Below are 72,089 nucleotides of genomic sequence, written 5' to 3'. Positions count from 1 at the left end.
CACCAGGATTGTAATACCATGGAGTCATAAACAAATGCAAATACCTCACAGGTTAGTTTAATATATTACATTGGTTTATGAGTGTGTACACTTTATATGTTATATTTGTATTGTGTGGATATAAATAAAACAAGTAAATTCAACCTTAATAATGGTAAATTTAACCTAAATGTAAATAACACTTCAGTCAGGTTTTAGTGCATTTCAGATTATAGAATCAATACAAATAACTATCAAATAACTCATATAATTCATTCAGGTAATTATATTTTCCCTATGAGTGAATTGTTGCATGTTTGAGTGTTTGATTGACTGATTTCATATATGAGAGGAAGAATAGTGTATATGTGAATGTAAGTACGAATGTGATTTTAGCCTAAGTTGTTTTGATGTGTTCCAGGTGTTGGTAATGATAATATATATGTTGATTTGTAGTTACTGTAGAATTAATGTTGCATATTGTTTACACGGATTTTAGGTACGCTTGGTATATCTGGCTTGGAGGAGCTTGGTGAACGTCGTGTGCACCCTAGTGCCATACACCGGGTAGGAACTATGCTATTTTGCATATCGTATGTTTATGTGATACTGAGTATCACATCTATTCTATTTGATATGCGTATTGCATTAAGACGTCTGTGTCATATTTAATTTGAAGATATTTTGAGGATATGAGTTAATGAAGGAGTTATCTCCCCTTGTTGTATTGTCATACGATCTGTCATTTATGTTTCACCTAATTTGTTTAATAGACTGTAAGCCTCAGGTATATTGTATGACGCTGTATATATTGAATGATATATTGTTTCAGGGTGTGTTTAATTGACCGGGAATAAAACGTTCTCACCCCGTAACCAGTGTCTTGGACTTTTGATGTTGCCTCCACACTAAAATCGGTTATATATATATATATATATATATATATATATATATATATATATATATATATATATATATATATATATATATATCGGGACAATAAATATTATCAGAAGTTATACTTCCTAGTCAACTTTTGATTTTTCCAATCAGGAAACAAATGCTGATTCACACGCAAAACGAAACAGATAAGTAAGAAGGGGAACACACTAGGTGACCACAGTGATACCAACTTCTTACCTAAATGTCATATACCTCATGTTCACATGGTTGTTACCATAAAATAAGGCTCTCCATAAGTTGTTTTTTTCTCTACACTTGACGACCGTTGTTTCATTTTGACAAATTTTCCTCAAACATTGAAGAAAGAGATGAAACTATATCTGTGGTTACCACTTTAGGGAAATATTTACATTACACAAGCAGTAAAGAACGTTCATGAATGAAGCTTGCAGACATTGAATGGAACAATTCACGAACGGAGTGAAGCATTTTTATCCAGTTTTTTTTATGTGCAGCATTTCAGAGAGACAAGATGCATACACACAAACATTATATATAGTTCACAACTGTGCACAGTTTCAATTCTGTAATTGACATCTATGCTTGGTTTTCACAAACACATAAGTAGACATGTATTTATTGCTATTCGTTTATACCGTCCTTGTGTAGTTATATCACGCTTCAGTTCTTCATTTTGTGTTTTGCCCCCGTAAAAGTAATTTCACTTCCTGGTAGCCAGGTCATCTGGATGGGTGAGATATATCTATCTGCGTGTTGCAGATCATGTAATAGAATCTACAATATTTGCACGTAATGTGCTTGAATAATGTACCGACTTCAACTCATCATATCCAGACCCACTGACACCGGCTTGTCCCTCTTCAGTGAGTGCATCATACATCTTTGCTTCATCAACCACATCATATTCTAGACATGTGCAATTGACCTCAGCTCCACAAAGCCGGCTCCAGAGGCCTGCCGTCCCTCATCAGCGAGTGCATCATACATCTTTGCTTCATCAACCACATCATATTCTAGACATGTGCAATTGACCTCAGCTCCACAAAGCCGGCTCCAGAGGCCTGCCGTCCCTCATCAGTGAGTGCATCATACATCTTTGCTTCATCAACCTCATCATATACTGGAGCACCAATGGCCTCTGGTGACACATGCATGTCCTGGGTAGGCGTGATGTACTCCTGGGACCTGCAAGTTGGTTGCCATTGAAAGTGATTTTTGTTATTGTCTTTCTAATACGCATTACTTTTGTTGTGATCATCTCTCGTATTTGTTTTATATATACATGATGGCTATAGTTATAGTTCTCCAATTATTTATTTGCTTTCTTAGAATAAATTTAATTTGTTTATTGCAGTCATCGTATATTGAATACATTCTAGTGAGACAAACATCTAATAAATTATGCCGCGGCACCAGCACTATTCTATGAGATGTTCATAATTGTAAAGATTGACATCGAAATTAATGTTACGAGACCAGATCTGTGGTTTGGATGTAGCAGGTGCAATTGATGTTGACAAAAAACAGAAGCATTACCAAAATGAGTTCCTGGTTAGTTACTGTTTCAAATGATTATTTTGATTTTAAATTGATAAGACACACTGCCATCTGTAGAGATCATTAGCAAAATCAAATATTACATACTCACCGGGTTTTTTTCAAATACTTGATGAAAACTGTAATAATTGTCACCAAGACGCAAAATACTGTAAAGAACGATGACCCCACTATTACAACGCGGACATACGATGTGTTTTCATCTGAAAACAACAAGAGCTGATGGTTTGTTTTGATACATGTATCATGATGTTTTATGCAACTTTTCAACACTTTTATCAAAACACATAGACCAATGTAACTTTCCCCGCGATTAAGACGGTTTAATAGCTTAAATCATTTCACACCATTCCATCATGTTTTGCCATTGGCGAGGTCACTATTGTCACATCCTCATTCAAAATTTGACAACACATATTTTCTTTACCAGTTTTAGATGTAAACCCTCCAACTAATTTCCATGTGAACATTAACCGGAATGTTTGTCCAAGAGAAGAGGGGAGTGGTATGTCTAAGACATAGCAAAAGTGGTAGTTCTAATAACAAAGAGAGTGGTAGGCTTAAGAGATTAGCGTTAGGTCTAGTATATCGTGGACGTGGTAGGTTAAAGAGATGGGATAGTTACAGGTTTTTGAGTTTGGGGAGTTTTAATGTATCTGATAGATAGGGAGAGCAGTTAATTCTAAGACATGAAGCTGTTAGGTCTAAGACATAGATCAGTTAGGTGTAAGACATGGAGCTATTACATCTAAGACATGGAGCAGTTATGTCTAAGACATGAAGTTGTTAGGTCTAAGACATGAAGCTGTTAGGTCTAAGACATGGAACAGTTAGGTCTAAGATATGGGGCTGTTAGGTCTAAGACATGGATCAGTTATGTCTAAGACATGAAGCTGTTAGGTCTAAGACATGGAACAGTTAGGTCTAAGATATGGGGCTGTTAGGTCTAAGACATGGATCAGTTATGTCTAAGACATGAAGCTGTTAGGTCTAAGACATGGAACAGTTAGGTCTAAGATATGGGGCTGTTAGGTCTAAGACATGGAGCAGTTATGTCTAAGACATGAAGTTGTTAGGTCTAAGACATGAAGCTGTTAGGTCTAAGACATGGAATAGTTAGGTCTAAGATATGGGGCTGTTAGGTCTAAGACATGGATCAGTTATGTCTAAGACATGAAGCTGTTAGGTCTAAGACATGGAACAGTTAGGTCTAAGATATGGGGCTGTTAGGTCTAAGACATGGATCAGTTATGTCTAAGACATGAAGCTGTTAGGTCTAAGACATGGAACAGTTAGGTCTAAGATATGAAGCTGTTAGGTCTAAGACATGGATCAGTTATGTCTAAGACATGAAGCTGTTAGGTCTAAGACATGGAACAGTTAGGTCTAAGACATGAAGCTGTTAGGTCTAAGACATGGATCAGTTATGTCTAAGACATGAAGCTGTTAGGTCTAAGACATGGAACAGTTAGGTCTAAGATATGGGGCTGTTAGGTCTAAGACATGGATCAGTTATGTCTAAGACATGAAGCTGTTAGGTCTAAGACATGGAACAGTTAGGTCTAAGACATAAAGCTGTTAGGTCTAAGACATGGATCAGTTATGTCTAAGACATGAAGCTGTTAGGTCTAAGACATGGAACAGTTAGGTCTAAGATATGGGGATGTAAGGTATAAGACATGGAGCAGTTAGGTCTAATACATGGGGCTGTAGGTCTAAGACATGGAGCAGTTAGGTCTAAGACATGGAGTTGGTAGGTCTAAGACATGGAGCTGTTAGGTCTAAGACATGGAGCAGTTAGGTCTAAGGTATGGATCAGTTAGGTCTAAGGTATGGATCAGTTAGGTCTAAGACATGAAGCTGTTAGGTCTAAGACATGGATCAGTTAGGTCTAAGACATGGAGCAGTTAGGTCTAAGGTATGGATCAGTTAGGTCTAAGACATGGAGCTGTTAGGTCTAAGACATGGATCAGTTAGGTCTAAGGTATGGATCAGTTAGGTCTAAGACATGAAGCTGTTAGGTCTAAGACATGGATCAGTTAGGTCTAAGACATGGAGCTGTTAGGTCTAAGACATGGAGCTGTTAGGTCTAAGACATGGAGCTGTTAGGTCTAAGACATGAAGCTGTTAGGTCTAAGACATGGAACAGTTATGTCTAAGACATGAAGCTGTTAGGTCTAAGACATGGAACAGTTAGGTCTAAGATATGGGGCTGTTAGGTCTAAGACATGGAGCAGTTATGTCTAAGACATGAAGTTGTTAGGTCTAAGACATGAAGCTGTTAGGTCTAAGACATGGAACAGTTAGGTCTAAGATATGGGGCTGTTAGGTCTAAGACATGGATCAGTTATGTCTAAGACATGAAGCTGTTAGGTCTAAGACATGGAACAGTTAGGTCTAAGATATGGGGCTGTTAGGTCTAAGACATGGATCAGTTATGTCTAAGACATGAAGCTGTTAGGTCTAAGACATGGAACAGTTAGGTCTAAGATATGAAGCTGTTAGGTCTAAGACATGGATCAGTTATGTCTAAGACATGAAGCTGTTAGGTCTAAGACATGGAACAGTTAGGTCTAAGACATGAAGCTGTTAGGTCTAAGACATGGATCAGTTATGTCTAAGACATGAAGCTGTTAGGTCTAAGACATGGAACAGTTAGGTCTAAGATATGGGGCTGTTAGGTCTAAGACATGGATCAGTTATGTCTAAGACATGAAGCTGTTAGGTCTAAGACATGGAACAGTTAGGTCTAAGACATGAAGCTGTTAGGTCTAAGACATGGATCAGTTATGTCTAAGACATGAAGCTGTTAGGTCTAAGACATGGAACAGTTAGGTCTAAGATATGGGGCTGTTAGGTCTAAGACATGGATCAGTTATGTCTAAGACATGAAGCTGTTAGGTCTAAGACATGGAACAGTTAGGTCTAAGACATGAAGCTGTTAGGTCTAAGACATGGATCAGTTATGTCTAAGACATGAAGCTGTTAGGTCTAAGACATGGAACAGTTAGGTCTAAGATATGGGGATGTAAGGTATAAGACATGGAGCTGTTAGGTCTAATACATGAAGCTGTTAGGTCTAAGACATGGAGCTGTTAGGTCTAAGACATGGAGCTGTTAGGTCTAAGACATGAAACAGTTAAATCTCAGACATGGAGCAGTTAGGTCTAAGGTATGGATCAGTTAGGTCTAAGACATGGAGCTGTTAGGTCTAAGACATGGAGCTGTTAGGTCTAAGACATGAAACAGTTAGATCTAAGACATGGAGCAGTTAGGTCTAAGGTATGGATCAGTTAGGTCTAAGACATGGAGCTGTTAGGTCTAAGACATGAAGTTGTTAGGTCTCAGGCATGGATCAGTTAGGTCTAAGATATGGTGCTGTTAGGTCTAAGACATGGAGCAGTTATGTCTAAGACATGAAGTTGTTAGGTCTAAGACATGAAGCTGTTAGGTCTAAGACATGGAACAGTTAGGTCTAAGATATGGGGCTGTTAGGTCTAAGACATGGATCAGTTATGTCTAAGACATGAAGCTGTTAGGTCTAAGACATGGAACAGTTAGGTCTAAGATATGGGGCTGTTAGGTCTAAGACATGGATCAGTTATGTCTAAGACATGAAGCTGTTAGGTCTAAGACATGGAACACTTAGGTCTAAGATATGAAGCTGTTAGGTCTAAGACATGGATCAGTTATGTCTAAGACATGAAGCTGTTAGGTCTAAGACATGGAACAGTTAGGTCTAAGACATGAAGCTGTTAGGTCTAAGACATGGATCAGTTATGTCTAAGACATGAAGCTGTTAGGTCTAAGACATGGAACAGTTAGGTCTAAGATATGGGGCTGTTAGGTCTAAGACATGGATCAGTTATGTCTAAGACATGAAGCTGTTAGGTCTAAGACATGGAACAGTTAGGTCTAAGACATGAAGCTGTTAGGTCTAAGACATGGATCAGTTATGTCTAAGACATGAAGCTGTTAGGTCTAAGACATGGAACAGTTAGGTCTAAGATATGGGGCTGTTAGGTCTAAGACATGGATCAGTTATGTCTAAGACATGAAGCTGTTAGGTCTAAGACATGGAACAGTTAGGTCTAAGACATGAAGCTGTTAGGTCTAAGCCATGGATCAGTTATGTCTAAGACATGAAGCTGTTAGGTCTAAGACATGGAACAGTTAGGTCTAAGATATGGGGCTGTTAGGTCTAAGACATGGATCAGTTATGTCTAAGACATGAAGCTGTTAGGTCTAAGACATGGAACAGTTAGGTCTAAGATATGGGGCTGTTAGGTCTAAGACATGGATCAGTTATGTCTAAGACATGAAGCTGTTAGGTCTAAGACATGGAACAGTTAGGTCTAAGATATGGGGATGTAAGGTATAAGACATGGAGCTGTTAGGTCTAATACATGAAGCTGTTAGGTCTAAGACATGGAGCTGTTAGGTCTAAGACATGGAGCTGTTAGGTCTAAGACATGAAACAGTTAAATCTCAGACATGGAGCAGTTAGGTCTAAGGTATGGATCAGTTAGGTCTAAGACATGGAGCTGTTAGGTCTAAGACGTGGAGCTGTTAGGTCTAAGACATGAAACAGTTAGATCTAAGACATGGAGCAGTTAGGTCTAAGGTATGGATCAGTTAGGTCTAAGACATGGAGCTGTTAGGTCTAAGACATGAAGTTGTTAGGTCTCAGGCATGGATCAGTTAGGTCTAAGACATGGAGCTGTTAGATCTAGGTCTAAGACATAGAGCAGTTATGTCTAAGACATGAAACTGTTAGGTCTAAGGCATGGATCAGTTAGGTCTAAGACATGGAGCGGTTAGGTCTAGGTCTGAGACATGGGACTGTTAGGTCTAAGACATGGAGCTGTTAGGTCTAAGACATGGATCAGTTAGGTCTAAAACATGGAGCTGTTAGGTCTAAGACATGGAGTTGGTAGGTCTAAGACATGGAACAGTTAGGTCTAAGACATGGAGTTGGTAGGTCTAAGACATGAAGCTGTTAGGTCTAGGTCTAAGACATGGATCAGCTAGGTCTAAGACATGGAGCAGTTAGGTCTAAGACATGGAGCTGTTAGGTCTAGGTCTAAGACATGGATCAGCTAGGTCTAAGACATGGAGCAGTTAGGTCTAAGACATGGAGCTGTTAGGTCTAGGTCTAAGACATGGATCAGCTAGGTCTAAGACATGGAGCTGTTAGGTCTAGGTCTAAGACATGGAGTTGGTAGGTCTAAGACAACAGTTAGGTCTAAGACATGGAGCTGTTAGGTCTAAGACATGGAGTTGGTAGGTCTAAGACATGGAGCAGTTAGGTCTAAGACATATAGGCCTAAGACATGGAGTTGGTAGGTCTAAGACATATAGGCCTAAGACATGGAGTTGGTAGGTCTAAGACATATAGTTGTTAGGTCTAAGACATGGAGCTGTTATGTCTAAGACATGGAACAGCTAGGTCTAAGACATGGAGCTGTTAGGTCTAAGACATGGAGCTGTTAGGTCTAAGACATGGAGCTGTTAGGTCTAAGACATGGAGCAGTTAAGTATTCAGCAACCCAAGTTTGCCATAAAAGACGACTAAACTTGTCGTAAGAAGCGACTAACAGGATCCGGTGGTCAGGCTTGCTGACTTGTTTGATGTATGTCATCGTATCACAACTGCGTGGATTCAAGCTCATATCAGTCACTGGATTGTCTGGTTCAGACTCGATTATTTAAAAACCGCCGTCATATAGCTAGACAATTGCTGAGTGCGGCGTTAAACAACAAAAAAAAAAAAAAAAAAATCACAAGTGATATCGTGCAAATTGGTTTACCTTCTGTCATTATGTTTAAAGCATACACTCATAGTAAACAACTTTACCGAGAGTACAGATCTGATCAACACGTGGATATCTGTTGTAGCCTATAGGATGATATAAATATTAAACCTAGCTATAAAAAGGACACCTACCCGATTTTCCATCACAGTCAGATCCGTAGTATATATGCTTTTTGCCAGCATATGGTGCAAGACAGTAGCAACATGTCCCTGTCAGCCAGTGACAGGATTTACATGAACGTGAAGTCTTACCGCAAGTCCCGTAGTAGGAGTCCACGAATCCAGAAATAAAACCTACCCGATTGCTCATCACATGTTCCTGTCTTCCTGTTGCATGCCATACATCCACTTGAACACGTCTTGCAGTCAGTCCCGTAGTAGGAGTCCACACATCCAGACACACAGGAGGAGTTCAACTGACAATATCCTCCATCACAACCACCTGGACATGCTGTACAGTTACCTCCTGGACTGTCACATGGTATGTTGCAGCCGATGCCTTGGTATCCTTGGACACACCCGTCATTGCAGTTATCACTACCATAGCTTGAGATCACACATTTGTTATTCCTACAGTTCTTGCTGCAGGTAGAGTTGCATTTTCGTCCGTAATACCCCGTGTCACACTCAGAGAAGCAATCCCCAAACACTCCGTCGCAGTCTGAGCAGTGATAGGTGTCATTGCATGGAATGGCTGCAAGTTATAGTACAGGTATTATTTAATTTTGTTGAGAATAGAAAAAAGTGTGTTATTTAACAAGAATGGAACATGCACAACTGTGGTAAATGTGTTCAGAACTGTTTATCTATGAACACCTACATGTACATGCTGATGGCACTTCCCATGAAGACGAACATGACTGTAAATGTGTGAAGAAAGTTGGTAAAAGATAAGCAAAAGTGATTATAACTAAACAGCTATGTAGTGATGTGTATCACGTTGACATAAAATAAAGCCTTCTTCTACTTATGACATGTTGTGCTAATTGCCCTATTTTCACTTTGAGAGCAGAGATTTGTAGAGCAGGTAGCATTACACTTCCCCAGCTAGAGATGCATCGCACTGACATAATGAGGAAGTAGAAACCTGTCTCCACTGATACTAGGGTGTAAAAATGCCACGATGTAAATACTAATAATTTAACCATCTGTAAACTCTAGATCAGAAATTATAACATCACATCGCTTTACCTTCAGTAGCAATTACCAAGAATGTCACCCATATCATCACAGAGGTGGCCATACCGTTTACTGAAACTGATAAGAAAGTTACAAATAGCATACCATACACAAGAAAACAACAATTGTTGGATGCAAAGACGACTCAGAACATGAATGTGCAACATATATGAAGAATACAAAGTGTTACACGGATCAGGAGTGGCAGGAAGTTGAAAGTACCAAAAAAAAGATGAAGATTGAAAATGTCACATTGTATTGAATCTTGCGCGGTATTAATACTCTTATATAGAGGTTATCACGCTTGTGTGTTTGGGGATGGTAAATATCCTGCATTAGGAATAAACGTTGTATTTAGCGAGCCTTGACGAGCTAAATACATAGTGTTTATTCCTAATACAGGATATTTACCATCCCCAAACACACAAGCGTGATAACCTCTTTATCATATAATGTCATTCTTTAATTCTGCGCTTCAAAATCGCTTTCCCTCTCAAAAACATTACCGAAACATTGCGAGTTTCCCTGGAATGCGCGCATTAATATTTATTACGTCACAGGGTAAGTGATGTGTCAGTCGGACAGTGACAGTAGCCAATATAGTTCCAACTGAAATCTGTTTCTTATACAGTGGCGAAGCAACATATACGCAAAACAACAATTGTTTTTAATTGCCTTTCGCGGCAATCCATCGGTCTGTCCGCTAGAGTAATTGCCCTTTGTCAAAGGGAAGCTACTCTAACCCTAGTCTATGAGACGTCACGGCCATGGTCAGACGTTGTTGACGGTCGGTCTGTCCTGTCATAACGTTAAGAAGTGTAGTCAGATGTACACAGAGCGACAAAACGAAACAAGGTAACAATTCAAACATATTTCGGCCAAATCCAACCATTTCAATTTGTGGAGAAGGTTTCAAGCCGCAGAGGTCTACCAGTCATGGCTACTGATCCCGCTTGGCTAGGCCTCGTGCCCTCGCAAAATTGTTTCGAAATTTATATCTCTGAAGTTGTCAAAACTTATAAAATGCCTTAGCTACGTCACAGTAAGACACTGATTTTCAGTATATTAGACTGTTCTTTTGATAATGAAAGCAATTATCTCTGTAGTTTATCCAGATTCACGATGGTTAAATCTGACTCGATCGCCGAATGACGATGGCGACGCCATGTTTGTTTATAAACAGGGAAAGTAGTCCCTTCTTGACCTTTGATATTTGCATCTCCATCCGCATATGACCCCAACGGATATCGTTTTTATCCGTTGGCTTTATCCTGCCGAGAAACCTACCCATTATATGATAAATCATTTTATCAACAGTGTGTACTTTAAAATGCAAACTTTACATAATACACATAATATACAGCCTTACCGTTTGTAGCAAGTGTCAACGTCCATACAGTTTAGCCCTCAATCTATGAAGGCTCAATCTATTGAAATGAAACCACACAAAGTACACTATCATCAACATGTTCAATTCCAGCAAATACTTACAGAAGGTCGGGCTCCTACATGGAAGTTTCCTGATGACTGGTGGGGCAGGTGGGACGAGCCAGGATCACCATAGTGATCCGGTCTGATACTTTTCATGCAATCTTGCATTTTAACCTCGATAGAATATGTTTCGTTGATAAATTGAGACTAGTTATTCTCTGGAGTTAAAGTTTTATGGTCATAATCACGTCTGGCTTCCTGTTGATTGTCTCACTTTCTGCCTCATCAGGAAGATGAAAATCAACAGTGTTACATGAGTAGAAGGAAATATTACCAACCAACGACGTAATATATATTAGGTTGAACATTATGTCAGTCAATTGTTTTTTACACTCATCGTTTCAATATTCCATGTTCATTCCTTTGAAATGAACTATATATATTCTGAATTTGCTTATGTTCATATTGTTTTTACTTTCGCTTGGATTATGTTTAAAGTTCAACAACTCTCTGACATTTCTAAATGGGTGTCAAAAGGTGTCGGTATGCATGTTACACAATGGAAGTCTTAAAACATCAACAACAAAAAATCATGCCAGTTTATTAATTAAATTAAAATTTACACCATATTTATATTTAGCCACGAATTGTGGATCAATGACTGTCAGCACAATGCCAGTCCCAGTTGAAAACCCATCAGGACCTGCATTAATTCAGCTCAGCACACCTGCCAGGGACACAATCCAGGTTTTCACTGAAATATTGTTTATTCCGACATTGGGCCATAACGCCACTCACTGGCGTACATGACTTTGGCGTTGCAGTGTCGGTCTGTAAACATGTGGGGTGAGGTGAGGTGAAATTCCAAGATTATTGCACTTATATAGCGACGTGCATGTACGCGTATTTGTGTGTGTGGCTGCTTGTACTAGTCCGGACTGATGCCGATTTATAGTGCTAGCTCACTGAGATACCATGCCGCAGTTTAACATGAATACCCCACTCAGACACAGTATACTGACTCCGAGCCGACCAGTCCTTGTTTTAGCCCCTTAATGCCGAGCGCCAGACAGGGTAACAACAAGTACAATCTTTTAACGTCTTTTTGTATGACGCGGCCCGGGATCGAACCCTGGACCTTCAGCTCTCCGGGCGGACGCTCTACCACAAGACCACGGAGGCGGTAATGGGGGAGGAAAGCCCATGGTGATGCCGGTCTTAGATGTTAATAAAGGAACTAATGCGGGAGGAAAGCCCATGGTGATGGTGATGCCTGTCTTAGATGTTAACAGGGCTCTAATGTGGGAGGAAAGCCCATGGTGATGCTGGTCTTAGATGTTAACAGGGAACTAATGGGGGAGGAAAACCCACGGTGATGGTGATGCCGGTCTTTGATGTTAACAGGGAACTAATGGGGGAGGAAAGCCCATGATGATGGTGATGCCTGTCTTAGATGTTAACAAGGAACTAATGGGGGAGGAAAGCCCATGGTGATGCTGGTCTTAGATGTTAATAAAGGAACTAATGCGGGAGGAAAGCCCATGGTGATGGTGATGCCGATCTTAGATGTTAATAAAGGAACTAATGCGGGAGGAAAGCCCATGGTGATGGTGATGCCTGTCTTAGATGTTAAAAGGGCTCTAATGTGGGAGGAAAGCCCATGGTGATGCTGGTCTTAGATGTTAACAGGGAACTAATGGGGGAGGAAAACCCACGGTGATGGTGATGCCGGTCTTAGATGTTAACAGGGAACTAATGGGGGAGGAAAGCCCATGATGGTGGTGACACCGTTCTTAGATTTTAACAAGGAACTAATGGGGGAGGAAAGCCCATGGTGATGGTGATGCCGTCTTGGATGTTAACAAGGAACTAATGGGGGAGGAAAGCCCAATGCGAAGGTGATGCTGGTCTTAGATGTTAATAGGGAACTAATGGGGGAGGAAAGCCCATGGTGATGGTGATGCCGGTCTTAGATGTTAAAAGGGAACTAATGGGGGAGGAAAACCCATGGTGATGGTGATGCCTGTCTTAGATGTTAACAGGGCTCTAATGTGGGAGGAAAGCCCATGGTGATGCTGGTCTTAGATGTTAACAGGGAACTAATGGGGGAGGAAAACCCACGGTGATGGTGATGCCGGTCTTAGATGTTAACAGGGAACTAATGGGGGAGGAAAGCCCATGATGATGGTGATGCCTGTCTTATATGTTAACAAGGAACTAATGGGGGAGGAAAGCCCATGGTGATGCTGGTCTTAGATGTTAATAAAGGAACTAATGCGGGAGGAAAGCCCATGGTGATGGTGATGCCGATCTTAGATGTTAATAAAGGAACTAATGCGGGAGGAAAGCCCATGGTGATGGTGATGCCTGTCTTAGATGTTAAAAGGGCTCTAATGTGGGAGGAAAGCCCATGGTGATGCTGGTCTTAGATGTTAACAGGGAACTAATGGGGGAGGAAAACCCACGGTGATGGTGATGCCGGTCTTAGATGTTAACAGGGAACTAATGGGGGAGGAAAGCCCATGATGGTGGTGACACCGTTCTTAGATTTTAACAAGGAACTAATGGGGGAGGAAAGCCCATGGTGATGGTGATGCCGTCTTGGATGTTAACAAGGAACTAATGGGGGAGGAAAGCCCAATGCGAAGGTGATGCTGGTCTTAGATGTTAATAGGGAACTAATGAGGGGGGGGGGGGGGGGAAACCCACGGTGATGGTGATGCCGGTCTTAGATGTTAAAAGGGAACTAATGGGGGAGGAAAACCCACGGTGATGGCGATGCTGGTCTTAGATGTTAACAAGGAACTAATGGGGGAGAAAAGCCCATGGTGATGGTGATGCCGGTCTTAGAGGTTAACAGGGAACTAAGGGGGGAGGAAAGCCCATGATGGTGATGTCGGCCTTTGACGTTAACAAGGAACTAATAAGGGACAAACGTGGGAGGTGATGTCGGTCCTAGATGTTAAAAAGGAACCCATATTAGACAAAGGTGATTTCCGTCTTTGACATTACCAACGAACTAAGACGGGAGACAAGGATCAAATGAGGGACGTTAAGAAGGAACAAATGCGGGACGACCGTGGAAGGTGATGTTGGTGTCAGATGTAAATAAGGAACTAATGTGGACGAACTTGGAAGGTGATGCTGGTGTTAGATGTAAATAAGGAACTAATGTAGGACGAACGTGAAAGTTTATGCTGGTCTTAGAAGTTAACAAGTACCTAGTGGGGTAGAAACTTTCGAGGAGTAGTTGGTTTACAGGGACCTAATGTTTGTTTGATTGTCTGTTGTTTAACACCTAACTCAGCAATATTCCAGCCATATGACCAGACAATCCAGTGGTTGGCAGCATGAACATCGATCCGCGCAATGACATGCATCAACCAAATAAGCGAGTCTGACCACCCGATCCCGAAAGACCTAATGAAACGTACAAGGTGATGTCGGGTTTAGATGTTTACAAGTACCGAATGAGGGAGAAACGTACAAGGTGATGTCGGTTTAGTTGTTTACAAGGACCGAATGAAGTAGAAACGTGCACGGTGATGTCGGGTTTAGATGTTTACAAGGACCGAATGAGGTAGAAACGTACAAGGTGATGTCGGTTTAGTTGTTTACAAGGACCGAATGAGGTAGAAACGTGCACGGTGATGTCCGGTTTAGATGTTTACAAGGACCGAATGCGGTAGAAACGTACAAGGTGATGTCGGGTTTAGATGTTTACAAGGACCGAATGAGGTAGAAACGTACAAGGTGATGTCAGGTTTAGATGTTTACAAGGACCGAATGAGGTAGAAACGTACAAGGTGATGTCGGTTTAGATGTTTACAAGGACTGAATGAGGTAGAAACGTACACGTTGATATGCGGGGAGTGCTCATGTGATACTAACTACCATAGCTACTCTTAGGGCTGTGATCACCTACACGAGAAGAATTACGTCACCGACATTGTTCCAAGGACTGTTTTGCAAGGTTAACATTTATTAATAATGTACAAGCAAATAGTAACATTTTAACTGTTGTATAGTTATCTCTTTAGTTTGATTACTGCAGCCCATGCATTTAGTTAAACCTTGAGTATTTTATTGTCAGCAAATAATTGAAGTTTAAGTAAAACGTCGAGTGCTGTCGGCGGCAGAGAGCGTTTAGATTTATGCACCACTACCTGTTGTCTGCAAACATCACAGACTTGATCATTCGAGATGTTTGGGGATGGATCAGTTTGTAGAAGACTGCAGACTCCAATTGTATACCTTATACTAACTTGAGTGACTGTTTAACGTTGCAGTTAGCGCTATTCCAGCTTCTCTGGTACTGAACCGTCACACCGTTTATTGAAATCACGAGCAACGGCCATGGCCATTCAAAATACCAATCAATAATTAATCACAGAGCGTGAACATCTAATCTTCATCTTGTTCGCATGCAAGGCATCATTGTGACCAATTCTGAATACAGAATGGCATAGTGAAAGGTAACTATGTTGAACACAACTTCATTGTACAAGTAAATAACAACATTCCATATATAAACAAACGGACAGGCAAAAGGTTGGAAATGGTTCCATTTATATAGTTTTGTGAATACTAATTACACACATCATACTATATTCTACAATATGAAATATCTGTTCAAACTAAGCTGAGGTAAAACATGGTTTAACTTTCAAGATAGTTGCACTTACATAGCGATGTGCATGCATGTGTCCCGAGCTATTCCAGTTTTATAGCGGGAACTCATTAAGATGCCATGGCACAGTTTAGCATGGACATTGCAGCCTCAGAGACAATATACTGAATCCCAGCCCTTTTCCTCGTAATGCTGAATGCTTGTATCGAACCACCAACATTCCACAATCTGGGCAGATCCTCTGTCCACTTTATCTCGGAGGGGAAAGTCCTTTTCAAGAATTGCATACTGGATAGACAGCGTCATTAGTTAACGAAAGACCTTTGCAAAACAAAATATTTACTAAGCATGTGACAATTTTGAGTAAATATTGCCAAAATCACCAGCAAATTTCCGTTTGTCTACATCTACAACGTCATAAACATCATCCGCTCCACCACCAGCTGCACTTCCTCTTCCACAGTTTCCATCAGGTGACCCACAAGTCATGGCCGTGTCTTTCAGTGGTATCTCAGAATACCATTCCAGCTCCACAACAGGGGCATCGTCCTTCTCGACAACAGAGTCGCACACAACATCCTTTGTCTTGGTAACACTGTAAAAGTAAAAACAATGCATGTTGATGACATTAACAGTAGGCCCACATTTACACCTATCAGCCAAGCGTCCATATTTGCAAAGTTATACATGTTTAAATAATAATCATGGTCAAATATATTTGATACATGACTGATTTGATTGTAGGGGTTATTAGCTGTAAAACGACTTGATTTTTTTCGGGAAATGTCTGCCACAAAACATACATTGTTGCTGGGTTTTTGCTGTTGTAATATTTAGGCTCATATTCTTAATTAGGAAAATACAGGCAAGAACTTTTTAGCGTTCATCAAACATGCGTGTCAGGCAGTGACATGCAAATACTCGAATTTTGGACTGGTTAACAAGTGGCTGTTGTAAGTTGAGACACAGCACCCCACGTCGCAGTGACCACGGTGATTCCATGTCAGTTAATACGACGAGTATGGCACATGGTCCAACTGTGACTCTTAATGTTGGAACATCGCTGACTGTGCTCAGCGCGTCTTTGGAAGCCATTTAGAAGTTGCAATGCTAAGTAAAGATAAAATATATGAATAGACAACTTCTTTATTACAATTAGGAGCGGCGTTTCGGTGTAGGTTCAACTACAGAGTATCGATGACAAGTATATATTTATATACGTATACAGGTAGGAGGCAGTGTTCATACAGTAGAGCAGACATCAGATGTAGTTACACTGAAGTATAAAAGCATGTACACAGAATGGTAGTACACATATTGACCGTCCGGTCACGCAAGCACGCACGCACCCACCCACCTACTCACTCACTCACTCACTCACAAACTCATGCACTGACTCACGCACCTGTCCTTTCTCAAGCGGTGACGGTACTTGCAGCACACAACCAGGGAGATGACAGTCATGAAACCGAAAGCTGATGTGGCAAGCCCTACACGTAGTCTCACTTTACCACCTGACAAAGAACAATGTTGATGTGAAAGTTTGATTCATTTCCTTACATCAAGTGCGTGAAGAAGAGCCAACCACGGATAACTGATCATGTCATATTCTGAACTTGTATATTATTACTTTTACTGCAGGGATAAAGCGCATGTGCAAAACATGTCACTATAACTATAATATGTATGAGGTATAAAGTAATATGAATACACGTTCGTGACTGAGGACATTGATCATTGTTGTCAATATGTTCTTCACTGGTGATGTCCTGTGAATAGGTTTCTTTAAAGGGCCACCTTCTCTCATGATGTTAAATACATATCATCGCGTCAAGCTATGTTAATGATAATAAAATGGCCATGTTTGGATATATACCTAAACGCCTAAAGCATCCCTTAGGGAAGTCATGATATTACAGCCAGACGTACGAAAATATCCGATTTCTCACCACAGTCAGACCCGTAGTAGGAGTCTACACATCCAGACACACAGGAGGAGTCCAGCTGACAATATCCTCCATCACAGCCACCTGGACATGGTGTACAGTTACCTCCTGGACTGTCACATGGTATGTTGCAGCCAATGCCGTGGTATCCTGGCACACAACCCTTAGTGCAGTTGGCACTACCATGGCTTGAGATCAGACATTTGTTATTTCTACAGTTCTTGCTGCAGGTAGACTTGCATTGTTGATCGTAATATCCAGTGTCACACTCAGTGACGCAGTCCCCGGACTCTCTGTCACATTCTGAACAGTGATGGGTTTCCTTGCATGGAATGGCTGAAAGTTAGATCACAGTCGTTATGTGATGGTTTCACGAATTGGAAAATATGTTTCCTCTTTAGCAAAACTAGGAGATACCTACGTACGTGAAATAAGTTACATGATTATGTATTCCTGAGCACCTAAATGCATATTCTGGGGGTTCTTCCTATGAAAGATCAGCAGAACGTTAATCACCTACATGTGTATGGAATAAAACTGATTATACATGAACAGCTAAATACAAAAGGATGGGACGCTGAAAGACAGCGAACACTTATACTACCCAAACAACTTTGTACTGACTGATTTGGCTTTGAGACACAATACAGTTGATTTGACTTAAAAAAATAAATGAGAAATATGATGATTGCATATAGGATTTACATAAGACCTGGATGCAGATGGGATAAAGTATTACGCATGTATATTAATCATACGTCCAGTATACTCACTAGAGCAGAAACATTTACAATACAATGCCAACCCCCCTTTCACCTCACAACACCATCTTCATCAATACTATATAATAGATCTTGATTATAGTTGGGCGGTCGGGTAGCCTAGTGGTTAAAGCGTTCGCTCGTCACGCCGAAGACCCGGGTTCGATTCCCGACATGGGTACAATGTGTGAAGCCCATTTCTGGTGTCCCCCGCCATGATATTGCTGGAATATTGCTAAAAGCGGCGTAAAACCAAACTCACTCACTCACTCACTTCATCAATGCAATATCTAAATGGTATTTTAGCGTATTTACATTTAAAAGCACAGCACAATTTTGACATAGCACTCATAGACTAAAAATTGAAGTAGGAAGGCATATAAATATAGCTAGATAATTGAGAATATGAAGCAATGTAATTTAAATGTGAGAGGAGATGAGTTTCATTTTCTGTTAGTTGGTCCCAACTGCGAGTATGAACTACATATACTACTCAAAGGAAGTTAAGGATCACCTGATTCTTTCATATTACAATAGTTAATCTCTCATGCCATGACAGATTAACATTACCAATATGAAAGTATCGGGTGATCCTTAACTTCTTTTGAGTAGTATATATAGAACCGCCTTTGTATGTACATCCCACTCAACATAAACCATAAACCATGTCAAACACTGATAATTGTACTCTTACAAGAAAAACTGTCAATATGCATTTGGCATGCGGTGACATTAGAATATGATCTGTTAGACATATTTGCAACTACTCCCGAAAATCATGTTTTATGAGCCTGCGTCCTGTCAGTGTGGAATAAAACTTTTCCTTATCGAGAGCTCTTTGATTTACCTCCAGTGGCAACTACCAAGCATGCTAGCCATATCATCACCAAGGAAACCATTGTACTGACTGAAACAGATATGAAAGTGAAACAATATTAAGTTATAATGTGAGGCAGTATTTCAGCCATATCGTAACTAGCAATGTTATAAATAACACATGCATTTAAACTATAAAAGCCTATCAACATGGGACAGTTAAATAACAAGCATATCACTAATTGTTATTTAAAACTAGCATATACAAATGTATCACTATATATCACAATAGATGATAAGAAAAGGTTGCAGATCGCCAGCAACTGAAGGTACATCACCATCCTAAAACCACGGGGACTTGCATTACTTTTGCTTCCTCTATGGACTTAAGTGACAAACTTTACTCATTAGTAAACACAATGAAACAACAATTGTCTGATGCAACGACTGGAGGGATCCAATAGGAATTCAGAAATCAAAGAGTTGTGGACTTTGGCCGTCAGAAAGGCGTGCATGCTATACTCCCCACAATGCTGATAATGCTAAAAAGAGGGATTGCACACAGTTCATTATGGAATCCAGCACATTTTAAAACCAAAATAACTTCAACATATTTATATGATGAATATAAATATCAACAGCAGATACTTACGCTACGTTAGGACTTGATGTTTTCCGATGATTTGCAGACAAGCTGTGTGTAAACCATGAACCATCTGTATCATGTCAGAGGGGGCTGTGATCCATGTGTTGTCACACGGCCAGCAGTCTTCTTTCCTACTCACATTCCGCTTCCTGTTGATAGTATTGCCTCCCCCTGCCCCAATACGCACCATCCCCCCTAGACCCCGACCCCTACCCCACCCCCTCTCATCCCCTTTTGTTACAAGGAAGACGAAAATGAATACTGACACATATAATATCAACATGCATTGGTGATTCAATTAAATAATAAAGGTATCCAGTCTCAAGTTAATGAGCTGCTTCGAAATAACTTTGCACAAAACAGTTATTTCAGAAGTGTGATTGATATATTTTAATGCAAATGTTTCTGTGAAAATATCGAGGACGTTAAGACAACACCAGTTATGATTATAAAGGTTTTGGTTTGGTTTGTGCTTTAACGCCGCACTCAGCAATATTCCAGCTATATGACGGTGGTCTGTAAATAATCGATTCTGGGCGAGACAATCCAGTGATTGACATCATGAGCATCGATCCACTGAATGTTATCGTGTCTAGGTACACATGAATGTTATCGTGTCTAGGTACACATGAATGTTGTCGTGTCTAGGTACACATGAATGTTGTCGTGTCTAGGTACACATGAATGTTGTCATGTCTAGGTACACATGACTGTTGTCGTGTCAAGGTACACATGAATGTTGTCGCGTCTAGGTACACATGAATGTTGTCATGTCTAGGTACACATGGATGTATTGTGTCTAGGTACACATGGATGTTATCGTGTCTAGGTACACATGAATGTTGCATTGTCTAGTTACACATGAATGTTATCGTGTCTAGGTACACATGGATGGTGTTGTGTCTAGGTACACATGAATGTTGTCGTGTCTAGGTACACATGAATGTTGTCGTGTCTAGGTACACATGAATGTTGTTGTGTCTAGGTACACATGAATGTTGTCGTGTCTAAGTACACATGAATGTTGTCGTGTCTAGGTACACATGAATGTTGTCGTGTCTAGATACACATGAATGGTGTTGTATCTAGGTACACATGAATGTCATCGTTTCTAGGTACACATGCATGTTGTCGTGTCTAGGTACACATGAATGTTATCGTGTCTAGGTACACATGAATGTTGTCGTATGTAGGTGCACATGAATGTTGTCGTGTCTAAGTACACATGAGTGTTGTTGTGTCTAGGTACACATTAATGTTGTTGTGTCTAGGTACACATGACTTTTGTATTTTGGTACACATGAATGTTGTCGTGTCTAGGTACACATGGATGTTGTCGTGTCTAAGTACACATGAATGTTGTTGTGTCTAGGAACACATGAATGTTGTCGTGTCTAGGTACACATGAATGTTGTTGTCTAGGTACACATAAATGTTATCGTGTCTAGGTACACATGAATGTTATCGTTTCTAGGTACACATGGATGTTGTCGTGTCTAGGTGCACATGGATGTTGTCGTATCTAGGCACACATGAATGTTATCGTGTCTATGTACACATGAATGTTATCGTGTCTAGGTACACATGGATGTTGTCGTGTCTAGGTACACATGGATGTTGTTGTGTCTAGGTACACATGAATGTTATCGTGTCTAGGTACACATGGATGTTATCGTGTCTAGGTACACATGGATGTTGTCCTGTCTAGTTACACATGGATGTTGTCGTGTCTAGGTACACATGGATGTTGTCGTGTCTGGGTACACATGAATGTTATCGTGTCTAGGTACACATGAATGTCACCGTGTCTAGGTACACATGAATGTTATCGTGTCTAGGTAGACATGAATGTTATCGTGTCTAGGTACACATGAATGTAATCGTGTCTAGGTACACATGAATCGTATCATGTCTAGGTACACATGAATGTTGTCGTGTCTAGGTACACATGAATGTTATCGTGTCTAGGTACACATGACTGTTGTATTTTGGTACACATGAATGTTGTCGTGTCTAGGTACATATGAATGTTATCGTGTCTAGGTACACATGAATGTTATCGTGTCTAGGTACACATGAATGTTATCGTGTCTAGGTACAGATGAATGTTGTCGTGTCTAGGTACACATGGATGTTATCGTGTCTAGGTACACATGAATGTTATCGTGTCTAGGTACACATGAATGTTGTCGTGTCTAGGTACACATGAATGTTATCGTGTCTAGGTTCACATGAATGTTGTCGCGTCTAGGTACACATGCATGTTGTCCTATCTAGGTACACATGAATGTAGTCATATGTAGGTACACATGAATTTTGTCGTATTTTGGTACACATGACTGTTGTATCTGGGTACACACGAATGTTGTCGTATCTGGTTACACATGAATGTTGTTGTATTTGGGTACACATGAATGTTGTCGTATCTGGGTACACACGAATGTTGTTGTATCTGGGTACACACGAATGTTGTTGTATCTGGTTACACACGAATGTTGTTGTATTTGGGTACACACGAATGTTGTCGTATCTGGGTACACACGAATGTTGTCGTATCGTGGTACAGATGAATGTTGAAACTGATCAAAAAGTCGTTTGAGCGAGATACTAATTTGTTAAAATGAAACTATTAGTCGTTCAAACAGGTGATGAGAAGTAAGCTAAATACTAAACGGCCTTCCATATAATACCAAAGTATGCGTTGATACGTATTAACCCAATGCACAGGCTACGAACGCTTTGTGGAACGGGGCCCTGCACCACAAAAGGGAAAAATCACGCGACCATGTGTCGAATTTTGTTCACAATTTTGGCAAAGGGGGTGCTAGAGTCGTCGAGTTCGCATAATCTCCAATGAGTGAACTGTCATCTCCACACGAAAAACCATTGAATAAACCCAGGAGTTTAGGGTGTTTTACATATTTTATTTGTGAAACTATATATACCAAGGCCCTGTAGGACATAAGCACGCACCTTGGTATTTTACACAGCGTAATACCTGCTTATTAATGTTAAACAGGCGCATCATATTCATTATTTGTTGTCCCTATTCGGAGTGCGCAGTACTGCATACTTACCGGAGCTTCTGGGTGATAAGAAATTGCTAAGTCGTGTCCTTTTGGAGTGATAGATTAGAAACACATGTGTCACAATGTCCATGAAAAACTATGTCAATTGTATCATGTTATATTTGAACTCATCTAAAAAAAATACAACATATGTTTAACAGATTCAGTGTTATGTGTAAGTAACAGTGACAGTAGTAAGGCTATACAAGTGAAACATTAACACCTATCTGAAAAATATAAGATGCATACACTAAAGATAAATGGATGTCCTGTATTTCCTCCATATCATAAAAAAGTACAATGTATACAATGGTATGACAGCATGCATAGGATAAACACACAAACACACAAACACACAAACACACACACACACACACACACACACACATACATACATACATGTTTTCAGATTGCACGGGTTCTTTTAACAGTGACGTTTGAGCTCATTCAGCTCTACGATTCTTCTTGGATTTAAAAAGACCCGAAAGCCTCGGTCCAGATGATCGTTTCATAGGTTTGGATGGTGATAATTGCTCTATGATTTGGCTGCATCCTATTTTATGCGCAAGAGTCGCCACATCATCCCCTGCATTGTTCGCTGCTGTCAGGTCTGCACCTTGTTTTCTGAGATATTCAAATACATCAACTCTCTCATGTAACACTGATGTCATGACAGGCGTCAGACCAACATTGTCTTTTGTGTTGATATCAAACGAGTCTATGATGTATTTCACCATATGAAGCTGACCATGCTGAGTAGCAAGATGTAGAAGAGTGTGTCCACCCTTGTCCACCAGATTTTGGTCGGCACCATGGGACACCAAGAACCGGAACACAGCAATATGTCCTCCACACACTGCCCTCATAAGTGGAGTCTGATCATCCCTGCCTCTGACGTTAATGTAAAAGTAGCCACTCTCTTGTATCACGGTGGCTTCTTTTCCACTTTGACCGACAACACAGATAGCATTATCAGTCTCAGGGGAAGTCGATGATTGTATATCTTCCGTCGGTTCATTACTATCACAAGGATCTTTATTTCCACTGGACACTGATCTCTCTGTATGCAATACTGGTGGCGAGTTTTTCTTTCCCCGACGATTGACGTCACAGAGTTTCACAAGACATTCGACAATAGCTGTGCTCCCACCCTGACATGCTAAATGTAGAACATTGTCATTGTAGTCATCAGTCAAAGTGAGGACAGCATTCTTCTTCACAAGCAAATCGAACACATACTTCCTTCCCGCATATGCCGCAAACATGACAGGTGTCCAGCCGTGTTTTCCAGAAGCGTCAATGTTGAATTTTTGTATCAGATAGTTCACAATGGAATAGTTCCCACCCTGACAGGCATGGTGTAAGACAGTATTCTTATGATCATCAGTCAGCGTGATATTAGCCTTCTCTGTTAACAGTACTTGAAACAGAGCTGGTTCTGCAACCATGGCTGTGATCATTATTGGTGTTCTCCCATGGTTTCCAAGACAGTTGATATCAGTGCTTGTCAATAAATGATTCACAATGGAAATGTTTCCACCAATACATGCTAAATGGAATACAGAATTGTTGTTGTCATCCCTTAGTCTTATATCAGCCCCCTGTGACACAAGCAACTTGAAGACACTCTCCACTCCACTGGCAACTGCAAACATCACTGCCGTCCTCCCGTTGTTTCCCCGACTGTTGATGTCAAACTTTGGCAGTAATTGTTGCACAATGGAGACATTTCCGCCATGACATGCAAGATGGAGGAGATTGTTGTTGTTATCATCCCTCAGCTTGAGGTTCACATTTACTGTGTAAAGGAAAAGCTGAAATACATCCATATTTCCGTGTACAGCTGCCTTCATTAACGGTGTCCATCCGTGTTTTCCCCGACAATTGATGTCCAACTTTGGCACAATTGGCACGACAAGGGACGTGTCATCAACTTGGCAAGCTAAGTGAAGGAGGCTGTTGTTGTCATCGTCAGTCAATGTGATGTCAGCTTTCTTTGAGACAAGAAGGTCGAACGTTTCTTTCCTCTCTGAAATCAGTGCACACATAAGTGGTGTCTGCCCATTGTTGCCACGTGTATTTATATCTGTGTAGGGTAGCAGACTTTCTACAGTGGACTTGTTCCCAAACCGACATGCAAGGTGAAGCACAGTGTTTGTGTTAATATCTGATAATTGAAAATCGCTTTTTAATTCTTTTTTTAATCCAATTGAATTCTTTTCATAGGTAAGATAGTCTAGGATATCCTCCTTCCCAAATGCCACTGCACACATAACTGGTGTCCAGTCATTTACTCCCCGACCATTGATGTATCGCTTGAGATACAAATCAGGAGAAAGGTGTTCCTTGAGTACATTTTTTACATGTTTTACGGTGGACATGTGTCCATGTTGACAAGCCAAATGCAGTAAATTGTTGTTGTTGGTATCACAAAAAGTCATATCCGCTTTGTTTTTCACAAGGATGTCAAAACATTCCATCTGTCCAGAGACAACTGCATACATCAATGGTGTCCAGCCGTTCAAACAACGCCTATTGATGTCACAGTGAGGAAGAAGTCGCTCTAGGATATTCTTGTTCCCAGTGAAACAAGCATACTCGAGAATGTTGTGTCTGGTAACATCAGACAAAGAAGGTGGATCTGTGATCATATGATTTACTTTGTCTGATATGTCTTTTCGTTTCCATATGGGGTGCCAGATGTACATACTGAAAGCACCACTGACAATAGCATCTGCCATTCTGTCAGCAATTATTCCACTGTAGGCCTCTGAGAAAGGTATCCTGAGCTGGTGTTCATTGACAGGAATACGGTGGTCTTGCTGATCCTGTACATGCTCAAGGAGGAAATTTATACTGCAATGTGTTAGAATAAAGTGTGGTTCAATATTAAATAAGACCAAAGCACAGACATCATAAATTATCGAATGGGAAAATGATGTTATGTTTCCTTTTGTTAACAATGTACCACAGAAGCCCCTCACGGCCTCAACTACACCCTGTCTGGTTGATGTCTTCACAAGAGTTGCAACTGCCTGGAGGTGAGCCTCTAGGTTTGGGCGGGCACCTTCATTTTCAAGTTGACTGATACAGGCACCTTTCGTTCCCAGTTGACTGTCTGGACTGCCACCTTTAGTCTTCAGTTGACTGACAGGACGGACACCTTCAGTCTCACGTTGAATGATTGGGCGGACAGCTTCAGTCTGAAGTTGATTGTCAGGACTGTCAGCTTTAGTCTCAAGTTGACTGATTGTGCGGACAACTTCAGTCTCATTTTGACTGATTGGGTGGACAACTTCAGTCTCAAGTTGAATGTCAGGACGGACAGCTTCAGTCTCAAGTTGACTGATTGGGCAGACACCTTCCGTATCGAGTTGACTGTTTGGACTACCACCCTTAGTCTTCAGTTGACTGTTTGGACTGCCACCCTTAGTCTTCAGTTTACTGTCAGGATGGTCAGCTTTAGTCTCCAGTTGACTGGTGTCTATCTGACCTTCACACAGTAAGATCAGGATGAGAGCAGCTGACTTGTCATCCAATGAGCTAATAATCGTACGAAGTTGATTTGTGATGTAAAACATAGGTTTCTCGAAAAAACTATCATGGTGCATTTGAAAGCCACAACAACTGGAGAAAAGTTTGCATTCTAGAGGAAAACCGACAGTCGTTTCCATATATGCAAAAACATTCTTCACATCCACTTTATACCCAAAGCGATGTTTGTACTTCTGCCACAATTCTTTCTTCTCCTCCTGTGTACAACTCAGTTTGACATCTGATGAACTTTTGAAAATATGTTGACCTCCTAGCTTCGACATTGCATGCTGAAGATTGTTGGTGTCTACAGTGAATATAACACACATGTTTGGTTGTTCCGGCTTTCTCTGTTCCTCTCCTGGTTCTTGCTGCAGACGCAGGTATCTTCTTTCTGATCCGGACTCACACTGTTCCAGGTGCATATGGAGGTCGTACAAAACGTGTTTGAGACGGGACATGTCCAAATATGATCTGACTGTCTTCAATACGTCATCAAATATGACACACACGTCTTTGCCTTTATCTAGATACTCAGACAGCTTTACTTTATAAGCATGCTCAACCAGTACCAGCTCATACCCCTGCTTCCTGTATTCAGCTCCCAGCATCAGGGCCATGGCTGTTTTACCTGCTCCTGGAGCACCGCTCAGTGTCACATGGCCAAACGTCTCCAACTTTTCTTTAGCCTTCTTAAAGCTCTCAGTTTTAACAAACACCCCTTGGATATCCTTTATCTTCTGTTCTATTGAACCTGTAAAAGTTGATAAACATGTAAAACAATTGTACACATTGATATTCAGTATCGCCAGTTCAACTCTTTTGATTCTTATATGAACATATACCCATATAAAATACAGTAAAATGTAATTAAAGTCATTAATTCATCGGACGCCTCGGGTTACCTTTGTGGTACGTACACCTGCATATGCATTCATGAAGGACGTGCCAGATGATTACTAATGACGGTATTCTGTTCTTACCAGGTGGAAAGTCATCATCTTCCAAGAGAACAAAACTGCTGATGGAACTTGCATCTCCCCGTGTTGCTGGTCAGAATATAAAAGTAAATAATTTACACGAATGTGCTTCCACAACTAAAACACAATGTAGTATTTGATTACCAGTTCAAACTTCATTGTACGATGATGTGGTGTAGTCTTATTTGGAAAAGATGTACATTGCAACATTACAACATCGCCTAAAGCAATGTGAATTTATAAGCGAATATAATATTAATTGATCTACATATCGTAAGTTACCAATTATTGTTCAGTGTATTTGACTAATGGTCATATATTACAAAACATATGTTCTGCACATATTCCCCTCAAAGGGTAATGTATTAAATATATAAATATTAAATATTGATAAACAAGACATTTGTCTAACATTACAAAATCACCATTTTCACTGTGACATAATGTGCAATCTACACAGTAGAGGACACATGTGGAGAACTGACATTCACTTCATATAAATTCATTGAACAACATTTATTTATCAACACATATATAATATGTAATGCATTTGCTCATCGTATCTCATTTGTTGGTTGTTTCTTGGTTCTTTGTTGGTTTCACACTAAATTATGTTCCATCCAGATAACTGGGTTAACATATTGTTCATTCATTCATCAACACCTACACCACCATAAGTTACTCACTTGCTTTGTGATGAGATGTTCTGTAAGTTATTATCTGGTTAGATGAAGCCTGTTTATCATCCCAAACTGGCTCCCACAGGAGCTAACGCTTGGGTGATATCTACACTGTAGATATCGCTGCACTGAAAATTCATCACAATGCTTTGCAGACCATTGTGACGTCATTGATTACCATGACATCACAATCATGTGACATCACTAATGGCTCTGCTACTGAAGCTGTAAACAGTACTTTTTACACTTACTACACTGCTAATTACTGGCTACAAACTGAAAAAAGTTGGAAGACTGATGTTGGATGATGAATAAAATTTCACCCTTGTGCCTCGGAGTTTTCCCACTTTTATCAACTCGTGTTGATATATTTGATATCAAAAGACACTCGGGTGAGATTATCTATTTAACCCGCTCTTATATACCAAAACACAACTAATTTGCTAACATTATGGTATGATACCAACAGAGCTTCAGATAACTTTTTGAGCAATTGAGTTTTTACTCTAGGGTTTCTATATTAATTGGGTTATTATATTTTTCATTGGGTAAACATTATTTCTTTTTCACTTATCTATTCATCACTCTATTGGGTATTCCCAAAAGAGTGGACATTTTAAGATTTGAAAAAAATGAAGTAATGTTTTAGATGTACATTCCATGATAACTGTTCTAATTATTAAGTTAGCTCGTAATTGTGTTTCGGAAATTGATTCCTTAGTCTGCAAGCTGAAAAAGTTTCATTGGGTATTTACGTCTGCTGTTTTTATACATTTGAGTTTTCCATTTAATGCATGCGTTTCTGTAATCAAGTGAATTTAAAGTAATTGTTTTTGACTTTTTTATTATTCATATATTTTGTTTTATTATTATCACTTTTCATGTATTATTTTTTATAATTATTTATTTGTTTATATTTTATTATTTTCTTTACGTTTTTTACGTAAATACGCTGCTTATCTGTTGCACTGTATGAATTATTGTTGTTCACTGTCTTGGACTCATAGTCACATATTACAAAACATGTTCTTATCATATTCCGGCCAATGGCTAATATGATTGCCACACAAGTGAACACATTGATTATTAATACACTTTGCTAACATTTTAAAATCACCATAGCCACCATGATATAATGTGAGGTTTAGACGGTACACGGAAAACAATTGACATTCACTTCGTATCTTTTCCTGTGACAACATTCATTCTTCAACACATACACCATTATATGTATCCCATACTCACTGGCTCCACCTTCCTCTGCCATGAGAAGTTCTGAAACATAACAGTTATGATGGTCAGATGAAGCATGTTTAACCCACTTTGGATTTTCTAATCTGCATTTCGATATCAATGTAAGAACATAACATGTTATGTCAACATCACAAGTATTCAAAGAACCAAAGGACAACCAGTAATGAAACCAATGTAAACATGCTTAACAATTGTTTTAACCTTGTTGAAGGGAAATATAAACCGATTCATATTGTTATAGCTGCATATCTGTCAGTATAAAATATACAGGACAATAGCTCTCCAAATGAGAAGTTGCATGCAATACTAAAAACTACAAAACAACTCCGTGTTTTGTGCCGTACGCCCATAACTATGAAACAGTTTCTGTTTCTGAAGATTCCAAATTTGCTGTTTCTAACTAATGATGCCCATGCTAGCAGATTTACGTTATGTTGAAATGCTTAACATTTATTTTCCCTGTCTAAAGTGAAGATTAATCAATTCAACAGTCATAATTATATAAATTTAGTTTCTTCCATAACAATTACTTTTGATTCTTGTCCAATAAAACCGCGTTGATACAAACTCAATAACACTATTCTGTCACTTCTAATAGAATTAAAAAGTAACAAAGTGTATACTCACCATCTTCACCGACACTGTACCTGAAATACAATATCGAGATGATGACAAATGTATGAATCACCATGTCAGAATTGATAGTTTTAGTAATCAGGGGATTGCCATTTCACATGTGTACTCGTTGTGTTTTGATATATAATTTACTGTACATAGACGTAAGTGATGGTGATGAAGAAGACTTTCTGCCTCGGGTTATATTTCTGTATTACCTGGCATCTGTACCAGCTGTATAAGTTGTTCTCCAGCATGGAAGTACCCCTGTCACTGCATCGTGTTATATGTCTGTATTACCTGGCAGTTGTTCTCCAGCATGGAATTATCCCTGTCACTGCATCGTGTATATGTCTGTATTACCTGGCAGTTGTTCTCCAGCATGGAAGTATCCCTGTCACTGCATCGTGTTATATGTCTGTATTACCTGGCTGTTGTTCTCCAGCATGGAAGTATCCCTGTCACTGCATCGTGTTATATGTCTGTATTACCTGGCAGCTGTATCAGCTGTATCAGTTGTTCTCCAGCATGGAAGTATCCCTGTCACTGCATCGTGTTATATGTCTGTATTACCTGGCTGTTGTTCTCCAGCATGGAAGTATCCCTGTCACTGCATCGTGTTATATGTCTGTATTACCTGGCTGTTGTTCTCCAGCATGGAAGTATCCCTGTCACTGCATCGTGTTATATGTCTGTATTACCTGGCTGTTGTTCTCCAGCATGGAAGTATCCCTGTCACTGCATCGTGTTATATGTCTGTATTACCTGGCTGTTGTTCTCCAGCATGGAAGTATCCCTGTCACTGTATCGTGTTATATGTCTGTATTACCTGGCTGTTGTTCTCCAGCATGGAAGTACCCCTGTCACTGCATCGTGTTATATGTCTGTATTACCTGGCTGTTGTTCTCCAGCATGGAAGTATCCCTGTCACTGTATCGTGTTATAAGTCTGTATTACCTGGCTGTTGTTCTCCAGCATGGAAGTATCCCTGTCACTGTATCGTGTTATATGTCTGTATTACCTGGCTGTTGTTCTCCAGCATGGAAGTATCCCTGCCACTGCATCGTGTTATATGTCTGTATTACCTGGCATCTGTACAAGCTGTATCAGTTGTTCTCCAGCATGGAAGTACCCCTGTCACTTCATCGTGTTATATGTCTGTATTACCTGGCAGCTGTTCTCCAGCATGGAAGTACCCCTGTCACTGCATCGTGTTATATGTCTGTATTACCTGGCAGCTGTACCAGCTGTATCAGTTGTTCTCCAGCATGGAAGTACCCCTGTCACTTCATCGTGTTATATGTCTGTATTACCTGGCAGCTGTTCTCCAGCATGGAAGTATCCCCTGTCACTGCATCGTGTTATATGTCTGTATTACCTGGCAGCTGTACCAGCTGTATCAGTTGTTCTCCAGCATGGAAGTATCCCTGTCACTGCATCGTGTTATATGTCTGTATTACCTGGCATCTGTACCAGCTGTATCAGTTGTTCTCCAGCATGGAAGTATCCCTGTCACTGCATCGTGTTATATGTCTGTATTACCTGGCATCTGTACCAGCTGTATCAGTTGTTCTCCAGCATGGAAGTATCTCTGTCACTGCATCGTGTTATATGTCTGTATTACCTGGCAGTTGTTCTCCAGCATGGAAGTACCCCTGCCACTGCATCGTGTTATATGTCTGTATTACCTGGCTGTTGTTCTCCAGCATGGAAGTACCCCTGTCACTTCATCGTGTTATATGTCTGTATTACCTGGCAGCTGTTCTCCAGCATGGAAGTACCCCTGTCACTGCATCGTGTTATATGTCTGTATTACCTGGCAGCTGTACCAGCTGTATCAGTTGTTCTCCAGCATGGAAGTATCCCTGTCACTGCATCGTGTTATATGTCTGTATTACCTGGCATCTGTACCAGCTGTATCAGTTGTTCTCCAGCATGGAAGTATCTCTGTCACTGCATCTTGTTATATGTCTGTATTACCTGGCAGTTGTTCTCCAGCATGGAAGTATCCCTGTCACTGCATCGTGTTATATGTCTGTATTACCTGGCAGTTGTTCTCCAGCATGGAAGTATCCCTGTCACTGCATCGTGTTATATGTCTGTATTACCTTGCATCTGTACCAGCTGTATCAGTTGTTCTCCAGCATGGAAGTATCCCGGTCATTGCATCGATAATCCCTGTGCTTTCTCCCCTTTTCCGTTTTCGTTTGTAAATAAATCTGAAAAACATTGTTGCTTATTGAGAAATGTGTGAACTGTAAAATATAAATGTTGTCATCCCCGTAAAATATTAACAACTTTCAATGCAAACAATACGTTATCGAGTGAGGTGAGGTGAAATGGGGCTTAAGGTCACGTTCAAGATGATTGCATTTTTATAGCGACGTGCATGCACGTGTGTGAGTGTGTGTGGCTGTGTGTCCTAATACGGACTGATAGTGCTAGACCAATAAGACACCATGCCACAGTTTAACATGTATACTCAGACACACTCCGAGCAGACAAGTCCTAGTTTTATTCCCTTAATGCCAATCGCCTGGCAGGGTAACAACAATTACCATAACGTCTTTTGGTGTGACGCGGCCGGGGATCAAAGCCGGTTCCTCCCGCTATCCGGGGGGACGCTCCACCACCAGCCCACGGAGGCGATGTTATATAGATTCAGACATCACCAGTCAGTTCACAATACTGTTTTAATTTGTAATACTTGCATATAGCAATAATCTGGACTCAATCTCCTTTGGTTAGGTATACACTTACAGTATGATCACTACCACAGCGAGGGTTAGGTACACACTTACTGTATGATCACTACCACAGCGAGGGTTAGGTACACACTTACTGTATGATCACTACCACAGCGAGGGTTAGGTACACACTTACTGTATGATCACCACCACAGCGAGGGTTAGGTACACACTTACAGTATGATCACCACCACAGCAAGGGTTAGGTAAACACTTACAGTATGAACACCACCACAGCGAGGACAACAACCAGGATGAGGAACACAGGGACAAGTATCGCAGCCAGGCCCGGTTTTTGCTCTCTGTTGGATTCACTCGGTGTTGTCGGCGATGTGTCTGTGACAAAATACCGTCACGTAATATAAAGCAATTATGATTTGCACATTTTCTTAACAGATATGAGTCTTAGGTTGTAGTTGTACTTACATGTGCTGGATTCCCTTGGAGGTGTCGCCGTCGTCCCTGTACAGACATAAATACAGACAACGTCGCTAGTCATGTACAGAGATATTCCAAACATTACGACTGTAAAGATGACTAGTCCAGCTTCATACACTCATGATCGAGTTTGATTGTTTTAGAAAATCAATACATGAATATAATTGTATCTTATATCGCTTCATATTTATATCCAACTACAGACACAGATAAAATACAATAAAACATTGCATAACAGTGTATATAAGTGTACCGCCATGTTATATTTGATAGATTGAAATGGAAACGAGAAGACCCATATTCAGTAGAAATAATCTGCTGAAAGCAGAGTCGGTTGTACGATTCCGACTATATCATGGGCATGTGTTTATGAATTACTATCAAATAGTGATGAAGCCAAGTGGTCGGAAAAAGGTGAGCGTATCCTGCCCCACCAGTGGCAAATGTACAAGAAAACCCGTACACGAGTAAGGCTAAAACCCACACTCCATTTGTTTATCTTTTGTTTATTCTTGAGATTCAATCCAAACTTTAGCCACAGTCAGCAATATTCCAGCTACATTACGGTGTTCTGTGAATAACCAGACGCGCCAGTGTTTGACGTTGATCCACGCACTTGGGTTACGATGACATGCATCAACCAAGTTTGCAAGCGGTTTGTTGTCTTGAAAAACACAGGTTGCTGAAGATCATTTTTTTTCCCAAATCTTATGGGTTTAACAGCTAACCAATCAGTAGGTTTGCATATATACTCAACTAAAAAGTTAAGAAACATCCTTAAAACCGAAATATAACTACCATACCTTCAGAAAGACCAAACGATGAATAATTGATTCAGAGCTAGTTGAATCACGCCGAGTTACCACCCTTGGCAGCATAAAACAGTCTAAAAGTCAGTTTTCATTTGGTGAACCACCCACAGTCAGTCAGAATCACATCATAAACAGACTATCAATGTAAAACCTCTATTCTGATGTCATGAATGTTCACAGCAATGTCAGTATTGAATGGTGCCTCCACAAGTAGAGTATAAAATTGCCTGATTTGGTAGCAAGACAATATCATTAAACCGTTTTATGTGTGATAACTATATCCCACAGCAGACTGTTGTTACTGCAGGTGAGCAACAACTATCACATATTTTAATCAATTTGTTTTCAAACCTGGAATAATGTTGCAATAGTCTCCTGTGTAGTTTCCACTACATCCAAACGTGCAGATGCCATTTTGGCGATTGCAGGTGTTTCTAAAGCAGTTTTTGGTACAAGCGTGATCACAGAGATCCTCAAACCACCCAGGCACACATCCCTCCGAGCACTTCCCTGTCTCCTTGTGGCAGTGTGTGAGGTTTCGTGCTGGGTCAGGGATACAAGTCGAAGGGCAATCTTTGCTGCAGTTTTCGCCATACTTCCCCCATTCACAGTTGTTCTGGCCCTGTGTTTCCAATACTGAAAGATTGAAAAATACGCAAGCATTAAAATGAGGATAACGAAAGGAAGGAAACTGGACAATATGATGTTATCATATTTTATCTGCTATTTCTTCTCAATTTATCAATGTGTTGGTACAGGATAATAACAAAGAACAGTAGAATTTCAAGTAATGTACTCTTCAGTGTGACAAGAATGTTTTCAGTTGGGAGATATGTTCAAAGTTGTGACAGCCGAAAAAGCCTGTGTTCTCAATACTCACTGACTGTGTTCTCAATACTCACTGACTGTGTTCTCAATACTCACTGACTGTCATCAGAATGGGGTAGAGTAGCTGCATGGCTCTGCTGGACCAGGAGTTGGAGCCTCTGCAAAGGAAATATATGGTTTTGTGATACAAACACCAGTATACATCAAGCTGCTTTTAGTTGTGAGCATTTGTGCTGTTTCATACGTTTTTGTTTGAAACACATCTTGTGCTTTACGTTTACCAAATGTTTGCTCCATGTCATTTGACACGGATGACAGAAATGGGTTTACTAGGTGGTCATCAAGTCAAATGCAGAAATTATGAAAAATAGATACATGAAGTAATGTGTTAAAGGTCATGCATCTCACTTCTTCGGCAATATCATTGCAATACTACTCTCACAGAGATTACATGTTGTTTTGGTTTTTTTCCACAGCCCCTTGCCATGTACATGGATCAGTGAAAATAACATTTGCGATATAAACCTCCCATGTTCAATTGTATACCGTATTTGAGACAATAAGCGCCCAGGGCGATCTCAAAGTTAGAAATAGGTGGCTCTGATTAGAATATTATTTTTGTGAAAAACAACAGAGTTAAAAGATCGTAAATTCCGTGGTTTATGCTGACAGCCTGAAATGTTTATATACGACAGATATATTTTTTCCAGAATTTAATTTCCCATCATTATGAATGCATATAACATACGTATTATACAGGAATAAATAAGTCCTGTGTAAATTGATCAATCGGAAGGGGTGTTAATTGGGATTGTTCGCTAGCCAATATATTAGAAAATATCGCCGTAGGCGCTTATTACAGCGGGGGCCTTATTACGTCGAATACGATATCACACACACACACACACACACACACACACACACACACACACACACACACACACACACACACACACACACACACACACACACACACACACACACACACACACACACACACACACACATTTGGCGAGCTGCTTTGTGTGAAAGACTACCCACAGGTTGTCTTAGATTGTGAGATAATTAATCCTAACACAATATAACTCTTGTAGAATCCTTAACTTCAGTGCATACGAGTGCGTCCAGCTGAGCATTGCAGAAGCTGTCGGTTAATCTTTGTAGACCGGTGTCGTGGTACTTTATACCTGACAGTGTCTAGGTTTGATGACATCTGTGTATTTCAATCAGGTCAGTTGTATACTAGCACTGACTAGTTAGAATCATTGATGCTAGCATGTGTAGATGCGACTGTTTAGACTGTGTCAGTCCACATTTTGGTAGCCTTAATATTATTACAGTGCATGTATTTCTTGATACTTTTAATAATTTTCACAAACTATCCTGAACAAATGACATCCTTACATTTCCAAGTCGCTTGGCACATTATAGCTCATTTATCACAACACCAGTCAAACGCAGCCGTATTCCCTTATCACACGCAATTACGTGAACCTTAAACTACCTAGCCATCGATAACGCATGGTGCATCCAGGTCCACACGGCCTTTCCTCTCTTAGTTGAGCGTCGATAAGTCGTCCCACCCCAGCCTGTTTAACCGTCTACCGAACAATAATACGATCAAAGCTGTCTTAATACTTTAGTCCTTAAAACCTGACTCAGCAACATATGATTGTGTAAATGCAAATAATCGAGTCTGGACAGACAACCCAGTGATTGACATCATGAGCATCGATCTACGCGTTCGCATTCAAAGTCTGCGAGCCTGATCACATGATCCCATTAGTCGCCTCTAACGGCAAGCAGTTCAATTTTTGGGGCTGCTGAAGATTTATCTTATCAAGGACTCACGCGTCGAATCAAAACGTGAGTGAGTGAGTTGGGTTTAACGCCGCTTTTAACAGTATTACAGTTATATCACGGCGTGTCAGCTTAATGTGGGAGGCAAGCCCGAAGTGATGCAGGTCTCAGACGTTTACCACTTCGGTGAAACCCACGAGCACGGGTATGGGGCTGACAAACCTAAAAACATAATCTGGGCGCACCGGGATTCGAACCCACAATCATTGGTTTCTGGCGTGCCCAAGGGACGCAACTCTGCATAGCGAATCGCGGCACCTTATACCACTGGGCCACCCATGCCCCGAATCAAAACGTAATAGTATATACATGACATATACATGGCTCAGGCTACAGAAGTGAAGGTGTCTCCCAAGATTCACCTCGGCGAAACCCATGCGCACGGGTATGGTGCTCACAAAACTAGAAACGTGATTCGAACCCTCAACCATAGGTTTCTGGCGTGCCAAAGGGGCGCAACTCTGCACAGCGTTGTGGTGAATCTTCAGACGAGTGAGGTGTCTCGCGTTGTGCCAGTATGACTGTGAGCAATAGGGAGAGTAACACACAGTTAGTCACAGGGCACGTCGACCTGGATATCGTTCCCCTGCAGGTATAACAACGCTGTAATCCACAACACATCAACAACGAGTTGCCGTCCTATACGAAGCCTCCACTCTCGCTGGGAACATCAAGTTGAATGCTCTCACATTGACACTGCATCTATATGTTCAAGCAGGCACCTGTACATGTTCGTGCCATGTATGATACGATGTGTAGTTTACTTACCGATACAACAACGAACGTAGTGCTTCTTCCACGGCTACATGCCGGATCCAGGTCAGACACTCTGCTATTTTAAGTACAACCTATTTTAACCTGCCTATCGCGTCAGTGTAACCCGTATGCGTGACAAGACTAACCTTTCGGTGCTCAATGCATTAAGTTATGCAAGCTTGTATTCAATGATCTAAAGGTTTCTTTGTACAACCTCAAATGTGTGTATGTGAATACCTGAACGCACAAACACGTTTATATTCTTTGTGTGTTTGGTGTTAACACACACGCGGCTATATTCGAGCAATATGCGGCAATCTGTAAAGAGTCGATTCTGAATCCGTCTGAGACAATCCGGTGATTGACACCATGCGCATCTACGAATGTGCTATGATATTCGCACCTCCCAACCTCAACCCAGCACCCCCTCCCTCAACCTCGCACCTCCCTACCTCAACCCCGCACCCCCTACCTCAAACCCGCACCCCCTACCTCAACCCCGAACCTCCCTACCTCAACCCCGCATCCCCCACCTCAATCCCGCACCCCCTACCTCAACCCCGAACCTCCCTACCTTAACCCCGCACCCCCCTCCCTCAACCCCGCACCTCCCTACCTCAACCCCGCACCCCCCACCTCAACCCCGCACCCCCTACCTCAACTCCGCACCCCTACCTCAAACCCTTGCACTTCCACATTTACATACTCCCTCAAACGGCACCTCCCAACTTCAACCCCGCACCCCCACCTCAAACCCGCACCCCCTAGCTCAACCCCGAACCTCCCTACCTTAACCCCGCACCCCCCTCCATCAACCCCGCACCTCCCTACCTCAACCCCGCATCCCCCACCTCAACCCCGCACCCCCTACCTCAACTCCGCACCCCCTACCTCAACCCCGCAACTCCCTACCTTAAAAAAACCCTCACCTCCCCACCTCAACTCCGCACCCCCTACCTCAAACCCGCACCCCCACCTCAACCCCGCACCTCCCCACCTCAACCCCGGACCTCCCCACCTCAACCACGCACCTCGCCACCTCAACCCCGCAACCCCTACCTCAACCCCGCACCTCCCCACCTCAACTCCGCACCCCCTACCTCAAACCCGCACCCCCACCTCAACCCCGCACCTCCCCACCTCAACCCCGGACCTCCCCACCTCAACCACGCACCTCGCCACCTCAACCCCGCACCCCCTACCTCAACCCCGCACCTCCCCACCTCAACCCCGAACCCCGACCTCAACCCCGCACCCCCAACCTCAACCCCGCACCCCCTACCTCAACCTTGCACTTTCACATTTACATACTCCCTTAAACGGCGCCTCCCAACTTCAACCCCGCACCCCCACCTTAACCCCGCACCTGACTGCCTCACCCTGCACTTCCACCTTTCCATACGTCCTCAAACGGCACTCACCTAACTCAACCCCGCACCCCCCACATCTCTACCTTCACCCCGCACAGTGCTGTCCACGCTGCCGTGTGTTTGTCCCACTCTTATTTTACTGCAGCCTTGTCAAGGGGATTCCCCACTGTGTCTTGAGTTACCGAGTTATCCTTCCACAGAATATCAACACAGATATCTCAGTCTTTCCAGGTCAGGCGCTTTTCCCGAGAATACAGCGTGAGCGTAACCTACTGTATGTAGGGGGCCCGGCTAGCTTCAATCAGGGAACAATATCAGTTACTGTCACATATATCAGTATGGATATCCACGCTAATGATAGATGTAATGGATATTGATAAACACATCAGTAGGATTCAAAATTGTCGCTCTTTTTCACAACCTTTCACCCCTCTGGACGATTCTACTTCTTCCTGAGGAATGACTTGGTCTGGCCAACGATACAACCGTGTACGACAGTCTACTTATAATGTCACGTCAGGTGACATGACTGAGTGTGTTCTTTGAAACCACTTGCCCCAGATAGCAATATAGCATAGTCGGTACATGTATACATCTCTGGTTTGTGGGGGTTCGGGTGGCCCAGTCGTCTAAAGCGCCGCGATTCCCTGCGCAGAGTTGCTTCCCTTGGGCATGCTAGAAACCTACGATTGTGGACTCGAATCCCGGTTGGCCCCGATTATGTTTCTAGGTTTGTCAAAACCATACCCGTGCTCGTGGGTTTCACTTGGGGCTTTCCATCAACATTAAGCTGACACGCCGTGATATAACTGGAATACTCACTCACTCACTACTGGTGTTCAGGGTTGGGGTTATCATTGTAAGATATTAAGGTTTTGTAAGGTTTTGGATAGAAATGGTCGTTCATTCCTGATCATGGAACTTGCAGGTCCATATTTTTCGTGGTTATTTTTTTTTGCTCAATTACAGGACTATCTCAACTATGTAACTAAACAGTTAAGCAAACAAATGTAAGACGTTGATATATTTATCTGTATCTTAAGCTGTTTATTATCCACCCTTATCAAATCTATGTGGCTATCTGATAAACTGACTGTCGATACATTCAGATCTTGTGTTGTTGTGTGGGTTGTCGTGTACAGTGGAACCTCTATTAAGCGAGCTGATGCCCCTCACTAGCGTGTTAATAAATTAACATATTAAACATTTGTATCATTCCCTGTGTGTCCATAAGTCAATAGTTCCATCCTACACAAGACATTTAATTATCTACCACAACTCAGGCTTGACGCGAATGACAACTAGTTGCTGGACAGATATGCTCGCAAAACATAGTGTGTTTATTTAATTGCTTGGTGTACCGATGTCGGAGGTCAACGTGACATGAAGGCCGACCATACCGATAACAGTCCACTTTGGTGTCGGGTTTCCGTCTGCATTTCACCTTTACCATGCACCGACAAAATACAATAATATACTCGGCTCGGTCTATATGAATGTTTCAGTAAGTGTTACATCAGCTGATTTATATCGAAATGGCCGGCAACTTAAATCGTTTGGAGATTTACGTACCTCAACGATGTTGATACCATCGCCTACGCTGCCGCCATGGTGTCCTTGCCATTCATTCACCTCTCAGCTCTGTGCAGTGGGGCCGTGGGACATGTTGCTGTGTGCCCCACATAATGTAAACTCTGGCGTGCACGTCACAGTCGCCTCACTGTCGGTCCCAGAATAACTGCCTCAGCTTTAGGTTTCGTTGAAAACTTGTTCGCAACATATGCCCGTGGTTCGAATTATCCGTTCAGATGTACTTTTAGACTGAATATATTCAGACCTATTGGGACGGTGATTTCCCTTTCTTCTTAACAGTGAGGTGAGATGAGGTGAAATGGGGTTTAACGTCGCGTCCAAGATTATTGCACTTATATAGCGACGTGCATGTACGTGTGTGTGTTTGTGTGGCGGTTTATAGTAGTCCGGACTGAAGCCGATTTATAGTGCTAGCCCACTGAGATACCATGCCGCAGTTTAACATAAATATCCCACTCAGACACAGTATATTGACTTCGAGCCGACCAGTCCTTGTTTTAGCCCCTTAATGCCGAGCGCCAGACAGGGTTACTATAAGTACCATCTTTTAACGTATTTTGGTATGACGCGGCCGGGGATCGAATCTTCCTCTCCCCGGGCGGACGCTTTACCGCTAGACCACGGAGGCGGTCTCTTAACAGTGTCGTTTTGTTTAGGTAGTAATTATTTAGTACATCCGGCGTGCTTACACCGAGAGTTTCACTTCTGGTAGATGTCTGAATGGTTAAAGGTCTGAGCAACACAATTTGAAAAGACGAGAACGTAGCATGCCAGGATCATATGTCATCGCGCTTAGTAACTGCTTTATTAATAACAAGAGCGAGGGAAGAAAGTTGGTTTATAATGTTAACCGTATCGACTTTACACTAAAGAAATATTGTGTGTCTACCTTTTCGTCCACAGCTATATGACGGCGGTCTGTGGGTAATCGAGTCTGGACCAGACAGTGAGCATCGATCCGAGCAATTGGGATCGATGACATGTACCCAATCGACGAGCCTGACTACTCAATCCCATTAGTCACCTGTTACAACAAGCATAGTCGCGTTTTACGGCAAGCATGGGTTGCTGAAGACCTGTTCTACCCCGGATCTTCACGGGTGTCAGGTGCAGAAACGATAAAAGGTAATGTATGCATGAGAAAATGTAGCATACGCACCAAAGATTATATATATATATATATATGTGTGTGTGTGTGTGTGTGTGTGTGTGTGTGTGTGTGTGTGTGTGTGTGTGTTTGTGTGTGTTTGTGTGTTTCGTGGAACTGGGGGAGCACCGGGAACAGATGCGACCACCCGATCCCGTTATTAATTATATATGTATATATGTATATATGTGTATTTGTTGATAATATTGGGGCGGTCGGGTAGCCTTGTGGTTAAAGCTTTCGGTCGTCGCGCCGAAGACCCGGGATCGATTCCCTGACACGGGTACAATGTGTGAAGCCCATTTCTGGTGTTCCCCGCCGTGATATTGCTGGAATATTGCTAAAAGCTGTGTAAAACCATACTCAGTCAGTCAGTCAGTGTTGATAATATATTTCAGGGAAATCTGTTGTAAGGACCAATATCCCCGATGTGTGCCTTTGTTTACTTCTGGTTGTTGTTTTTGCTATATGCTAAGGCATACATATCCCGGTTGACTGGGTTTAGAAACATGTCATCGACACCAGCTAATGCTAGGAGTTGGATTCGGTGCACGTCGCTTACTGTATAACAAAACTAAACTCATGCGTGGGAGATATGGAGGAAGATCAACGGTCACGAATGACTCATATGCATATATGAATGTGCATATGCGATGTAATGAATAAGGTTGGTGGGTTTAACGCAGCTTCGAAGGGCATTCCAGTTAGATCACTGCGATAAAGCCAACGAGCACACGTTTGGTGCTGGGAAACCTAGAAACATCCACGTTGCAAATCGGGATTTGGTATCCACAATAATAGGTTCCTGGTGTTCCCAAGGGAGGCAACCCCACACAGCGAATTGAGGCGCCTTTGACGACAGGGCCACCCGTGCCACAGTATAATAAGGGGTATGACGACTTTATATGTAAATGTACCTGGCGTACCCATGGGACGCAACTCTGCACAGCGAATCGCGGCGCCTTAGACGACTGGGCCACCCGTGCCCCCTTGTACTCAAGCATCAACTAAGTAGTAGTAAGAAGTCTGGTATGCGAGTTGTGTATTTGTTTTTGTCAAGAAGACATATGTTTGTCTGTAAGACAACAACATCTGTTCCTAGTGATCACATAATGTCATATAATATATGTCGAAATATAATTTCCAGGTCCAAATGCACGTTCGAGACTGAACTGCGCCACCCGAATGCGCAATACACACTGAACGTGGACCTGGAACGCAGTACACAACTACAGCGACGACCAAGGGCAGCGTGACCTGAACTTCGAACTGTGACAGGTATAAATTCCTTATGTGAATTATTTATAGTAAGGTTGGGTGTCGGTTTCTGTCTGTGGTTTATGTCATAGGCTTTATACCACGGAGTCATAGACAAATAAAACCAAGATACAAGTCAAAGGCTAATGTGCACCAAACCGAATGTACAACACACCTTTAAGACGGAAGTGAAATGCAGTACACAAACATGTCTTGTGTTGGACATGACGATCGATAATACTGATACCCAAGAACCACATGTGAAATATGGATATTACGTTGAGTGTCGGGTATCTGTGAATAACATAACATTATTGTAAACAAATAACATAACCTATGAGGCTATATTTGTCCTTCCAACGTCTCGGAATGTAAATATTAATCAGTGCATTCCGGTGTTTGTACTTCCCATATCTGTTTCAGAAGGTGAATTGAGATGAAATATCGCTTGTGTGGTACATTATACTAAATGCAGATTTTACTTACTACTGTGATCCTGAAATATATCCTTTAATCTTCACCGTGATGTCCCAGGTCTTTCCTCAATATTTATGAGTCCTGGTGTCGCGAGATATGTCCCATCATGTTCAGTTATGCTCTTAACCAGATCACGTGGAACAGAGAATATGTAATGATTTCGTTACACAATCATGCTCCGCTTCGTTTTTTTATTTATTAAGGTGTGTTGTAAAGATAGAGGATATAACAACATTGAGACGTGACTACTTGTCAACTGTAGTGCGTTTTTGAGGAGATATCTATTCTATGCAGCCCACAGGATTAAGCCGTGCTGTTCACTTTAAGTCGTTGTCCTTCAGGTGACATGTGTATGCTATTATTCTTCCATAGGGGGCCACGGGTGGCCCTGTCGACTAAGGCGCCGAGATTCGCTGTGTAGAGTTGCGTCCCTTGGGCACGCAAGAAACCTATGATTGTGGGTTCGAATCCCGTGTCGCCCAGATTATGTTTCTAGGTTTGTCAGCACCATACCCATGCTCGTTGGTTTCACCGGGCTTTCCTCCCACATTAAGCTGACACGCCGCAATATAACTGGAACACTGTTAAAAGTGGCGTTTAACCCGAACTCACTTACTAACTATTCCTTCAGGTGACACATATAGTACACTACGGTTATAACGATCACGGTTATAACGAACTGACGGATATAACGAACTATTTTTGGGCCTGTCTATTTGCTGTAACTATTCCGTACATTTGCCTAAAACGAATTACGGTTATAACGAATTAAAATTAGTGAATTATAACCGTAATTTACTCCATATGCTTTTATTCCTCCAAAGGAGAGTACAAAACATGTTGTAAGTTAACAGGGAAGAGGATAGATTTTACATGGGTTGTCACTTTGGAAGTTGAACATATCACACAGTCTGGTTATCACAGATATTTGGACCAGAATGAACTGGTGCATGAAACACACTCCGTCATATCAACTGTCAAGAAAGACATCGTGGACATTCACGTAGAACACTTTCAACTGTGTCTGAATGCATTTGACGCATCTCTATTAATTGCGGACGTCCTCTCCTGTTTCAGCGTATTCATACCCTGATTACGCGGCTACCTACTAACCCTCTTCTCCCTACCCTCACAAACTGTATTAACCTCCACATGTTGTACCCGCAAAACACCAGCTCAATCCGTCGTCCACGCTGGTACCCCACTCTTGTCATCCCACGATCCACCACGTTTCAAACTTCTTACATGTACACAAAACACACAGCCATGTCTGTATGGCAGTTTTAAAGATCAATCAATCCCAACCAGGCCAGTCAGGCTTGTCAAGCCTCACTCATCGGGAGTGAGTCTACGCTCGTACTATGTGTAGGGGAAGCAGTATGTGTCAATTAGGGAATAATGTGTCTATTTATCAGAACTAGTTGACCAATAGCGTGAACAAGTTAATATATATAAACATGACTATATAAACATGAATGATTTGTTTGTGTTTTTCTGTTTTCTTTTATTAGGGGAAAATGTCAACTACCTGGCGCCCCTTTAGGGCATTGTACATACTTCCGAGAAATGACATGACACGCCCGGCTTGATCACAAGTAACATGTCAGCGAGCGACCTTGCAGCACACAGTGATTGAAGCCTGACAGATATACAGAGTCATGTCATTTTTCCCTGCACCAGAGTTGCGTTAATGTCACTTCACATACCACACATAACAAGTGCATTTAGATGTTCGTTGATAGCTGAGAGCGAATGTCGAGGTATGAAAGGTCGGCTGTGACAGTTCTGTTTGTGTGTTATTTACCGCCACACTAAACAACATTCCAGGTGTATGACGGCGGCCTGTAAATAATCGAGTCTGGACCAGACATCTCAGAGACTGAAATCATGATCATCTACGGAATATTAAAATCAACAAAGTCAGCGAACCTAACTACCCGATTCCGTTAATCGCCTTTTGCGAAAAGGTTGCTATATTCCTACCCGGAATCACCAGGGATGCTGTGACTGTAGTTCAGTGAATAGGTTATGATGTTTCATGAATCAATATTAGGCAGAGTTTGCGATCGAACCTTGGGTTTTCCTGGACGTGTTCGTTGGGCGTATATTGTTGATCTTGTACAGAAAGGCTTCCATACAGCCTTATCGTGCGATAGAAGTTCGTTGTCCTAGACTATACCCTTACACTGTACATACCATTCGTGACCCGTGAAGATCCAGGGTAGAATAGGTCTTCAGCATCACATGCTTGCCGTAAAAGGAGACTATGCTTGTCGTAAGAGGCTACTAACGGGACCGGGTGGTCAGGCTCTTCGACTTGGTTGATGCATGTCATCAATCTCAATTGCGCGGATCGATGTTCATGATATCAATCACTGGATTGTCTGGTCAAGACCTGACCGCCGTTGTATAGCTGGAATATTGCTGAGGGCGGCGTTAAACAACCAACCAAACAACAAATCCTGTGATTATACTTTCAATCCAAACCCAATTACTGCTTAATTTGCGCAAACGCAGCTGTTTGCTAGCTTCGTACGTACACTGGGTGGCATATTATACAGGGATGTCGGCAATATCACTTCCTCTACATTGATGCAACACATGATAATCGATCGATGGGATCTAAGATATCAATAAACGCCAGATACGCAATGAAGTTTAGATTCCTCGGTTCGGATACAAGGACAAGTCAAGTTTTGAATGGTTTCTGGAGATGTGTATGTTTAAGAATGGTAAAAGCTTCTTTAGTTGTCAATAAACAAATAACGCATCATACAAATACATGTTACAGGTGACGCATTGTGATGGTTAACAAATAACGACCTTACACAAGTCGCCGCAGTTAGCTGTACCTGAGCAGAAACGGTTGACTGTAGCTCCAGATTCCTCAGTCGACAAATACACATCATGGAATATTCTGTGCAAAGTTACATGAATGATTCAAGTCACCGTGTCAGTGTGCCCCACCAAGTACAGGGTGGCTGGGTTTTCCGCTCTGATAGGGAAGGACAAAGTTTTATTCATGGCGACCTTGATACAACCTAGCACGTAAACATGTTTATCACAAGCGGTATGCTGAAGGGCTACTCATACAGCACATTAAGTGGGCGTTATTTACAACCAGTTTTGCAATTATTTCCGTATCGCTTTTATTCAATTCGACCTCTGCCTCAGTAACAATGAGTGTGCCGAACACGCCACTTACAATATACGACCCTCAAAACAACCAATAATTCCGTTTTCAAACATGTGAGTGGATATTTAAAGGTGTTCTGATGTACACGAGGCATGACAAGAAACTGGGCATCTATTTTATCTTATCACCGTAACTATGGAGCCGAGGTTGAGAAGCCTAGTGGTTAAAGCGTTCGTTCGTCACGCCGAAGACCCGGGTTCGATTTCCGACATGGATACAATGTGTGAAGCCCATGTTTTGTGTCCCCCGACGTGATATTGCTGGAATAATGCTAAAAGCGGCGTAAAACCATACTCACACACTCACTCTATGGGACAGGGAATAGTATGCGCGTGTGTTATTAGGGTATGTCCGTAGCAGTAGCTGTTGTATGCATTTACCACGACAATAACGCAAGTACCACGTGTTGCGGGCCATCCCCGTATGCAGCTTCGTTGTCAACATTCCGCTTGTCGGAACAGCTCAAGGTGACCTGCTGTTTCACTGCCTGTATCTATTGTACACACGTTGTCAACATTCCACTTGTCAGGACAGCTCAAGGTGACCGGCTGTTTCACTGCCTGTATCTATTGTACACACGTTGTCAACATTCCACTTGTCAGGACAGCTCAAGGGGACCTGCTGTTTCACTGCCTGTATCTATTGTACACAAGGCGGAAGGTCAAGCAGAGTTTATCTGTTAAGTCTCGCCACGTTGACATACGGGCTTTCCATTGCCCTATTGTTTTACACCCGCCGTGCTCGGTGACGCCAACCTTCAGTAACAATGCAACTCGGACAGGAACAGTTCTAGTGACATCACTCGTTATTAACAGAAGCATTCTTGTGACTAAACATATATGTTTCTGACTGAGCGGGTTAGGATTTACGAGTCCACTGTTTTACCAGGTGAAATATTAAGGGGTTATTGAAACTATAGCGTGGGTCCGATACATTCTAACCCGGGACATTTAAATGTATGGTGTTGTTGGGTTGATGATTAATGACACTATTGTGCATTTGTACCGGATGAACTGTGTGTTGTGTTTTTTCAACAAATGATTAAATCAAACTCGCAGTAGAACGAAACCAGCACAGTTCTACCCGGAAATTCAACCTATTGTGTTGTGCTTTCAAATCGACAAATATATTCGTTGTCCCTCCTTGTGCATGTTAACACCTTTGATATTGTTGACTTTTTTAAAACGTTTAAATTGCCTAGATACACGATGGAAATATAGGATATTCATTTTTATAATGAAAGACAAGTGAGGCAAATCTAATTGCACCCGTGATGATCCGGGTGAGAATAGGTCTTCAGCAACCCATGCTTGCTGTAAAAAGGCGAAACGGGATTGGCGATCAGGCGCGCTGACTTGGTTGATGCATGTCATCGTATGCCAATTGCGTAGATCGATGATCATGTTGTCAATCAGTGGATAGTCTGCTCCAGGCTCGATTATTTACATAACACTGTCATATAGCTTGAACATTGCTGAGTGTGTCCTTAAACAACAACGATTCCCCCCCCCCAAAAAAAATAAAAAAAATATATATATATTAAAAAATATATTGCTCAATATCAAAACAACTCGTAAAGATAAGTGTTCGAACTGGACTCAAGGTTCTACTACACCAAATCAGTACCAGTTTGGAGAGTGCGGTTTTCGTAGGGAGCCTTCAGTGCAGATCGAGAGATATCTGCAGGCTGTGATTGGAGGATATTCTGTAAGATTTTTATGTCTTTCAAATGTACATCCATCCAGTTATTAAAACTGACCATGTTTTTCTATATTTAGTACTGTCTTTTTCAACATGATGACTTATGCTGAATGTGACCACAGCTATTTTCAAGTAGGTGACATTTGGTGCGAAACTGGGGGTGGTGTGTTTAGCTTCCGGTACTCGGAAAAGGAGCTGGGTAAGCTAGTCATTTTTATTTTTTTTATTGCTGCTCTAAGGCCAAACTGTGCACACACGTACAGGTAATAGCTGTTGAATGCTTAGTTATTTAAAAAAAATCATAACGTTACTATAGAAGTCTATGGGAAAACATTTGGTTGTGTGTAACCTGTAGGGTGAGTGCACATTTCAGTAATTCATACTTTACATGCTTTTCTGTTTATATTTCACCATGGATACACCATGGAGGCAAATTTAAAAATAATGACAGTGAAGTTGGGGACATTTTGGGTTGAATGGATCATTTGGATGGGCTGGAAATGAATGTTGCTTCGTATTGTGGTCGAACTCAGCACGAACCCCCCAGGGTACCTCTGTCCAACAAACCCTCCTCCTGCCTTCTGAATTTGTTGAAACTGATGAATTTGACAACAAATTAGGATAAAGTCACCACTGCCACAACAATTTCTGCCTTGTGTCAATCGCTTGCTAGTCAAGTTACGCGATGCCGTTATCTTGAATATGAAGCATGTACACTGCTGACAGCAGAATATGTCAAACATCCCCTTATTTATAGTAAACAATGTAGCATACCAATATGTCTTTCTGTTAGGTGCTCTTGTGTGAATGAATGATGCTATTTTTCTATTAAGTTTCTTAAAACAGACTTATTTTTCACTCATATAACTTTCAAATAATTATTTTGTCCCCTCAAGAACTGACTCCTGTCTGTTATATCCAAACTGGTTTGCCATTTGATATTGTCTGAACACTTTTTTCAGCTTTTCCCATGCCTGATGTTGACTGGGGAGGTATATGTGCACTCATGCAGAAGAAGTAGGAGTTTCGACATCGAATTTGGCATTTGGAGAAGCTGATCCGAAGTCCGGTGTTGGCAGTGTGTGATCGACATCCCTTGTTTTGCCTCGCTGCGCTTTATTACCTTGTAGACATTGTGGAACTTGGACATGTAGGTACAGTAAGTACATTTAAGAACCCCAGTCCACTTGAGGCCCCTCTGTTGCTCACTATCAAGTGCCATAATAAGATCACCCTCATGCACTAGACATTTCTGACAGTGCTCCCTTAATGCCTCACTGTGCAGTTTTTTAGTTTGCAAACATGAAGTAAGGGTTATACACCAGTCCCAGAACCTGCTTAGATGAAAATAATATCCACTGGCTCTTTTGGAATGTAACATTATGGTTCTGAAATCATCTGTAAAGAATGTGATAGTGTTCGACAAAACTAAATTATCTCCCCTGTTTAGTAAAATGCATTGTATCTTTCATTCCCCTATAAACCCATAAATTATTGGAGAGAAACACTATTTTAAGCTGGTATTGCATGACACTGTTAATTGTGAATAAAAAGAATTCCATTTATGTCAGGATAAGCTGTACATTTTCAAAATTATATGGAATTTTAACTTTGTTTCATTGAAACTGGCAAATAACTGAAATAAGCAAGTTTAGCCACCTTGAAACATTAAACAGTAAGAATGTTTGATGTCCTGTGAGTATTTTAAAGTCTTAACTAAATAAATCAATACAGTTAAGTGTAATTTCCTTCCATGTTGTGGTTTCAAAAAGCTTTTTTCTACTTGAGGGTCCATTTCAATTTCTCGGCTTTAATAGGCGGTATGGTTCACTGGTCAGTGTTTGAGATTGCTGTTAACAATGCACCCCTTTACTTCCTATTTTCTGGTAAAGTTCATTATCCAGCCTTACATATATGATGACTTTAAAGCTGCTTAATGTGTCCCTTGCTTATTGTTGGCCTGAATTCCATGCTCTCTGTCCAATTTTGAGATTTTTTTCTGATTCCTTTCCATGTGTACTTATGTCATCAGCCTATATCATAGAGGATTATACTTTTGATTTTTGGAGTATATGAAAGCACAAACATTTGTGATAGCCCCTCCATAGGTGATTTACCAAATGCTGACAGCCATTTGAGTGTTTAATTATATAAACAATGGATGGTATAAGTTCGAGCAATCTCAAACAATAATAATCGCATCATGTCATGAGTGTCAAAACCATATTCCATGAATGTAGCAGACTCTGCTATGTTCTGATGATGTCAGCAAAGGAAGGCAAACAACAGACCACTACTCAATTTTAAATATGTATTGTAACTGGTTTTGAGGTTTAAAGATTTGTTCAATTTTTTTAGTCGAAAAAATATTTTAGGGTGACATGATCTATGCAGCCTCAATCATTTATAGAATTGACCCCTGACCACCATCTTTTATGAAATATAAATGAACTTACATGGTCAGTGCATGAAGGTAAAAACTTCTTTATTAATACAGAAATACCTGTTGTAAAACATTGATGAAGTGTACATCATTAAACTCTCACAACTCTTTCTGTGCATCAAAACTATGTATTCTGGTGCCATATAGACATGCTGGATAGGAACAAGTAGTGAAGTTTAATCCAATTTCCATTTTTTTTCTGAGAAGCTACATATATATACAATATATAAATCACAGATTTGACAAGTGCAAATATATTCTGATTTGTCTACTACACCAAATCAGTACCAGTTTGGAGAGTGCGGTTTTCGTAGGGAGCCTTCAGCGCAGATCGAGAGATATCTGCAGGCTGTGATTGGAGGATATTCTGTAAGATTTTTATGTCTTTCAAATGTACATCCATCCAGTTATTAAAACTGACCATGTTTTTCTATATTTAGTACTGTCTTTTTCAACATGATGACTTATGCTGAATGTGACCACAGCTATTTTCAAGTAGGTGACATTTGGTGCGAAACTGGGGGTGGTGTGTTTAGCTTCCGGTACTCGGAAAAGGAGCTGGGTAAGCTAGTCATTTTTATTTTTTTTATTGCTGCTCTAAGGCCAAACTGTGCACACACGTACAGGTAATAGCTGTTGAATGCTTAGTTATTTAAAAAAAAAATCATAACGTTACTATAGAAGTCTATGGGAAAACATTTGGTTGTGTGTAACCTCAAGAACCCATGCTTGTCGGTGGAGGCGACTAACGAGATGTAATTATCATGCTCCGTGACTTGGTGGATGCATGTCATCATTACCGACATACCGATGTTCATGATGTCAACCACTGGATATTCTGCTGCAGACTCGCATCAACCTTTACTGTCACATTATACATGTACATATACGAGAGCAGACCGTCATCCAGACACTGTTGTGTCAATGTCTGTACACCATGTGCAATGCATTACACTATAAGGAACATCGTTGAAGACTATGCCGAATAGTTCTCACTTTTATTTCAAGAATGAACTTCCTACCCGTATAGGGCTAGAATACATTAGAGAGTATTATATTCTTAAGCTACTTTGTTGGTACATCACCCTTCAAAGCAAGTAAATAGACGTACCATACAGCAGTTACATAAGTTGCGTTGGTTTAATGGATACACACCTGTTTTTTTACCACAATTTATAGATAAATAATAACAAATAACAGTATGTGTGCAGTGTCGAAAGTTTATTACTATAATGTACAAATATATCACACCTGGGCCCACTTGCACAGAACAATCGTAGTTACAATCGATCTTAGGCGGCTACAATCAACTTTACTCTCGCCATACAGTTGTCCTATTCCACTCGCACAAACCCATCTCAACGCGATTGTAAGACGGCTTGGAGTTAAGATTGCACCTGATCTTGTTCAGCCTTTTAAGAAAATTAAGAATTAGTGTGCACACCTTGCACATTAGTACAAACACACACGCCACTGAGTCAAAGCGACACAAGTTTACTTTCAGCAAGGTGCTGCAGCCATGATGCTTCTCGTCTTTCGTGACTGAGACACTTGTTTACACAATACAAATAGTCTTCTATACACGTTTAATGATAAAAACGACATTGGTTTCATATCACCATTGCTAATAGACACATGCATATCAGATGGTAGTAAAGACGTGTACTGTATAGGGTAGTGGCATCAACGCCCATGCCATCATCATCGATGTGATGCTCAACATAAATACGTCACGTGTGTTTAACGTTGTTGTTGTAGTATAGTGCTGTATACTTTGGGAACAGGGTCAGCTAAATAAGGGCAGACTAACAAACAGAAAATCACCATGGATAAAACCGACGGGGATGTGCTGGCAAAACAACGACAACAACAACTAGCGGGCCTGGCGCTTGAAAAAAGTAGAATTGAAAGCTCAATAGACAGTGAACAGTTGTATATAGATAAGTCATACAACATAAAGGAGGTTACATATAACCAGCGGTCACAGGAACACATACAACATAAAATAGGTTACATATAACCAGCGGTCAAAGGAACACATACAACATAAAATAGGTTACATACAATCAGCGGTCACAGGAACACATACAACATAAAATAGGCTACATATAACCAGCGGTCACAGGAACACATACAACATAAAATAGGTTACATATAACCAGCGGTCACAGGAACACATACAACATAAAATAGGTTACATACAACCAGCGGTCACAGGAACACATACAACATAAAATAGGTTACATATAACCAGCGGTCACAGGAACACATACAACATAAAATAGGTTACATATAACCAGCGGTCACAGGAACACATACAGTCAAGTCTCGTTAATCCGACATCGTTGGTTGCACATGATTGTTCGGATTAACGAGTATGTCGGATTAACGAAATTAAGTGATTTGTGATCGAAAATCGGACGTCTTCACGATAGATAATAACCGTGTGTACCTTGTAATAAAATCATTAAAAACGAAATATTAATATTGTTATGTTGTTTATTCATTCATTCCTTAATTTATAATTAATGAATGTGCAAAAATAATAATAATTTTCCCATTTATACATAACAATAGAGACATTACTCACTGAATTAATCACATCAACGACACACGTTTCCTCGTGTAAATGCAAGTGCTACTGTCTTGACAACTTGCTTCATCTACTTAAAATAGTCTTTCAGTGTTGAATGTGCGCTGTTGTATTTGGTGGCAAAAAGTGACATTTCACATTAGTCGTGTCGACAGGTTTGAATAGCTTTTCCTGTTAATTGTTAAGTTAATCTCTGCAGCCAGTGCGTGTCAAAACACGGGGTTGTGTACTCGCGGTCAGATGACCACGGAGTACGCTGATCACTGTGTCGGATTAACGAGACTGATTAATGAGTGATTTCGGCAATTCGTTGCAAATTAGGTGTGTCGGATGTCGGATTAACGGGACTAAAAAGCACTGAATCAATCGGTTCCCATCATTTATGTCGGATAAAGCCGAGTGTCGGATTAACGAGTGTCGGATTAACGAGACTTGACTGTACAACATAAAATAGGTTACATACAATCAGCGGTCACAGGAACACATACAACATTAAATAGGTTACATATAATCAGCTGTCACATGAACACATACAACATAAAATAGGTTACATATAATCAGCGGTCACAGGAACACATACAACATTAAATAGGTTACATATAATCAGCTGTCACATGAACACATACAACATAAAATAGGTTACATATAATCAGCGGTCACAGGAACACATACAACATAAAATAGGTTACGGTCACAGGAACACATACAACATAAAATAGGTTAAGGGCACAGGAACACATACAACATAAAATAGGTTAAGGGCACAGGAACACATACAACATAAAATAGGTTACATATAATCAGTGGTCACAGGAACACATACAACATAAAGGAGGTTACATATAATCAGTGGTCACAGGAACACATACAACATAAAAGAGGTTACATAGAATCAGCGGTCACAGGAACAGATACAACATAAAATAGGTTATAAAGAATCAGCGGTCACAGGAACACAATGGCGGGACCCTTCGCGCGATCGATAACGTCATAATAGGCATGATTCGAATGACGGTTAGTATTAAGTGTATCTCCCTGTACTGTAGGTAAGTACTCCAGATACTCCACCTCATCTTGACGCATCTGATCCTGATGCCCCTCCGGTTCCCTGCAACATTGAGATAAGTATACATTTAGGATCTTTGGTGCATATACTACATTTCCACATTAATCAACAGAAACCCGCGAAAACCTGAGTAGAATAGGTCCTCAGCAACCCATTTGCCATAAAAGGCGACTATGCTTGTCATATGAGGCGACTAACGGGATCGGTTGGTCAGGTTCGCTAACTTGGTTGATGCATGTCATCAATCCCAATTGTGTGGATCGATGCTCATGATACTCATCACTGGATTGTGTGGTCCAGACTCGATTATTTGCAGACCGCCGTCATATAGCAGGAATATTGCTGAGTGCAGCGTTAAACAACAAACAAACCAGCCAATCGTCACCAGAAGCATAATCTTACATTTCTGATCTGTTAAAATGCGTCGAATTGTACACTTAATCTGCAATCATATACGTTAGACAGATATTCCAGTACTGATTTACAGTATTGGGAATCATCGAAGCTACCAACCGATCCTGCTTCTCTCAGAAAAGGATCGACCTTTCCCCCACCTTGTGGTATACTATGATGCATGCCGGTTCCAAATATCTTCTCGTAATCATATCAACAACTACCGACACTAACGTACATGATGCTTTTTAATATGTACATAGTCATTATCAATTCAATAGATCTTCCAGCTACCCATGCTTGGCTATGCTTGTCGTAAGAGGCGACTATCAATCGGGTGGTCAGGCTCACTGACTTGGTTGATGCATGCCATCGTATCCCAATTGCATGGATCGATGCTGATGATGTCAATTACCTGGTCCAGACTCGGTTATTTACAGACGGCCGTCATATAGCTGGAATATTTCTGACTTCGGCATTCAACAACAAAAAAATAAACATTAACCACAAGTAAACATTGCGTCGGGGAGTTAACTGTCTTCTATTGGCTATGATAACAATTTCCTCCATTGAACATTTTAACTAAACTACGTTGATTTGATCAGTGGAAAAATGAAGATTTGACGTGTATGAATTACTGGCATATCATGACAAAACCCCAAACTAAGTCATAGTGGTGTGAATAGTAAGTGTGGTTTGAAGCATGAGTCAAAAGTTTAGCCCCAAGTACAATAAACATACTACACACTACAGGGGTCGTGTAGTGACTGTTACCATAACACTGTGACAAACTCACCTTTGTTTGGGGAAACGCTTGCAGTAACAGAGACAGAGTGTCAGCAAGATGTCCGACACAGAGAGAAGCAGTGATGGCAACACACTCACCTTTGTTTGGGGAAACGCTTGCAGTAACAGAGACAGAGTGTCAGCAAGATGTCCCGACACAGGGAGTAGCAGTGATGGCAACACACCCACCTTTGTTTGGGGAAACGCTTGCAGTAACAGAGGCAGAGTGTCAGCAAGATGCCCGATACAAGGAGAAGCAGTGATGGCAACACACCCACCTTTGTTTGGGGAAACGCTTGTAGTAACAGAGGCAGAGTGTCAGCAAGATGCCCGACACAGGGAGTAGCAGTGATGTCAACAGCCAAGTCAGCACACTGCCTGTCTTCTGATCGTCACTCCCATCTGGCAAAAAGACGAGCGACTAAATATTAAAACATGTTTAATGAACTAGTCATAAGTGTAATGCACACTAGATCAGCTCTTGTTCCATGTCCTTGAGCAAATAAATTGCGAATATATCAGGTTCATCTTGATAAAGAGCATGGTCATACAGTGCCAGGAACAAGTTTACATTTTAAAATATTAAGGTACATTAAGTCACACGTGTAGATAATGTGTCTGAGTGGTGTGTTTTGTAACGTCGCACCAAGCAATACTCCTGTTGTAAAACGACTGCTTGCACGCAATCAAGTCTGGGCTAAGCAGTCCAGTGATTTATTATGTGCAACTCTCTGTGTACCATGGCAGACTTGCTTCCGAGTCTGCCCACTCTATCCATTTAGGCGTTCTTCCTTCCAGCATACGTTGCCGGGGACACATGCATAGTGATGTACTGTATTAAGGAAGTAACTGACTTAAGCAGTTTTACAAGTGTGACAATAGAAACTGAGGATTTAGCGTTTTGACACAATTCGTTCATACATTCATCAATTAGCAAGGTGTCTGTATGAGGGAAATGTACGCCTACGTAGTGTCCTTGTGCGAGTTCTTGTCTTCTGATGAGAAACAACATTCAGATAGACTACACAAGTATGGTAGTAGTTTTTGCCGTAACATCCATACAACCATGCATCCAAGGCATCCAATCCAAGGTAGCCAGGTGTCATACATGTTTAGAGTGAGTAAGTGAGTGAGTTTGATTTTACCATCTTTTAGCAATATTCCAGCAATATCACGGCGGGGGCCACCAGAAATGGGCTTCAGACATTGTACCCATGTAGGGAATCTAACCCGTGTCTTTGGCGTGACGAGCGAACGCGTTAACCATTAGGCTACCCGACCGCCCCTTTACATGTTTAGAGCTTAATAAAGAGGAATGTCTTGGATGAAATAAATAGTTTTCAAGGATCCTTCATAGCTGAAGGGTTATTAGGAACGTTTACCCAGATTTATATCAAAGCTAAGCTTACAGTGTTGATCACGGACATACTCACACGATGCATGTTTACAGCTGCAATCTTCATATGTTCCATTGCAGGGTGGACATTCACAATTCGGACCAACATATGGAGCGTGACACTCAGTACATTCTCCTGCCGTCCTGTTGCAGGACTTGCACCTACTTGAACACGTCTTGCAGTCAGTCCCATAGTAGGAGTCTACACATCCAGACACACAGGAGGAGCCCAGCTGACAATATCCTCCATCACAACCACTTGGGCATGCTGTACAGTTACCTCCTGGACTGTCACATGGTATTTCACAGTAGGTACCTTGGTATCCAGATACGCAACCGTCAGTGCAGTTGCCATTGCCATTGCTTGAAAGTACGCATTTCCTTTGCAGACAATTATCATTGCAAACATAATTGCATGTCTTCCCATAATACCCAGCAGTACACTCGAGGCAATATCCCGTCATGCTGTCACACTGTGAACAACGTTGGTTGTCCTTGCATGGTGGGGCAGGAAAAACGGAACTTGTATTCATCGCTGAGAATTAAATTTAAACACTTGAGTTAGTATGCACGATACATTCAAGTATATTACATAATGAATAAGATAAGTCTACCTGTCGACATGGAAATTAATCTGTAAAACATCAAACGTCAAACTTGTCTTGTTTTGATAGAGACACAAAGAAAAGTAAAACGGAAACGACTGACTCTTATTGCTGTCAATGTTCACGGTTAATGCATCTTACCAACATGACATTAAGGCCTACTGTAGGTTAATTGAGGTGAACTATCCTCTGTTATTCTCACTGCCAATATTTGGTCCATCCTACTGAGGAGGCACGGCTGACCCAGTCACATAAGGCGCTGACATTCGCTGTGCAGAGTTGCGTCCCTTGGGCCCGCCAGAAACCTGTGATTGTGGGTTCGAATCCCGGTTCTAGATTTGTCAGCACAATACCCGTTCTCATGGGTTTCACCGAAGTGGAAAACGTCTGAGACCTGCATCACTTTACTCATTCACTCACCTGATACATCCTACTAACATGACATTAAGGCCTACTGCAGATTTATTGAGGTGAACTATCCTCCGTTAGGCTCACCTTGTGCGGAAACAAGCGTGGACATCAGGCTCAGAACAATCAACTCGATCATACTTGTTCTGAGGAAATATAATGTGATCATGAATATATACAGAAACATTTTAATGCGACACTATGTAAATAAGACACAGCTGGATGTAATGCTACTTACTTGAACCCCGAATCGCCCTTGGATGGGAGAAAACAGACAGCGTAGTTTGTTCGTTGCCTGAGCTTATTTGTGAGACTTGAAATTTCATTGAATTAGTTGGATTCACTTTTATATTCCTTATTTACAAGGAAATCTTACTATACGCTTTTGTTGAAAAATCAACTGCATTTGAATAAACCCATGCGATCGACATGTCCGTGTTTGTATTTAAAGGTTTACTAACCACTCACATTCGTCATTAAGGAACACTGTCAGTGCACAGTCAAAATATCAAATGAAGTATATCATTCGTTGGCTGTTTAACGTCACACCCGTCAATATTGCACCTACATGACGGTGATCTGTACATAGTCGAGTCTGCACCAGACAATCCTGTGATTGCATCATGCACATCAATCCATGAAATTGGGAAACGATGATATGTAAGGAACCAGGTCCGCGAGTTTGACCACACAATCAAGACTGACACGTTGTCAGCCTCAATGTGACATCTGTGTTGTGTGATTGTATATGTGGCATGTGATCTATGTCATGCATCATGTTGTATGACATGCGTCATATGTGGTATGTGTCATGTTGTATGACATGCGTCATATGTGATATGTGTCATGTGTCATGTGTCATATTATATGTGATGTGTAAATTGTGGCATGAGATATTTGGTATTTGAAATTTGGCATGGGATATATGAAATGTAGCATGTGATATGTGGTATGTGATATGTGAAATGTGGCATGTGAAATGTGGCATGTGATAGTAGTATGTGATATGTGGCATGTGATATCTGGTATTTGAAATGTGATATTTGAAATGTGAACTGTGACATTTGGTATCTGGTATTTGAAATATGGCATGTGATATCTGGTATATGAAATATGGTATTTGAAATGGTATCTGTGTCATGAGTTATGACATATCTGTTTTGTGTGTGACGTGTCATGCGATATATAAGTGCCGTGTGACATGTGCTATTCAGTAGGTGTCATGTGTCATGTCATATCTGACATTATTACGTGATATGTGGCATGTGACATGTGTCACGTTGCATATAACATGCGTCCGTTGACATGCCCACAGTATTATCTGACATGGTTTGTGGCAATTGACATGTTGTATATAATATGCGGTATACGATATGTATGGCAAGTGTCATGTTAGGTGAGATATTCTCACTTGGTATGATACATATGCCATGTTATATGTGTCATAAGACATTTGTTATTTCTCATGCGATATTAATAATGCGCCATTCATGATGTGATGTGTTCTATGTGATATGTGGTGTGTACATGTGTCATGTGATTTGTGATATGAGGTGTGTGATATGCACCATGTGGTATGTGATGTTTTTCCAGTGTCATGCGGCATGATATGCTTGAATGTGATATCTGGTATTTGAAACGTGACATGTGATATGTGATATGTGGCATGTGAATTATGGTTTTTGAAATGTGGAATGTGATATGTTATGTGTGAAATATGGCATGTGATATCTGGTATTTGAAATGCGGAATATGATATGTGATGTGTGGAATATGACATGTGATATCTGGTATTTGAAATGTGGAATATGGTATGTGATGTGTGAAATATGGCACGTGATATGCGATATATGAAATTGTGGCAGGTGATATGTGATATATGAAATGTGGCATATGAAATGTGGCATGTGACATGTAATATGTCAACTGTGATATCTGTTTTTTTTAAATATGGTATTTGAAATGTTATCTGTGCAATGTGTTCTGGCATAGCTGTTATATGTGTGATATATCATGTGGCATATAAGTGTTGTGTGATATCTGACATTGTTTAGTGATATGTGGAACGTGATATGTCTTATGAATCTTGCGTCATGTGGCATGTGGCATGTGTTTCCCTCATATTAATAAAGTTCTTCCTTATGTTCAGTTTAGTTAAATGTTTAATTCTAAGTTGTTAAATGTTTTACTTTAGTCAAACCTGTTTAGTACGTTTTCTTCGAATATACATGCAACAAGCACCATGGTGTAATCTCTGATTTTCTGTGATCCATTCAAGTGAGAGTCATTACCATTTTGTCTTTTACACCCAATGGAATATGTATCAGCAGACTGGATATCAAAACTGGATATTCTCTGGCGTTGACGATTGATATCTACAGCTCTGAGATGGATTGTCATGTCTTGTCTATTTCCTGGTCAGTTGGACGGACCCATGGAGAAGATCCGGGTCAGAATAGGTCTTCAGCAACCAATGTTTGGCGTAAAAAGCGACTGTGCTTGTCGTAAGAGGCGACTAACGTGCTCGGGTGGTCAGGCTCGCTTAATTTGGTTGATGCATGTTATCGTCCCCCAACTGCCTGGATGGATGCTCATGATGTCAATAACTGCATTGTCTGGTCTAAGCAATGACCGCCGACATATAGCTGGAATATTGCTGAGTGTGACTTTAAACAACAAACAATACAATACAATACAATCCTGGTCATTTAGTTTGTTTCCATCAGTCTCTGAGATTCGACGTGACTATTGCATTTCCTGGAATGTAATGTGATATGATTGAGGGATGACATTAAACATTTCTGCTTCATCGACAGCATCATGTTCCGAGAGTCAAAGCCATTCACTGCTATGCATATAGATTGTATTGCCATCAACTTAATGTGAACAGTAGTCCAAGCATATTTACAAATGGTTACTAAAGCTTGAATTAAGCTTCTCCTGAGTGAAGTATTCTCAAGTTTACCGAGGATATATATAATATATTTATATATTAATTAAATCAGTTCACTTGCTCAGTTCACATACACGCTAAAAAACCCTATTTGCATGTGGTAAGGATGTCCTCTTTCACGTAGTGTGTGTGATCTGTCGTCGGGTTGGGAAGAAGAAACTTGGTGACTCTCAAATCTGTTGAAATCAGGTTCCTGTTGTGACGGAACACTTCTGTGTGTGAATTCCTGACCACAAGATCGAGCCACTAAACACAATCGTAGCTATATTATATGTTCTTATGTGTGTAAAACAATGTTACAACAATATTAAAACACTGATAATAAGTTACGTAGCCAGAATCGCAGGAGACGGGGAAGGGTTGGGTTTAGGGACTTAAATATCGTACACACATCAAGTGTGAGCATATACATCATGCATTCATGTAACTACAGATATAATTGGTCGTTTCTAAATTCATGTTGAAATATCACCTAGAATCAGGCATGGGTACATTTAAATTTTCTCGTTATAAGGAGGTGGTATATACGCTAACAAATCAGTAGTTTCAAGTTTAAACAAAACAGTTGGATTAAAAGATCCAATTCCCGGCTTGCAATTATCAACTTTGTAAAATGTATCTAATTTGCTCTAATTGTTATACGTCAGAAAGTAGGGACTGATTGTAAGGAGTATCATAACCCATAATCGTATGTTTCAACTTGAGTATTAAAATACTACTAAAGGTGTTAAACAACAAACACATACAGTAACTTAAGGCTTCTCTCCCATATCAAGCAGATGCTCTGTCATTCAAACACAATTATAATCAGTCTGCATGTATATGAGCACCTGATGATGTTCCAGTGTACTGTAACCATCTCCTGATTGATTTTCTGGTGTATGTGACGTACACAACTGAAGGGTTGTAAATCTTGCAACACAGGCTTTGTAACTGAACAACGCTACTTCCTGGTACACAAGCTTGTCGTTAGAGATGGAGTTGTCAGGCTCGCTGACTTCGTTGATGCGTGTCGATGAATCCAAATTCCGTAGATCAATGCTGGTGATGTTAATAACTGAATTATACTGGTCGATAATCAATTATTCACAGATGGAATATTGCTGAGTACGGCGTTCAACAAGACACAAAGACACAAACCAAAAAAACTTTACTCGTAAAGGTAAAATAATTTCTCAAGGAGAGAAGACAGGGCTGTGTAGATTGCATCAACCTTTATTGTAACAGTATACATATAGGAGTGCGATGATTGTATTGAAATCCAGACACTATTGTGGGAACCACCCATTGCTACCATCTTCCATACGGGCTGATGGTTACTGAGAAGGAACAAACGTCTGCAGGGAGGCCGGAATAAAACGAAATGAATGACTAAGGCTCCATATCATGCATCTGTTTGTTGCATAAATAACACAACTACTATTTCCAATACATTTGAGTAAGTATCCATCGCAGACAATTACAAGATGAGTGACAGATGTTGGCGACTGTATAGCGAGTGTGCTGCTAATGACGCTATCGTTGCTATGGAAACGAATACAACCAACATCACGTGATATGTCGTCTACCTTCTCCCGGGAAAGACGGGGGTTACCGAGTTGTGAAACCAAATCCAAATAGATGAAATTTCAAGTTCCTGTTTTGTTTCACGCGTCATCATACATTGGTATGTGTAAGGCAATGTTATGTTGAATAAAGACAACGTAATGTATTATAATATGTCTTAACATTCATCTCACCGATCACCTAGTACAAAGTACACCCACTATTTCTTCCTGCATGGCGACAAATGTCATGAACTATGTAGCAATCAATAAAAGTGACAATTGCATCAAATGTTACTTCCTTGATACAGACGCACTGACTAAGTGAACCATTGAGGGGTTTTCTCGTAATATTTACGATCTTGCATGTCCTGCTTGGCTGCGGTGATTTTTCCACCACAAGCGATAAAGATTTCAAAGATTCATCGCTAAAGGATATTTTTAGCAATTTGAATTCTCATTTAATTATCGTTTTTTGAAAAAAAAGATATAACTTATTGATAACTTTTGATGTTCATAGGTCTTTCTCATATATTGATTGTGAATAATTATTAACTGAGATTATTAACTGTTTATGGCTTTGTCCTTGACAGGGGTTGTGCTGTAAAATTGTTGTGCCCCTGAGGCGATAAGACCATGTCCTTCAATGTAGGTTATTCGTACCATAGTTTAAATCACACTATATTTGTAATTTTTAATTGTTCGCTAAAATTGTGCAGAATCGCCAGCAGCTGAAGTGATGGTAAAAAAACCCTGCTGGGGAACCGTGCAGGCAGCAGAAGAATTGTAAGTCCCCACGGTCCCTGGTAAGATGGCCTAGCATGGTTCCTGGCGGTCTTATAGCCCGTTTTTATATTGTGCTGTTGAATGATAGTTAATTATTTTACAGGTCCCCAAACATAACTAAAATATGTGATAGTTTTGTTAGTTTACTCTCCTTCAGCGACAGTTTGTTTACAGACTAAATATATTTGTTGTCAATGTTTAAATTTTTCTTGTCACGATATGATTGAATTATTGACGATGTGATGTTAAATTTGAACTCACTACTTATAATATTTAATTTATAAGGTGACAAGTTACTTTTGGAGAAAGGCGGTTTTCTGCACGACGACCCCTCACAGGGAATAAATTTGTATCTGAAAATAGTGTATAACTAATCCTCAGCTGTTAGTACATACGGTTGTGTTCAAACTGTGCTTTATAATTAAGCCACTATGCTTTATGCTGTAAATCATTTGTAGAACAGTTACACACACAAACTGGCTGATGTAACCAGGACTGTATGTAACACAACTACATATTATATCATGCCCCGTGTCTCTCACTACATACAGATTGGTGTATGTAACACTATTCCCGATGCACAACTACATAATATATCATGCCCAAAGTCTCTCACTACATACAGATTGGTGTATGTAACACTATTCCCGATGCACAACTACATAATATATCATGCCTCATGTCTCTCACTTCATACAGAATGGTGTATGTAACACTATTCCCGATGCACAACTACATAATATACCATGCCTTATGTCTCTCACTACATATATATTGGTCTATGTAACACTATTCCCGATGTACAACTACATAATATATCATGCCTCATGTCTCTCACTACATATATATTGGTGTATGTAACACTATTCCCGATGCACAACTACATAATATATCATGCCTCATGTCTCTCACAACATACATATTGGTGTATGTAACACTATTCCCGATGCACAACTACATAATATATCATGCCCAAAGTCTCTAACTACATATAGATTTGTGTATGTAACACTATTCCCGATGTACAACTACATAATATATCATGCCTCATGTCTCTCACTACTTACAGATTGGTGTCTGACAGCTTAACATACACATTTCATACAGTGTACCTTTATATGCAAATATGACATGCTACTTGGATATAAATATTCCAATTGCACCCATCAAACACAATTCTACATTTGAGAATGGGTTGATGACTATTTAGATTTTGTGGGTGTCCAGACTATTATATGCATTTGTTGTATTTTTTATCTGTCGAAGAACAAATTACGTTTGTTTTATGTTAGAACATGTACATATGGCACTGCACATCTATTTATAATGCAACCTTGTAAACTGTCAACTCTACGTGCAGCAAATGTATTGTCTATCATTGGTTGTTATTCCTGATTATTGCAGTGACAACAGTTATAGATTTGTTCACTCTATTTATAACATAACGAAACGTACTCTCAAGTATGGCCCGGACAGCTGAAAATCTCTGTTTACATCAACAATCGTTTCTGTCGCGGCTTTTCATTGCTAATAATTGCAGTGAAAGAAGAGGAATGATATTCAACTGTAATATGTTCAGAGAATAACAGAGAAGGTGAGAACATTCGTCGGCGATATATTCATGTAATGTGTGTTAACATGCATTTCTGTTGTCATGGAAACGAAAACGATACTTTTTTTGTGAATTGTGTTTTATTTCTAGAAGCAAACGCAGAGTTGTGAAAAGAAAATAATTTGATATGATGACGGTTGAGTTGATAGTGATATTTAAGGGGACAAAACCGTTTAAAATATATGAAATAAGACTGGCAGTGACAAATATAATTCTCCCCAAATTCAAGGCACCTTCTTAACTTCTACAGGAAGACTGTCACTTGGCTCCATGTCACGTGTCTTGTGTACACTGTAGTCTACACTGTAGTCCTTGTGCTGTGTCCTCATCAACCTATACAGGGAGAGCCGTTCTTATGGTCTGGTGGTTATAGCGTCTGCCCGGAGATTGACCGCCCACGTCATACCCATATACATTGGAAAAGATGGCACTTGCAGTTTCCTTTGCCGCCGCTGGGCATACAGGGGCTACAACAAGGACTACTTTGGTCTGGTCTATTACAAACATCTTCATGCAAGCACACGAACACATTTGCTTCCCATCGCGAAATAACTGCAATAACCTTGAACGCGATGTCAGACCCGATTCCATCTCACCTAACCTCACGTTTACATGGAGGCTATCATTGTTCCCATGTCACTGTTGTCTACACCCCAGTGACTAAGCTGTGTCCCTGTCAAGATCTACAGGAAGACAATCACTGGCCACATGTCACTCTCGTCTACATCACAGTCTCTACTTTGTGACTCTGTCAACATCTACAGGAAGACAATCACTGGCTCCATGTCACTCTCGTCTACGTCACAGTCTCTACTTTGTGTCCCTGTCAACATCAACAGGAATACGATCACTGGCCCCATGTCACTCTCGTCTACACCACCGTGTCTACTTTGTGTCTCTGTCAACATCTACAGGAAGACTATCATTGGCCCCATGTTATTCTCGTCTACATCACAGTCTCTACTCTGTGTCCCTGTCAATATTTACAGGAAGACGATCACTGTCCCCACGTCACTCTCGTCTACATCACAGTGTCTACTCTGTGTCGCTGTCAACATCTACAGGAAGACGATCACCTGCCCCAAGTCACTCTCGTCTACATCACAGTCTCTACTCTGTGTCCCTGTCAATATTTACAGGAAGACGATCACTGGCCCCATGTAATTCTCGTCTACACCACCGTGTCTACTTTGTGTCCCTGTAAACATCTACAGAAAGACGATCACCGGCCCCATGTCACTCTCGTCTACATCACAGTGTCTACTCTGTGTCCCTGTCAACATCTATAGGAAGACAATCACTGGCCCCATGTCACTCTCGTCTACACCACAGTCTCTACTCTGTGTCCCTGTCAACATCTATAGGAAGACAATCACTGGCCCCATGTCACTCTCGTCTACACCACAGTCTCTACTCTGTGTCCCTGTCAACATCTACAGGAAGACGATCACTGGCACCATGTCATTCTCGTCTACACCACCGTGTCTACTTTGTATCCCTGTCAACATCTACAGGAGGACGATCACCGGTCCCATGTCACTCTCGTCTACATCACAGTCTCTACTCTGTGTCCCTGTCAACATCTACAGGAAGACGATCACTGGCCCCATGTCACTCTCGTCTACATCACAGTTTCTACTCTGTGCCCCTGTCAACATCTACAGGAAGACGATCACCGGCCCCATGTCACTCTCGTCTACATCACAGTCTCTACTCTGTGTCCCTGTCAACATCTACAGGAAGACGATCACTGGCCCCATGTCACTCTCTTCTACATCACAGTGTCTACTCTGTGTCCCTGTCAACATCTTCAGGAAGATGATCACTGGCCCCATGTCACTCTCGTCTACGTCACAGTGTCTACTCTGTGTCCCTGTCAACATCTTCAGGAAGACAATCACTGGTCCCATGTCACTCTCGTCTACACCACAGTGTCTACTCTGTGTCCATGTCAACATCTACAGGCAGACAATCACTGGCTCCATGTCACTCTCGTCTACATCACAGTGTCTACTCTGTGTCCCTGTCAACATCTACAGGAGGACGATCACTGGCCCCATGTCACTCTCGACTACATCACAGTGCTTACTCTGTGTCCATGTCAACATCTACAGGCAGACAATCACTGGCCCCATGTCACTCTCGTCTACATCACAGTGCCTACTCTGTGTCCCTGTCAACATCTACAGGAGGACGATCACTGCCCCCATGTCACTCTCGACTACATCACAGTGCTTACTCTGTGTCCATGTCAAGATCTACAGGAAGACAATCACTGGCCCCATGTCATTCTCGTCTACATCACAGTGTCTACTCTGTGTCCCTGTCAACATCTACAGGAAGACGATCACTGGCCCCATGTCACTCTCGTCTACGCCACAGTGTCTGCTCTGTGTCATTGTCAACATCTACAGGAAGACAATAACTGACCCCATGTCATTCTCGTCTACAACACAGTGTCTACTCTGTGTCCCTGTCAACATCTACAGGAAGACGATCACTGGCCCCATGTCACTCTCGTCTACATCACATTGTCTACTCTGTGTCCCTGTCAACATCTACAGGAAGATGATCACTGGTCCCATGTCACTCTCGTCTACGTCACAGTCTCTACTCTGTCTCCCTGTCAACATCTACAGGAAGACAATCACTGGCCCCATGTCACTCTCGTCTACGTCACAGTATGTATGGTGTGATCTTATAAACATCGATGGTAGCCTCTCTCTGGTCGGTTGATCTGGGTATCCAACTGCCTTCTCGCCTGTACTTTCTCTACAAATTGCCAAAAACGCCACATATATATGATAAGTTGATACTACCAACACTTATGTGGATGAACGATTTCAATGACTTCCTATACTATTGAATAATTGCACTTTGTCAAGTGAATGAATGAATGAATGAATGAATGAATGATACCTTACCGCTGTGAGGCCATAATTCGGCAGTAGCAGACGCAAACGGTGATGAGGATGCAGAACACAAAGAGGCACAACACTGTCAGCAGCCCCATGTTGATGGACTGATGGAGATCCTGCTCATCACTCTTCTCTTCATCTACGTACAAACAAAACAAGAACCAATAAATGTTCATTTTGAATATGTCCCGTGTTAACATCGTGTTGACATCAACTACAGCGGCTGAAAGTGTGGCATTAGGGCAGAGACGTTATTAGTGATTCAAACGCTCAAGTCTCACCTGTTCAAGTACAACATAGATGCGTCCGTTCCAGTCCGTTCATCTATCAACACAGAACAGGGAATGGACAGCAGAAGCCTTGCGCCTGAACATAATTTGGCATGTGAATGCTTTCATTGGTTATTCAGAATGTGTAAAGGGAAGATTGCTCTCACCTCTATTTATATTAATATAAAGAAAACCTGGTTATATATTCACCTCGTAGACATGCCTCAATGTCACATTGAGCTAAAGTGCAGTTGGCTCTACAGGAATTTGGGCAGAGACGTTATCATTGGTTCATTCGCTCAAGTCTAACTTGTTCAAGTACAACATAGATGGTGATTCCAGTCCGTGCATGTATCAACACAGAACAGGGAATGGACAGCAGAAGCCTTGCGCCTACAACTAAGTTGTGCATGTGGATTAATCTACTGGTTATGCGGGATCTCCCCTCTATTTATGTTAATAGAAAGATAATATATTCAACTTGTGGACATTTATCAATGTCACATTCAACTAAATAATTCCATTGGTTATGCGTGATCTCCCCTCTATTTCTATCAATATAAAGAGAATATATTCACCTTGTGGACATGTTGTACATTCAGCTAAAGTACAGTTGGCTCTACTGGAAGGTGCACTTCCAAGTGTGGTCCTGTTACATCCTCTGAAGTACATCCCTGACATCTGATCACAGTCTCCATCAATACACACACCACATGTCTTGTTGCAGTGTTCACCATAGAATCCTGGATTACATTGTTTATCAAAGGGTTCGTTCTTAGGGCGACAGGTCTTATTGAGACATTTGTCAGAACAATGTTTGCAGTCTCTGTCTATATGTCCAGGTACACAACCACCTTCACAACCTCTGGTAGTGTTCGTCTCCTGTTCACAGTTCGGACCACGAAATGAAGGATGACACTGCATGCATGTTCCTGTTATTCTGTTGCATGTCTTACATCCTCTGTGACATGTCTTGCAGCCAGACCCATAGTAGGAGTCTACACATCCAGACACACAGGAGGAGCCCAGCTGACAATATCCTCCATCACACCCACCTGGACATGCTGTACAAACACCTCCTGGGTTGTAACATGGCCGACTACACCCCGGGCCTTGGTATCCCGGGACACAACCCTCAGTGCAATTATCATTGCCATTTATTGAAAGTTTGCATTTCTCGTTTCGACAATTTTCGTTGCAAATAGAACTACACTTCTGATCAAAATACCCATGATCACACTTAGAGATGCAATACCCTGTGGTGCTGTCACACTCTGAACAGTGTTGGTATCCTTTGCATTTGGCAGCTGAAAATGATGGCAAGAATGTATATTACTGAAGCACGTTTCTGCATAAAAAAGGATTAAAAAGGATGTAGTATGTTAAATAATCAAAATTGGCCCTTGCGATGGACGATATGACCTGCTTAGTTTCACAACTACAGCTGATGATGATACTAGGAGGAGTGATGTTATGTATAGAACAGTGCATGCTACAGATATAAATGAATTATTTGTCAGAAATCTAGGAAGTTGAAATAATATAATCTATCATATTGGAAATATTCATAATGTTTTTACCACGAGTGTACATCATTATGCACGCTACGCACAGAATTGTCATCGGTGCCATATCATCTGAAACAAAACGTATACAATAAATATAAGATGCATATATATGTTCGGTCAGACGTGTGGTAGTTCTGCCATAAATCCCAGGATGTTGATATTCATCACAGAATGTTGATATACATCTGAGCCTGTTTTATTATCCTTATATTTATAACAAAACAACACGAAATGCTCACTTGGTTAGAAACACACGTTGGTGCAATGAGTATAGCAGTATACTTGCTGTTGTTAGTGGCCGAGCTCCACCTCCCAAGGATCTCAGTGTACAACGTCTGACTGTGTCTTGTGACTGTGAAGCTTGGAAGTGAGGATGTTATAACTTCCTTCACTGAAACACAATAGCTACATGGGTGAGTGGAGGAAATTATTTCTTCACAACAGGCGACCTTGTGTTTCAAATCACTTGCTCGGTCAATAAGAGGAAATTACCTTTTATGGGCCATAGGTTTTAAACATAGATTCAAAGCCAATTGTTGGTCGTGAAAAAATGTGTATCTACCCAATTCGCATGTGACTTTGTTTTTTGTAAAAGAGTATAATTAGCAACATTTCTCCCTAGTAAATTCATAGTGTCATTCAAGTCAATTCATAATACAGTATCTCGCACAGGACTGTTTCTCTCCAGGTAACGGTGTTAATACCTAAGTTGACCTTATATGTGTGTTATAATTTAAGATATGCATGTTTCACAATGTCGATGCACAGAAAACAAGATGGGTCCAAAGGGAATGTCAGCACAACTTCTACTGAACAGCTGCATTTCTGAAAACACATAGATTTGATCTCTCTACACTACATCTCACATCCCTATCACAACACACTCATGGGAAACAAACACCAAGACACTCACATCGCAACACACTCATGGGAAACAAACACCACAACACTCACATCACAACACACTCATGGGAAACAAACACCACGACATTCACATCACAACACACTCATGGGAAACAAACACCACGACATTCACATCACAACACACTCATGGGAAACAAACACCACAACACTCACATCACAACACATTCATGGGAAACAATCACCACCAACACTCACATCACAAGACACTCATGGGAAACAATCACCACCAACACTCACATCACAACACACTCATGGGAAACAAACACCACCAACACTCACATCACAACACACTCATGGGAAACAAACACCACAACACTCACATCACAACACACTCATGGGAAACAAACACCACGACATTCACATCACAAGACACTCATGGGAAACAAACACCACAACACTCACATCACAACACACTCATGGCAAACAAACACCACAACACTCACATCACAACACACTCATGGGAAACAAACAACACCAACACTCACAGCACAACACAATCATGAGAAACAAACACCACCAACACTCACATCACAACACGCTCATGTGAAACAAAAAACCAACACTCACATCACAACACACTCAATGGAAACAAACACCACCAACACTCACATCACAACACACTCATGGGAAGCAAACACCACCAACACTCACATCACAACACACTCATGGGAAACAAACACCACCAACACTCACATCACAACACACTCATGGGAAACAAACACCACCAACACTCACATCACAACACACTCATGGGAAACAAACACCACCAACACTCACATCACAAGACACTCATGGGAAACAAACACCACCAACACTCACAGCACAACACGCTCAATGGAAACACACACCACCAACACTCACATCACAACACACTCATGGGAAACAAACACAACAACACTCACATAACATCAAATTCATGGGAAACAATCACCACCAACACTCACATCACAAGACACTCATGGGAAACAATCACCACCAACACTCACATCACAAGACACTCATGGGAAACAATCACCACCAACACTCACATCACAAGACACTCATGGGAAACAAACAACACCAACACTTACAGCACAACACACTCATGGGAAACAAACACCACCAACACTCACATCACAACACACTCATGGGAAACAAACACCAAAACACTCACATCAGAAAACACTCATGGGAAACAAACACCACGACATTCACATCACAACACTACATTGGAAAAAAACAAACACCCCAACACTCACATCACAACACACTCATGGGAAACAAACACCAAAACACTCACATCACAACACACTCATTGGAAACAAACACCACAACACTTACATCACAACACACTCATGGGAAACAAACACCACAACACTCACATCACAACACACTCATTAGAAAAAACAACAACACAACACGCACATCACAACACACACATGGGACACAACACACTCATGGGAAACAAACACCACGACATTCACATCACAACACTACATTGGAAAAAAAACAACACCAAGACACTCACATCACAACACACTCATGGGAAACAAACACCATGACACTCACATAACAACACACTCATGGGAAACAAACACCACCAACACTCACATCACGACACACTCATGGGAAACAAACACCACCAACACTCACATCACAACACACTCATGGGAAACAATCACCACCAACACTCACATCACAACACACTCATGGGAAACAAACACCACCAACACTCACAGCACAACACACTCATGGGAAACAAACACCACCAACACTCACATCACAACACACTCAATGAAAACAAACACCACCAACACTCACATCACAACACACTCATGGGAAACAAACA

At 41.1% G+C, this 72,089-nt stretch overlaps 3 protein-coding genes and 2 long non-coding RNA genes across 7 annotated transcripts; 3 read left to right on the top strand and 2 right to left on the bottom strand.

Moving 5' to 3' along the window:
• The first annotated feature begins 234 nt into the window (after positions 1-234).
• On the top strand, positions 235-854 carry LOC125377946. Its single transcript, XR_007219886.1, has 2 exons — positions 235-546; positions 812-854. It is a non-coding gene; the product is annotated as an uncharacterized LOC125377946 (long non-coding RNA).
• Positions 855-15,456: 14,602 nt separating this feature from the next.
• LOC125377931 (protein draper-like) lies at positions 15,457-19,863 on the bottom strand. Of its 2 annotated transcripts, none has more exons than XM_048392043.1 (5): positions 19,691-19,863; positions 19,070-19,129; positions 17,465-17,797; positions 16,921-17,029; positions 15,457-16,110 (listed from the first exon to the last, which is right to left on the bottom strand). In XM_048392043.1, the coding sequence occupies exons 2-5, from the start codon at positions 19,119-19,121 to the stop codon at positions 15,858-15,860; spliced, it is 747 nt and encodes a 248-aa protein (XP_048248000.1). In that variant the 5' UTR covers positions 19,122-19,129; positions 19,691-19,863; the 3' UTR covers positions 15,457-15,857. The 2 variants fall into 2 exon arrangements, with proteins under 2 accessions (XP_048248000.1, XP_048248001.1); XM_048392044.1 differs by having other exon boundaries at positions 17,567-17,797.
• Positions 19,864-22,587: 2,724 nt separating this feature from the next.
• LOC124126617 lies at positions 22,588-40,252 on the bottom strand. 2 transcript variants are annotated; one of them, XM_048392041.1, is made up of 10 exons: positions 40,199-40,252; positions 34,737-34,798; positions 34,164-34,448; positions 32,989-33,024; positions 32,781-32,898; positions 31,924-32,034; positions 29,828-29,847; positions 29,192-29,221; positions 27,270-27,335; positions 22,588-27,040 (listed from the first exon to the last, which is right to left on the bottom strand). In XM_048392041.1, the coding sequence occupies exons 1-10, from the start codon at positions 40,216-40,218 to the stop codon at positions 23,196-23,198; spliced, it is 4,593 nt and encodes a 1,530-aa protein (XP_048247998.1). In that variant the 5' UTR covers positions 40,219-40,252; the 3' UTR covers positions 22,588-23,195. The 2 variants fall into 2 exon arrangements, with proteins under 2 accessions (XP_048247998.1, XP_048247999.1); XM_048392042.1 differs by lacking the exon at positions 40,199-40,252 and adding an exon at positions 37,269-37,400.
• A 992-nt stretch (positions 40,253-41,244) lies between these two features.
• Positions 41,245-44,705, top strand: LOC125377932. Its single transcript, XR_007219880.1, has 3 exons — positions 41,245-41,344; positions 42,514-42,644; positions 44,612-44,705. It is a non-coding gene; the product is annotated as an uncharacterized LOC125377932 (long non-coding RNA).
• A 21,110-nt stretch (positions 44,706-65,815) lies between these two features.
• Positions 65,816-67,318, top strand: LOC125377939. Its single transcript, XM_048392052.1, has one exon. The coding sequence runs from the start codon at positions 65,816-65,818 to the stop codon at positions 67,316-67,318; it is 1,503 nt and encodes a 500-aa protein (XP_048248009.1).
• The last annotated feature ends 4,771 nt before the right edge of the window (positions 67,319-72,089 follow it).

Source organism: Haliotis rufescens, unplaced genomic scaffold (assembly GCF_023055435.1).
Source record: "Haliotis rufescens isolate VD_foot unplaced genomic scaffold, xgHalRufe1.0.p SCAF_107, whole genome shotgun sequence".
Classification (NCBI taxonomy): domain Eukaryota; kingdom Metazoa; phylum Mollusca; class Gastropoda; order Lepetellida; family Haliotidae; genus Haliotis; species Haliotis rufescens.
This window is presented reverse-complemented; position numbering and strand designations above follow the sequence as displayed.

What these genes read in the sequence shown, in the direction of transcription:
- LOC125377939 (XM_048392052.1), top strand. Translation starts at nt 65,816, where the DNA reads ATGTCACTCTCGTCTACATCACAGTGTCTACTCTGTGTCCCTGTCAAC.
- LOC124126617 (XM_048392041.1), bottom strand. Translation starts at nt 40,218, where the DNA reads ATGGTATCAACATCGTTGAG. An exon ending in CCCCATTCTGATGACAGTCA is followed by an intron (nt 34,449 to 34,736) that starts GTGAGTATTGAG and finishes TCAATCTTTCAG; the next exon opens with TATTGGAAACACAGGGCCAG. An exon ending in CTATTGCAACATTATTCCAG is followed by an intron (nt 33,025 to 34,163) that starts GTTTGAAAACAA and finishes ATGTCTGTACAG; the next exon opens with GGACGACGGCGACACCTCCA.
- LOC125377931 (XM_048392043.1), bottom strand. Translation starts at nt 19,121, where the DNA reads ATGGTTTCCTTGGTGATGATATGGCTAGCATGCTTGGTAGTTGCCACT. An exon ending in CTTGGTAGTTGCCACTGGAG is followed by an intron (nt 17,798 to 19,069) that starts GTAAATCAAAGA and finishes TCTAACTTTCAG; the next exon opens with CCATTCCATGCAAGGAAACC. An exon ending in CTACTACGGGTCTGACTGTG is followed by an intron (nt 17,030 to 17,464) that starts GTGAGAAATCGG and finishes GTTCTTTGTCAG; the next exon opens with GTGGTAAAGTGAGACTACGT.